The sequence below is a fragment of the Peromyscus eremicus genome, chromosome 1 (genome assembly GCF_949786415.1).
Source record: "Peromyscus eremicus chromosome 1, PerEre_H2_v1, whole genome shotgun sequence".
NCBI lineage: Eukaryota > Metazoa > Chordata > Mammalia > Rodentia > Cricetidae > Peromyscus > Peromyscus eremicus.
The window spans coordinates 172120764-172192852 of NC_081416.1; the positions used below are offsets into that span (position 1 = coordinate 172120764).

Consider the following 72089-nt stretch of genomic DNA (forward strand, 5'->3'; position numbering starts at 1 on the left):
GACTCCTGGCACTGAGAACAAGTGGGTCTCTGACTCTTGTGTCTGCTTTTGAGACTCCATTGCTCTTATTGGGTTGCAGGGTCCAACAATAATGTGATAGCTTCTGTCTCATCTTATTATATTTTATTTTGTCATGTTTTGTTGTTATTGCTTGAATGGCTATCCTCTAATGAGAGAAAGAAAGGAAGTGGACCCCATGGTAGGAGATATGGGGAGGAACTGAGAAGTATTGAGAAGGGGGGAAGTATGAACAGTATATATTGTATGAGAAAAGAATATATTTTCAGTAAAAGAAAAAAGTTAACTCATCAAAGTGATTAAAGGCACTGAAAACTTTTAATTAGGTCAACTTTGTTTTTAAAAGAGTAACGATAACACTAGAAGTGAAATTTGAGAGCTTGCTGTCAATTTTCCAGGTTACTAAAATTTCATTAACTACTCAGTAGTGATGGGGGTAATTATAGAGTGACTTTCATGAAACAGACAAATAACCTACAGAGATGGAACCATGAAGAAACACAAAATTGATTCTGTGAATAACTCATAAGACTGAATTAATAAAGACATTTGACAAAAGTGAACAATTTTTAATGAGGAAAACAGACAAACTAGGGGTACAAGAGAGGCCAGTGCGTTAGGGGCGCACATGAAAAACCACTGCCAACTCAGTACTCAGTGAGGGCACTGATAGTTTTTCCTCGAAGACCAGAATCGCCACACAAATGTTGGCGGTGGCCACTTTTCTTGACTATTCTCTTAGATATCCTAGACAGAACAATTAGGCAACAAAAATAAATAAAAGTTGGCCAATTAGTTGGCTGTAAAATAGATATACAGATAACAGAAACTTAATTTTTGAAGATCTTAAAGATTTTGCAGAAGTTTCTGGAACTGGTGAACAAAAACAGCCATCTGAGCTCTACTAATGTAAACTGATATTGTACATAAGCCACTAGATGTCCTGTTTTTTCACATGCATAGAGAAGATAAGAAGCAAGAAAGACTCTAGTGGTACCCATGCATCTCTCTGGGAAGAAGTAATAAAAAAGATTTTGTGAAAGGATAGGGGGTGGGCGGAGATGGGGACAGGAGAAAACAGGTAGGGTAAGGTGGGATGGAAGGAGGAGTACTTGGAATAATGGCAGGAATAGTGGGACATTTTGGGAACAAAATGGAAACCTACTACAGTGAAAACTCTCTTGAGTCTACAAGAGTCACCCTAGTAGAGACTCCTATAGTGAGGGATAGGTAGCCTGAACCACCTTTTTTTATAATGACAGAAGACTTCTAGCAGTGGGACTGGGACACCAATCTAACCACAAAACCTTCAACCTACAATCTGCCCTTCCTGAAATACATACTAAGGTAATAGTGGAACTGAATTTGTGGGATTGGCCAAGCAATGACTGGCCCGACTTAAAGTCTGTGCCATGAGAGGGAGCCCACACTTGACATAGAGGCTGAGCAGAACAGAAATTCAGAATAGAACCAAACATGATTGGAAAAACATTTGAATGAAATGATCAGTGTCCAGCCTAATAGTCATCAGAGAGGCATCATCCTACAGAATATGGGAACAGATGCAGAGACACACAGTAAAACACTTGGCAGTGCCAGGGGAACACCACAGAATAGGGGAAGGATAGATTGTAGGAACCAAAGGGGTCAAGGACACCATGAAAACATGAAACACAAACAATTAAGCAGGGTTTATAGAGGACCAAGAGACTGAAGTGATAATCACAGATCCTGTACGGGTTTGACCTAGGGCCTCTGCATATAAGTTATGGTAGTGTAGATGGGTATTCTTGTGAAACTCCTAATAGTAAAAGTGGGGACATCTCTGACTCTTTTGCCTGCCCTATGGACCCTTTTCTTCCTATTGGTTTGCTTCTCCCAGCTCTGATATGAGGGATTGTGATGAGTCTAAAATAACTTGCTATGCCATGTTCTGTAGATATCCATGGGAGGTCTGTTGATTTTTTTTAAAAGAAAAACAGAAGAGAAGTGGATCTGGGGTAGAAGGGAAGTTGGGTTTAGGGAGTAGTGGTAGGAGGAGAAATTGTGGTTGGGATGTAATACGTGAGAGGAGAATAAAAAAGTACATATTAACAGGAAAAACACTTATGTGCAAGGTCCCATTGTGAATGCTACTTTCAGGATGAAAACAGTATGAACTGCCCTTATGTGAAGGATTTTCCATCTGTGCATTAAATAAACTGTGTATCAAAGATATTTAGAAACCAGATATGTCCACAGTGAAACATGGGCAGACCCTTCTCCTGTCACTCTTCCTCACTTCATATAGATGACTGGTATGCAGACTGCATTGCACTTAGGTGAATTTCTCAAAGAGAGAATGTATTTGAGCATATGAGAGCATGTTTTTCTAAATGCAAACAATGCACCATTTTCAAAGCAGACTCAGAGGATCAAAAAGTATGAGGGCTCTGGTAATTACTTCCTATTAATTCTAAGGGGCCACTGTATATTTGAACCACAAGCTAAGCTCTTAAGATCTTTGAATTTTTGCTTACAATATGGATGTCTTTAGTTTCCTTTTAAGACAACCTCGCTTTAAATCCTGGTCTTCCCTTGTACACAGTTGTATGCCAATATCACAGGCATGAGTCACCCTGCTGGCTATACCTGAGTAGACACTGATCAGTTTCACCACATAACTTTTCCCCATGCTTTACTCCATTGAAAAAGAAATGTGAGCATTCTACTGTGGGATGAGAGGAGAAGTCACTCACTCATCGTGGCCAGGAGACTGGGAGACTGGTCTCCAAACTGAATCGGTTGGAGACCTCACACTTATATTCTCCAGCATCCTCACTTTTGAAAGGATCTATTTTGAGTCCACACTTTGTTGGGGACAGAGTCATTCTCTTTGTGAGCTTCAGATTCTGGTTATTGAAGATCCAGCGGATAGAGATATCAGTGTCGGGTGAAATGCAGGTGAAGGTCACAGATCTACTTCCTGCGACTGTGGTGTCAGTGATTTGCACAAAGGGCTGTGACACATACTCTGTGAAAAAACAGAGAAGGGTAGTAAATGACATCAGTCTAGACAGTTCAGACTTTATAAACCTTCCATGGGGGGAGAATTGGGAGCTGTGACTATAGACATATCTTGTGATTTGGACCTGCCACCCAAGGACTGTGTGTCCCTGATTCAGGCACTGCTTTCTGTGTCTCAGTTGCCCTGTAATAAGACATGATATTGCCTTGTACATGAATTAAGCTTTGTTATGAGCATAATTATCCCCTTGAGATGAGGGAGTTGCTCATATCAGCAGCATCTGTTACTATTTACCCACAGAAGAGAATTCCCTAGGCTGGACCCCTGATGTGAAGGAGGAATTTGGAGTAGCTTCCTCCTCTGTTTCTTCCCTCAGTGCCTTGACCTTTCTGTAAAGTCTCAAGCCCATCAGAGCAATAGGCTAATGGCCCAGTCACATGTCCACTGAGCCTCAGGAGAAACAGATGCACAGGTGACCTATGAACTGCAGCTGTCATGGCAGTACACAGCTGGTTCTATACTCATTGGGATAATCAGTAACATGACTTAAGACAGTCAGTAAAGCCTTGTTCCCTGTCAGCTGTCACAGGAAATCTAAACAAACAAGTCTAAACTAATTGTCACCTTGAGTCCAGCCAGAGGCAAAGTTTTAGAGTCAGGGCTTCCTTGTGGTCTCTGTGAGGACCCCATGGATTAATCAGCCAGAGACTACTTGACTCCCAGAGTCTTTCTGAAGACATGTGCATGGTGAGAGCTCCACGTGTCTGCACTGAGGCTGACATCATGGGGCTGAGTTTACTCAGCACAGGTCCTCCTCTCTACAGGTAAAGACAGGTGAGGAGTCCTGATCTATTACACTTTGGCTACCCAGTATGCATCCTGCAGTGGGGGCCTCAACCTCAGGAAGGGAACACAATGCAGTGGGGGAGAGAGCAGACACAGCCCCAGTTTAGTGAAAGTTTAGTGTATGAGGTTTAATAAGCCACACCCAGCAGTTGGAGACCATAGAGAGTCACTTACTCTTTACTTGAAGTTCCACGTATGCTGTTTCAATTATGGAATCTTTCTTTATAACATCTAGTATGTATTTTCCTGCATCTTTCTCAGTGATACCCTGGAGCATCAGAGATCCATTATTGTACACCATCCATCTTGTTCTTCCGTGTGTGGGCCCCCAGGAGATGGAATTTCTGGCTATGTTGTATTCTACAATTTTAAGGTATGGAGCCTTATACCAGCAAAGGGCTTGCAGATCTTCTGGAAGATTATGTACTTGGAGAAGAACTTGTTCCTTTTCAGTAGGATACTGAGGCACTGGTTGGATCGTGAGTTGGGAAGATATGAGAGGGTTACAGAACACAGGAAGGGAAGCTGGAAGGGAAAAAAGAAAAAAATCCATCACATGGGGATCATTGTGCTTGGTAAAACTTTGGTGACCTCCATCCTGAGCAGATGGATTTGTCACTCAGCCTATAGTTGCAAGGGTTGGTGTGTCTAACTCACTTAATGAAGGGTAGAAACATGACATCCTTTCTTACAGTGTCCCCAGAAAGTGTCATGTCCACTGCATGGAACTGTCCCCTTGGTGTCTACATGGCTGCTCCCTCACTGCCCTCAGTCAGACACTGCACACACTCATGTACACTGGGGTTTGAGATGATGCCTCCCCTGAACTCAACAGGCCTGGGACTTTCACTGTCTAGGTTTTTTCTTCAGTTTCCTTTGAGTCAATACTCAACCTCTGAGTTCACCCAATAGATGCACTTGCTGCTCTATCAAGTAGCCCTTAGGTCTGGGGCTGTGTGGGGCTAGGAGCAGTCTGATCTTCAAGGCAGGCCCAAAGTCTTTAAAAGAGCTGTCTTGTTTTACATCAACTTGACACAAGCTACAGTCATTTTGCAAGACAAGACCTCAGTTGAAAACACTACCACCAGATTAGTCTGAGAGCAAAACTGTAGTACATGTTTTTTAATTCAAGATGGATGCAAAAGTATTCAGATCATTGTGAGCAGTTCAAGAAAGCAGGTTGAGTAAGCATGAAGAGCAAGCCAATAGAAAGAACTCCTTCATGGTCTCTGTACCAGATCCTGGATTTTATTTATGACACTCTCAATTTAGAGCTAATAAATACCCCAGTCTAACCATGCATGTTCTAAAACCATTGTTCCCTACCATTAAGAGTAGAACACTAGAAAATGCTCCCCTGGGTCACTTTAGTCCAGCCTTGGAAGGAAGACAGGATTCAGCGATCCCTTGTCTAGAGCCCCAAGAGCCTCGGCTGACTCTGGCATCTTAGGCTGAGTTACTTTCCATCAAGGTCTTCCTTGATGCAGGTGGAGTCAGAAGATGAAAGATGATCTGTGGACATTTGTCTCTACCAGTGTGTCCTGCGCTCAAACCTCCCCGTGGGGACACAGTGCAGAGGGAAGGGAGACACAGGCTAAGCATGACAATCCCATGTGTCTAAGCCCCACCCAGCACTGGACAATCACAGAAAATCACTTACTGTGTACCTGGAGTTTCACAGCTGTTTCTTCACTTTTGATATATGTTCCCAGAATTTGTAGACCGTACCATCCAGAGTCTTTAGGAGTGACACCATGAATCAGCAGGGATCCATCACTGTACAACGTTTCTCTGCCAGTGTATGCAGGCCCCCACACAGTTGTTTTCTTGTCTATTGTGTATTGGACAATCACAAGCCTACTGTTTGCAGTCATCCTTTTGAACCAGACAAAGCCTATAATATTCTCTGGGGGATTGTGTATAAATAGAAGAACACTTCCTCCTTCAGCAATTCTGGATGGCACTGATTCAATAGTGGGTGTGGCAGAGGGGTCAAGGCGTCCACATTTCCAAAGGACTTCTAGAAGAGAAGAGAGAGATCTATCTAAATTGAAACTTTTGTATTTGAATAAGATAGGCCCTCTGTCCTGAGCAACTGTGTCCACTGCTCAGCCTAGGTGTGTGAGTGTCTCCCTGTCCCACCTAGTGGAGGTCATCACGTGCCCCCCATGCTCAGGGTCCCCACACCTGTCATTTCCACTCAGTTGTGCTCTCTCCTCAGTTGTCAACGTGGCCCTGTCTTACTGCCATCAGACCCCTGCTCACATTTACAGTGTTGGTGTTGGGGTGACGCCTGCCGGACCTCTTCCCCTGCAGACCCTGCATCTCCACTTTCTGGCTTTGTTATCACTGTTTTACTGTTCCTCTTGGGGTTCCAATAGACACCTGACTCTGCACTCTGCTGTGTCCTGGCCTTGATCTCTGGGCACCAAAAGGGAAAATCTGCACAAGTATGTGACACAGAAACCCAGCTGGGCACCCAGTCTACCCTGTGTTCTCAATGCTCAGAAAACATGGAATTTTCTCCCAGCAGGAAGGTGACAGAAATATCTGTAAGGCCCCAAAAGGACCAGCTGAGTGATGTGCGGGGGAAGAGAACAAATCTATTCTCAATGGAGTCACCAGTCAAAAAGTTCTGACCCAGGTCAGAGGCCCAGGATGTGCCAGGAATCTCACATCCTGGGATATGGGAGTAGGTGCTCTGATTTGTGGACAAAAGGTGTTAGCTCCTTTGTCCCATGTAAGATTTCATGACAATGCTTCCACTTCTTCTATGCCATGGTCTTTCTGGCATGCCTTGGACTACTATTGAATTGATTCCCCTTGGGTATTACATATTTCCCAAAGAAAACACACAAAGGGAGAAGTAGAATATGATCTCCTGGCAGACACATTAAGATGCCATTAGGTCTGAGAATGCTGTGTCTGTGATTGTCAGGTCTGAAAAAACAGGGATGGAACCAGACTACTAGATAATGTCCTGATTCAGGCAAATTCTTTTCCACTGGTTTATTGTGTGTCCTGATGCCACCCCTGGTGATCACTAGAGCAACTGCAGTTCCTGACTGGGGAGCTGTCAGATCAGCAAGGCCTGTAGCCATTTCCCTACAGGAGACAATTCCCTGAGCTGGACCCCAGAGGATACTTGTCAGGAGGACCTCTGTCCTCTCTCCTTGTCTTTGGTTGCCCTGACCTTCCTGTGAAGTCTTATAAGCCCATCAGAACATTTAAGTAATGACCTGGGCACCTGTCTGGCTAAGCTCTCCCTCCATGTTCAGTCTCTGGAGAAGATGTCCAGGGGACCTAGACTAACCATATCTCTCATGACAATGCACTGGCTGGTTCCAAAGGTGCGGGACTTGGACTACGAAAAAGCATTGTTCCCTGCCATCAGGAGATCAAAATCCAACCTTTATGAAATGCATCTCAGGCCTAGTTGGAGTAGAGTCTGGAACAGCGGTCTAGAGCCAGGGAATCTTGGTTCTCACATCACTGTGAGGATCCCAATTTTCCCCCAACAGGCCCAATGTTGATTCCATTGGGATCTTTCTCAAGGACACATTGTATGAGAACCCCAAGACTCTAGACAGAGGCTGTTATCCTAGGTTGAGTTACCCACCCTCCGTTAACCTCTCTGTAAAGTGAAGTGAAATGAAGGACTGTGATCTATTACCATTATTCTATATCATGTGTGCCCTGCACTGAATGCTCCAGTCCTAATAAGGGGATGCAGTGCAGAGGGGAGAAAGGCACAGAATACTCTACTGTGTGTGTCCAATGGAATGAGGCCCACCCAACAGCAGAATTCACAATCACTTACTGTGAACATAGAGGTACATGGATGTTTGCGACACAGTATTTGTGCGTCTATTAAAGGTTTGTAGGATATAAATTCCTGTGTCCTTCTCATTGACATTTTGGAGGAGCAGGGATCCATTGCCATACACTTTCTCTCTACCACTATATAAACGCCCTGGCACACTTAACTTCTTGTTTGGTATACATATTGCAATTATATGATTCATGCTTATCTCCCCTTTGATCCAGGCGAAGGCTATAAGATTCTCGGGCAGATTGTGGACAAGAAGAAGTACATTGTCTCCATTGGCCACATGGGGTGGGACAGGTTCCATGGTAAAATCATCAGTGGTTGAAAGGTGCCAGCAGATTAAAATGGAGGCTAGAAGGAAACAGAGAGTTACCATCAGTATTGAGCCGATGTGGTCACCACTCAACTTAGGTGTGTGGTTAGTGGTGTGGCCACACTTGGTAGACACGAGCAACATGACTTCCATTCCCTCAGAGCCTCTGACTATGTTATTAACTCTCTCAGAAATTCTCTGCTCGGGTTTCTGCCTGGCTCTCCCCTCAGGGCCCCTACATCCCTCCTCACATAGAGTATTTGGTGTGAGGAGCAATGCCTCTCTCAACTCCCCTGCTGGAGAGTCCCCACTTCCTCTTGTTTTCCTCCATTCCCTTTGTGATTCCAGTCATCCCACCCTTTCATCTTGCAGATAAATGGACATCAGGTCCACTAGAACAAGGGCATTGTAAGGACAGGTATTACTCTAACCTTTTTGGAAAGTTAAGTTCCTGGAAAAGATTCAGACACAAGTGGATAAAGGAAAAAGAGATGGAAGGAAGGAAGGAAGGAAGGAAGGAAGGAAGGAAGGAAGGAAGGAAGGAAAGAAGGATGGAGAGGGAGGGAAGAAGGAAGGATGGGAGGGGAGGGAGGGAGAGAGGATGGAATGAAGGAAGGGAAAAGGAATGTGTCCTCATGGGATTATCTACATAGTCCCCAGGTTTGTAGTTAGTGCTAATAATTATATTCAAGGGTGATTTATATTATTTTAGATTTACTCATGTACTGTATGTATTTCTGAAGGCAGGCGTCTTGATGTGTGCATGTGAAGGTGTGTAACCCATATAGGTGTGGAGGAAAATGTCTCTGTGGGTGCGAGTGTGTGTGTGTGTCACAGCACCTGTGTGGACAAAAATGTCTCAGTTTACCCATGTGCAGGTGTACCTGTGTGGAGGTCAGAAAAGAGCCTGCAGGAGACTGTTCTCTTTATCTGCCTTGTACGAGCTAAGAATTAAATTCAGGTTGTCATGTCTCCACACAGAGAGCCCTCTCAATGGTCCATTCCTGCTTGATTTCTATCTGGAGAGTCACCCAGTCATGGTTTGGGACATCAGTCTTTAGAACATTGCAGGCAACATAATTGACTGTGGATACAGAGTGTTCAAGGCTTTTCCCTTCCCCTCATCACCTCCTGTCTGCTCAGAGTCTCAAGCTGCTGAGCCTCCATCCCTTGCTGTATCTTCTGCCCCATGGCTGCAAAAAGAAGCCTGAGTCTCCCCTCAGGCTCCTGTCCTCTTTGGGACACTCTAGCCTGCCTTCAATTTCCTCTCCGCCCACACAGTAAGAGAGTGGGTACACTTACCTGTGAGCAGGAGCCCCTGCCAGGGGGTGCAGCCTTTGCAGGGAATCACAGAGGACACCTCCATCTCCCTTCTCGCTGTGCTATCCTCTCTGTGAGGAGCACAGTGACAACTCTAGCAAGGCACTCAGGCTCTGCTGTCCTTGTTTCCTCTGAGCTGTTTCCTTGAAGGCTGGAGAACTTCTCAGAACCCAGTGGGCTTTCAGTGGTGGGACCTGAGTCCAAGGCACTGCTCAATCGCTTCTACTCCCAGTGCTACCTAGAATCCCTCTCAACTTCCCTTTATGTTTCTCCTCCAACAAACACATTGAGCAACAGTGCTGATAAGCATCCCCATGCCCCCAGAGAAAAATGGCTCATCCCAGGGCTGACACATGCTGTATCTTGCCTTGGGGCTGTCAGCACCAGAGGGAGCCTCCATCCTGCCTACGTGTCCTTGTGACAGAGAGACCCAGCTGAACATGCAGAGTCTGCTCTGTGTCCCCAGTGCACTGGGAAGGTGATATTTTTAATCCTAGGAGAAAGGTGACAGAGATGTTTCTGAAGAAACAAACTGAATGATAACCAAGGATGAAGATCAATCCTTTATCACTAATGTCACCAGTCAAAGTTTTGAACTAGGAGAGATGCGCAAGGGCTGTTGTCTGGGGGTTGCACATGCTCAGTGTTGGGGAAGATGTGACCAATTGTCCTTGAAAGGACTGAAGGCTCCATCTTACTATAAAGGGGGTCAAGGCAACATTTCAGCATTATGTATTGGCTAAGCAGTATGTTGGGTGAGCTGATGTCCTCCCTGATCATCCTGGGTCACCTTTGCCCTTTGCCTAGGTGATAATCTGGTGGTGATTCTGTCTTTCCCTATGTGAGACTCCAGGAGAGAGGGGATGTTCAAGTTTTCTATGCAGAAAGTTTTCTCGGAAAAAGCAAGCAGCCAGTAGGTTTGAGAAGAGTATAGGGAGGGAGCTCCAGTTTGGTAGAGACAGGGATGGAAACAAGTGTGCTAAACAAGGTCATTTTCTGACAGTGAATGTGTGTCCTGATATCTTTCCCTGGAGATCACTAGGAGACTATAATCTCAGCAGGCAAGGTCAACAAGTCAACTGTGGCCTGCCCTGATACCCTTAACACAGGTGGGGTTCAGGGTCTGTTATCATGTTCACTATGCTCTCCAGAATTCCTAATAACACCTAGTGTAGGGTAGGTCTAGATGGAGTTGCAGATTTGTCCTGGGAAGTCCAGGACTGAAGTTGGAAGCAATGTTCATCCAGAAGACAGACATCCTCAGAAAGAATCTTGTGGTCAGAAAAAGTTCCTAGACATTTCTGTTGAAACTACAAAGAGAGGACACAGCCTAGTATGGTGGTCCATGTATGTAATCACAGCTCTTGGGAGGTAGAGGCAGGCAGATCTCTATGAACTCAAAGCCAGCCTAGTCTACTAAGCAAGTTCCAGGACAAATAGAGCTATTAGACAGAGAAACTTAATCTTGAGAAAAAAAGGAGAGGATATTAATTAAAGTAGGGGCTGCACATAAATGTTCTGGCCCATCACTGGTGTCTAAATCCTTCCTTCTCTTTACCCACAGGGTCCTTTAAAGGTCTGCTCTTGAGTGCAGGGAACATTGATTCAAATGGATGTGTCATCTGCTCTGTGTTTGCTTCTCTCACTCTGACTGAAGAAAATGCCCTGTGCAAAAGCAGCTGAGGGGAGAGTAGAGGGTCCATTTTCTTCTGGGGCTGTGTCCTATTGTAGCACTGAAGGAAGTTAGGACAAACAAACATGCTGCCCACTGGCTCATTCACTGTTTCACTCTCCCTCTCATGCTTAGCTATCTTTCTGATACAACCAAGGGCCATCGGCCTAGGGATGGTGTTACACATAGCGACTTGGGCCCTCCTACATTACCTAAGAAAATCCCTCACAGATATGTACAACCTGACCTGATAAAGCAGTTACTCTGTTGAGACTCTTCCCCAGGTGATGTTGGACTGTGTCAAGGTAACAATTAATACTAACTAGGATGCTGTTTCAAACTGCTAAGTCCTCCTCCTCCACAGGGAGAATTCAAAGGAAGTTCCTCATTCTCCAAGGGAGTATCCCTCTTTCTTTGCTGTGGTCATCACATGCCCTTGTGTCCACTGCCCCACACAGCTGGACCCTGAGAGCCAGGGCACAACTCAAGGACATGTACCCTGGGTTTCACTTTTCCCACTTACCAGATCATGAGCTCAGGGACACTGTGATGTCCACCACAGGAATTGTGAAGAGTAAGTGAAACAACATCATCAAAATATTAGTTTCATCCAGTCTCTAGTTCGCCACGCCCACAATTTCTGTAATAACTTTTACACAGCACATCTTGTAGAAAGGACAAATTGTAGTTTAATTATTAGTAGTTTTAGCTAGGAAATCACCTTCCTAGATTCCTTGGAGTTTCAATTACACTAGGTTTCTAGCTCCTCTCAGAGATGTTCCCAGATTTCAGTTGTCTCTCCCAGTATTCTCTCTCTCTCTCTCTCTCTCTCTCTCTCTCTCTCTCTCTCTCTCTCTCTCTCTCTCTCTCTCCAACAATCCCTCACAAAAGCCCTCCTGTTCCAATCTCCACACCCCCATCCAGATGCCAGCCCCCTTTCACCCATAATGTCTATTCTATTTCCACTTCATAGGTGTGGCCTTGTTGGAGTAGGTGTGGTCTTGTTTGAGAAAGTGTGTCACTGTGGAAAGGAGCTTTGAGGTCTCATATATGCTCAAGCAATACCCAGTGAGAAAGACCATTTCTTATTACTTCTACATCAAAATATAAGGGGATTCTCAGCTCCTGTTCCAGCCCTATAATGAAATCATGTTGCACCTTGATGATAATGGACTAAACCTCTGAAAATGTGAGCCATCAAATAAAATGTTTTTCCTCTATAATAGTTTCCATGGTCACGGTGTCTCTTCCCAACAATAAAAAGCTAGTTAACACAGGTATGTCCCTTGTATCCCTGATCTCTTCAAGACTTTTTTCATGAATGGGTGTTGGATTTCATCAAAAGCATTTTCAGGATCTAATAAGATGACTGTGTGTCTTTTTCTTTCAGTTTGTTTATATATTAGGTTACACTGACAGATTTTTGTATGCTCAACCATCTGTGCATCTCTGGGATGAAGCCCACTAGATCATGTCCAATGATCTTTTTAATGCATTCTTGGATGTGGTTTGCAGGTATTAGGGTAAGTATTTTTGAATCTATGTTCATAAAGGAGATTGCTCTGTAATTCTCTTTATTTGCTGAGTGTGTGGTTTGGGTATCAGGGTGACTGTGGCCTCTTAAAATGAATGTGGCAGTGTTCATCGTGTTTCTATTTTGTGGAATAATTTGAGTAGCATTCATCTTAGTGCTTTGAAAGTCTGGTAGAATCTGTGCTAAAGCCATCTGGCTCTGGGCTTTTTTTTCAGTGGGGAGAATTTTAATGAGTCCTTCCATCGCTGAGGGATATAACTATATTTGAATTGTTTACTTGATCTTGATTTAACTTTGGTAAGTACTATCTATTGAGAAAATTGCCCATTTCTTTTAGATTTTCCAATTTTGAAGTACAGGTTTTTGAAGTATGACCTAATGATTGTTTATATTTCCTCACTGTCTGTTGTTATATCCCCATTTTTTTATTCTGCTTTTGTTAAATTGGATATTGACTCCTTGCCTTTTAGTGAGGATAGATAAGGGTTTGTGTAGGGTAAAAGGACCAGCCAAAGAAACACACCCTGACCCTGACACCAGAGCCAAAAAAAACACATCCCAATCCTGAAACCAGAGCCAAAGAAAAACACTCTGCCTTGACCAAATAAGCGTGAAAAACAGCTAATCCCTGAGCATGAAATCTAACCAATTTCTTAGCTTGTCGAAGCTCGGGGATTGAAATCCAACCAATTCACACTCTGAAAATCTTCACTCTGGAAAAACTAGGCCACTACAACCTCCTATATAGGCTCTGTACCTGTTTAGTTTAAAGCTGCCTTTTTCCACCCTGGCAGAAGCAGCCACCCTCCAGGATTTCTTTCTCCCAATAAATCTCTTGAATAAGGCTGGAGTAATGACCTTCTTTCACCACAGTGGAGTGGGGCAGAGAAGTAACAACTTTCATTAGAGCAGAACAGAGCTGTAATTGTTCTTGCCAGAGAGCAGCAAAACTGCTACATCTCTGCTAGGAAACTCCCTTAGCAGAGCAGAGAGGAGCTCTTAGAGCTCATCATGCCTGAGAGGAGGAGAACTGATACATTCCTACAGGGAAACGGACCTCCACTGGAACAGAGATGTGGGTACTGCCTAGCATCCAATGGCTAAAATACCTTTCCCTCATTGAACCTTCCCAAAATTGACCGCATTCATTCTTTAAGGATACCATCCTCACCCTCCATGGATTTAGAGTTGTTGCTTATGATGGTTAACTTGGGTAGCAGTACTGTGCAAACACAGAGAAAAGTTTGCCCCTGTAGGACCTCTGACACTACTAAAGGCCTCTTTCAACCAGTGTTGGTCTTTTTAACCTCAAATCCCAATCCATGTTCTTTGAGAACCAGGCAGAAGATGATTCACAATCAGATGCTGAAGGACCTTGGTAATCAGAGATGATGGATCTCCTGTACTATGTTGGAGAAACTGTCCTTTCCATGTGCGTCCTGAGCAGCAGAGCTTGATGATACAGTCCTAGGATCTGAAGTCAGATGACCATTGTCTTTCCTGGTGCTCACTGACCCACTGCCTGCCTTGTACCAAACGGTGCTGTGTCCCTGCTGCTGTGCTGATGTCCACTGCTGAGCCTGGTACAGTGGCCTCCAAGGCATTTCTGTTGAAGAAGTCCTACAGATTAGACAGAATAAGACTTCCTATCGAGCTTCTGAGAGAATCACCCTCAGACTTTCTTCTGGACTTGTGTGTACAGAAACCTCACACATGAGACCAGGAGTAGGCTTGCCATTGAACTAACTACCCAGGATGGACTACAATGAGGGACAATCTTCCCAGGTATTTGATGATGACTGAGATGAGGCACACATCCCCAAAAAGCAAAGGATGAGTCTCAGAATGGTCTAGCAGAGGGAAGAATATGGAGTATAGGTGACCTTGAAGCAGAAACATTGTCTTGGCCTGTAATGCCCTCTCCTGCACAGTTAAGGCCCATAGAAAGATATTTCTTGAAATTCAGGTGGCTGCTTCCTTTTTTCCTTCCTCCCTCCTTTCCTTCATTTCTTTCTTCTCTTCCTTCTTCCTTTGCATGTATTTGGCTACATTACTGCATGTATATTTGTGCACCACAAGTATACCTGGTACCCACAGAATCGTGAAGGGGGACTTGGATCCCCTGGAAATGGAATTACAGACTAGTTATAAGCTGTCATGAGTGTTCTGGGACCAGAATATGTCCTCTACAAGAGCAGTCAGTCCTCTTAACCATTGAATCATCTCTCCAGCACTCCCAGGTGGATGCTTTCAGAAGCAGATCTAACTGATAGAAGGCAGTGAACAAGAACTGGCTGGAATTCTGGCTGCAAGGGACAAGTGTGTTTGGAAGATCTGGGTGAGGAATATGGAATGATGTCTCTGTATGAGACAATTGTTACTAATACCCAGGATCTAAGGCCAATCCCCAAAGGGATTGCTTCTCTAAAGAGCACAATGAGGTATGATGAGAGACAGATGCTAGAGTTGTTTGAAATCAGTGACTTCCTGGGCAGAGAGAGCCCTGGGTAAGATGCAGGATCTTTTGCAAGGTACAAAGCAAAGCCCTTTCCTTTGCCTTTCTGGAGTAGTGATAGCAGCATGACATAAAACACATGATTTCCCGTCCAGTACGTGGGCTGTGGAGTCCTGAAATTTAGCAAAAATTCTCTAGAGGTGGATAATTTAGTTCTAGAGTCAAAACTAACTCTCCATTTGTTTTCACTTCATAGAACAGACATCTCCTCAAGCTGCTAATAGCCAAGATAGACTTCTATGAAAAATAGCTGCTCCTGCTCCACATACACCTGAGAAGGCCTCCATACCCCATATCCCACTGGATATGTGGTTTTACACAGCTAGCTTGTCTGCCACCCATGGCTTATGAGACAGATGTACACATATTTTCTATGTCTCTTTCCCAGTGATAGCACACATTGTTAATGAATGTTGCCATGATGATAAGGTAGCCTCAGATAAGCATGAGGCCCTGACACTTGGACAAGACAGCTATCCAAATCAGCATCATCTATTACCACTTGTCTACAGGAGAGAATTTGCTAGTCTTAATCCCTGAGGACATGGAGTCTCCAGGAGGACCTAAGGCCCCTTCCCTTCCCTTGGGGATCCTGACTGTCCTGTGACACATCATAAGCCCATCAGACCAATTGGTTAACAGCCTGAGAACTGGTGAAGCTGGGTTCTCCATGCTGAGTCTCACAAAGAGATGCCCAGATGAACAGTGGATGCCCAGGGACTGTGTAAAACATCCTGGAGCTGGAGTTAGGTAATGTTGTGAAGCCTCTTCACACAGGTGCCGGGAATTAAACTCAGGTACTCTGGAAGAGGAGAATGTGCTATTAAACACTGGGCCATATCTGCAGCCCTTCTTTCTCATTCTCTTCCTTTTTCCCTCTGTGGTTCCAGTCAATGTCTTAATTCACTTTCTAAATGCCTGTCTGCCTTCTCGTCAGTTGTACCTAGGGCTTCAGGAGGACAGAATGCCCCTGCTATTTGGGGATGTCTCAGTGCCTGGTAAAGGTTCAGACACATGTGGATGAATGAAAGAATGAATGAATGATACAAGGACACTAATTTAAAGAATCTCATTACAAAATAGGCTAATGCCACAGTTTGACTTTTAATTTACAATTACTTAGGCATTTTAGATATGAGGGAAGAGATATAGAGAGATAGAGAATATTTATGTAATTACTCATGCACACATCAGTGTATGGGTGAGAAAATGCTATTGCACATGAATGGAGGTTAGAAGAAATGAGGGAATTGGTTTTCTAATTCATGAAGTTGAATCTGGGAATTGAAGTCAGCATGTCATCCTTGGCAGCAAGTGCTTTTACCCACTGAATCATCTTGGTGGCCCACCCTGCTCTGACTTTCATTTAGAGGGGTACCCTGTCATAGTGGGGAACATCAGTTTTCACCAAATAATGGTCAATGAGGAAAAACTTTGAGTAGGAAACAATCTGATTCCCCTTCTCCTAACTGTTTCAGTACACCAAGGGCTTCCTGCTGCTAAACCTTTGTCCTCCTCTGTCTTCTCATTTTGGACTGTGAGAACAAACCCCTAGCTCTTTCCCAAGCTCCTGTCTTAAAAGACTTCAACAATACTCTGAGTTTCCCTCCTATCATGTACTGTTAAGACATGGCCTCTGCAAATTTGTTAGGACACAGGTCTGAGGATTTAGGCCAGGTTCCCACAGCCTTAATTAGGCCACATCTCCTGCAGCTTACTCTAGGACAGAGTGTATGAGCTCTCTGTGCTGTGACCTGAAGGCAGGAACAGAGGAAGAAAGTTATTTGCTATCTCTCTGTCTCTGTCTGTATCTCTGTCCCTGTATCCCACTGTCTTTCTCTGTCTCTCCCCTCTCTTTCTTGCTCACACTTAGCTATCTTACTTAAACATCCCAGGACCACCTGCATAGCCACAGCACTGCCCACAGTAACCATGGACCACTTGCTTCCATTCGGACAATCAAGACAATCCCTCACAGGTAATTCTGCAGACTGACCTTTAGAGGGCCACAGAAGCTCTGAGAGCCATGTCAACTTCCAAAAATATCACCTTATTGAAGCTTGGAGTCTACTGAAGTAGTTGGGTACTTTTGTGCCAAGCACAACAGCCTGGATTCCAACACCAATGCATCATACATACTGAATATCTCCAACTACACCCACAAATGTTAAATGATCCTGTGTCTGAGATGTCACATTTCTCTATCACAGGTGGGAACCCTGAGATCTGCCAGACAGAAGTCCCCCTATGTCATAATTTGCTCCTGCATGGATCTAGATGGAATCGCATGATCAATCACAGGATGACATGGCCAATCTAGGTGTTGGAATAAGTGGTTTTATGTCATGAAACCAAAAGGAACTGAGGAGTCTGTCTCTGGCCCTGTGTAATTACATAATTGTGTCCATGGTGGAACAAAACTAACTCACAAATAACATTTATGTTGACTAGAACACATTTTGTTACACTCACTGGCTCCCTGGTTATACACTCAAGCATTCTGAGTCATTCCTAATAAAACTGAGAAAAGTGAGAGTCTTTTTGCTCTCAGACAGCCTCAGCCTCAGCCTGACACCTTCTAAGAGGCTCAGAACACTTATCCACCACAGGGTAGGTTATATCCTGAGACTCAGAATAATATGTTAATGCTACGGAGTCCTCACCCTCCACTGAGTGGAAGTTGTTTCTTGTGGTTGTACGTAACAGTGCCATGCAGACAACAGACAGGAGACTGCCCTGTGTGGGGCCTCTGACACTTGCAAGGGTCTCATTCGACTAGTGTTGGCTGCTCACCACCTCCCTGCTGGCCAGAGTATGAAGTAATATTAGTCATAGGAAATGGATAGTATTCTGAGTGCTCAGAGAGGATGGGGTCTCCTGTGCTATAATGGAGAAACTCGGACTTTGTTACATGTGAGCTGAGATAAGGAGCTTAATGGTAAACAGAACTAGAATGGTCATGCAGCCCAAAGTACTGTGTCCCTCCAGAGGCACTGACCACCACTGCTCAGCATGGGCCAGTGCCCTCCAAAAATTTGATATATAAGGCTGTCCTATAGATAGGTGGTGATGAGATTTCCCATCTTATTTCCCTGGGAAGCATCACAACCTGTGTTCAGGGCATGATACAGGAACAAAAACTTCAGCCAGGAGACCAGGGGCCAGCTTCCTTTTAATTCTGTGGTCCAGATGAACCACAACATGACCCATGGTGCTCAGATGATTCTTGATGACCAACATGAGCCCCTGGTTACCTAACGATGAAGCATGACTCTAAGAATGATCTAGGAATATGAAGGATTAAAGAAGCTTTCAACACAACCACCTTTTCCCATAAGCTTTAATGTTTCTTCTCTCAAATGTGTGGACTATGTAGAGAGCTTTTGTGAGGTTCAGATGGATAGTGATTATGTGACATATAGAAACTGTTTGATAACTTCCTGAAACTGGACTGATGGACCTGGTGTGTTCAGCATGTGTGCTAGTTACACTGTGTCTCATAACACAAGCTAGAGACATCTGAGGAACCTCAAGTAATTGCCTCCTTCAGCTTGGCCTGTGGGTATTTGGGGAGCATTTACTTGTTATAGATTGATGTGTGAGCATCCAGAGCACTGTGGATATTGCCATTCCTAGGCAAGTTGTCCTAGGCTATACAAGGAGCAAATCATGGAGATTACACTGGGAAGCATCATTCATCCACCATCTCTACTTGACTTATTGTTGGTTAGACACCAACAATGATACAAGTAAATAATGGTAGTTTACAAAACCAATGGATCAAAAGCTGGTACTTTGAAGTGATTAACAGTTTTGACAAATTTTAATTAGATTAGCTTTGTCTTTAAAAGTTTAACGTTATTGAGCCAGTGCAGCCCCAGAGACTGGGCAGCAGCTTTCTCCTCCACCCCCTTGCCAAGCCAACCATCCCCCATAGCACTACCAGAGCCATATGCCCACTCCCACCCTCCACTGATTGGGAACAGGTAAGGCCCAGATCTCTGGACTGGTCAGGCCAGTTTTCTAGCCTTTAGGCCCCAGAGGCACATTCCAGGCCCCTCCCCCACAGCCAGTGCAATCCCAGAGAACAGGCAGCAGCCTCCTCCCTAATCATCCTCTGCAGCACCAGTGACCAGAGCCATATGCCCCTCTGCACCATTTGGGAAGAGTAACTACCATAGCCATATGCCCCTCCTGTACTGATTGGAAAGAAGAGCAACTAGAGGCCCCACAGGCCCCACCTGTACCAATTGGAAAAAAGTGACCTGGAGCTCCACCTATACAGATTAAAGAATGAAATGGGTAGCCAGCAGTGTAAGAACACCTTAAACAATATAAAGAGCAACAAGGCACCACCAGAACCTAGTGATCCTACAACAGTAAGACCTGAGCATCCCAAAGAAGATGATCCAGAAGAAAATTACCTTAAAAACAACTTTATGAAGATGATGGAGGCCACAAAAGAGGAAATTAAAATTCCATTAAAAATGGAGGAAAAGACAAACAAAAAAATTGGAAGAAATCAGGAAATCTCTTAAAGTCAAGAAACCCTCCCCCTTCAAAAAAAGTCAAACAGGTGAAGGAAACAGTGCAAGACTTGAAAACTGAAATAGAAGCAATAAAGAAAACACAAACTGGGGGAATTCAAGAAAAGGAAAATCTGAGTAAATGAACAGAAACTACAGAGGCAAGCATAACAAATAGAATATAAGAAATGGAAGAGAGAATCTCAGGCCTTGAGGATATGATAGAAGAAATAGATTCATTGGTCATAGAAAATGTTAAGTCCAGCAAATTTTTAACACAAAACATCCAGGAAATCTGGGACACCATGAAAAGACCAAACCTAAGATAATAGGGATAGAAGTAGGAGAATAATTCCAGCTCAAAGGTGCAGAAAATATATTCAACAAAATCACAGAAGAAAATTTTCCCAACCAAAAGAAAGACATGCCTATGAAGGTGCAAGATGTGTAGAGAACACAAAATAGACTGGACCACAAAAAAAGTCCCCTTGCTCATAATAGTCAAAACACTAAACATAAAGAACAAAGAAAGAATATTAAGAGCAGCAAAGGAAAACAGTCAAGTAACATATAAAAGCTAACCTATCAGAATTACACCCAACTTCTCAATGGAAACTCTGAAAGCCAGAAGGTCCTGGACAGATGCTATGTGGATACTAAGAGACCTTGGAGGCCAGCCCAGACTACTACACCCACAAAAAGCTTTCAATCACCATAGATGGAGAAAACAAGATATTCCATGATAAAACCAGATTTAAACATTATTACATATCCACAAATCCATCCCTACAGAAAGTATTAGAAGAAAAAATCCAACACAGGGAAGTTAGGGGTGGTGCATTGTTAAGAAAAACTAGTCTGATCTTTCTGGAAGTTTGGATAACTAGACAGGCTTAGATACATGCGGGTCCATAGAAGAATGAATGTCCCAGGGCCTTGCATGTCCAGGTGATAATGAAATTCTCTTATGTGGAGCTACTGAAACTAGTTATAACTCTAGCTTACATTAACTTATGCATGTGGGGGGTGGGAAGATGTGGGTGGGTATGAGTGTGGGTGTTTATGCAGGTGTAGTGTGCAGATCACAGCACCTAGATGGAAGTCCAGGGACAACTTAAGGGAGCCTTCCTGTCTTTGCACCTTACAAGACTCCAGCCAGTCTCTGAGCACCCCTCTTCCCACACACTATCAGGGAGTGTTCTCATCTGTGAGCAGGAGCCACTGCCAGGCACTGCACAATTTGTAGGGAAGTACACAGTGGCCTCCATGAAGGCTACTGTCACCTCTGCCCTCTCTCTGTGGAGGACACCTTTTACTCCAGCACTTGTCCCCAAGCTCTGCAGCCTTCCTCCATCTGAGCTCATCCTTCAGACAGGGTAACGCTGACTATTGTCAGGATGATGTCCAAGTCCACTCTCTGTCCCTTCTAATCTTAGTCCTGCCTAGTGTCCCAGTCAACTTCTCTCTATATATTTTTCAGTTCTCCAGAACATTCAATGAGCAACAAGGCTTATAATCATTTCTTTGCCTTAGGACAACAACTGAACCTCTGCTGTGTTCTCCCAAAATGCCCCTTATGACACAGAATACTAGCTGAGCAACTGGGTTCTCAAAGCTCTAAGAATGTAAAATGTATAACCTGAAGGAAGTTGTCAGATATGTCTGGGAATGTTGGAAATGTGCCAGCTGAGTGATGCCTGGGAAAGGGGACAGACCCATTCTTAATGGACTCTCAAGTCAGGGTGCATTGGAGGATTTCTGTGAGGAGATGCATGTGGGTATGAAACAGGAGGTGAGCTTAGTCCTGGAGAGAGGACGATGGTTCCACCATCCTAGAAAGACTTTCAGAGTGACCCTCCAACTTCCTGTGATACATACCTTGGGTTTTCGATGTCTTTTTAGGATGCAGCTAATATCTGTAAGTGAATTTCCCATGGGAGATGCCTGGAGGGGGAATGGTAACCAGTATCCTCTGGTAGAGTCGTATGCTTAGAAACACAGGAAATATCTAGTATGTCTGAGAATGCTGTCAGTGACTTCCAGTTGTCTAGGGAGAGGGGTGGAAGCCAAGCCACAATTAGGGCTATGACTCCTGGAAATAATTTTCTAGATGGTGATTTTGTGTCCTTCTATAGCCAACTAATTATTGCTGGAAGAAAAGCACCTCTTGTCTGGGAGCTGTCCAGATCAGCATCTCTGTTACTATTTGCCTGCAAGAGAGAATTCCAAAGCTGGACCCCAGAGGACAATCACTTCCAAGGAGGACTTGTGTCCTTTGTTCCTCCCCTTGGGTACCATGACCTTCCTATAAGGTCTCATAATTCAATCAGGTCAGTTAGTTAATGGTCTGGGCACCTGACCAGATATATCTTCCATGATGTTTGTCTAGGGAAGATAATCCAATGAACCTAGCCTAACCATAGCTCTTATGACCAGCACTGGTAGGCTCCACATACCAATAAAGCCTTGTCCCCTGTCGGCTCTCACAGGAAGTCAAAATGTTGCAGTGACAAAAAGCTCCCATGTGTCATCTGGAGTCCAGGGCAAGTACAGAGATTTGCAGCCAAGGCTTCCTGGTGCTCTCTGTGAGGATCCCATGGCTTCTTCAGTGAAGGCCTTCCTGACTCCCACAGTATCTTTCTCAGAGACATGTGCATTGTGAGAGCTCCAAGTGTCTGGGCTGCAGCTGATGTCCTGGGACTGGGTATACCCAGCACAGGTACTCTACTCCGCAGGTGAAGACAAGTAAGGGGTTCTGATCTATTGCAGTTTGTCTACCTGTATGTGTTCTGAAGTAAGGGCCCAAACCCCAGTGTGAGGACACAATGTCCTGGAAAAGGAGATCAGAAACAGCCCCATCATGACAGTCCCATGTATCAAGTAGATTAAGTAAGCCACACCTAGCTGCTGGAAGCAATGCAGAGAGAGTCCATAACTATATACATAGAATTGAATATCTGTTCCTTCAGTTTTTCAAATCTCTGTTTAAAGTTTCTAATGTGTACAGTCCTGCTTCTTTCTCAATGGCATGCAGGAGCAGAAAGGATCTGTTGATGGGCATCACTCATCTGCTCTGTGTAGGCCCCCAAGTGATGAAATTCATGACTCTGCTATTTTCTGAAATTTTAAACATCTGGGTGCTGTATACCAATTTGTACTGGGAAAAATTCATAGAACTTCTGGCTGATTATGAATAAGAAGAAAAATGCTTCCCCTTTAGCAGCATTCTGTGGCACTGGCTCTCTCCTGAGTTGGACAGAAGTGAGAGGGTTGCAGCAAATAAAAAGCATACTGAAATAGAAAAGAAAAAAGTTATCACAAAGACCATTGTTCTTAGTGGAAAGATGACAACCTTCATTCGAAGCAAGTGGATTCGTCACTCAGCCTAAAGATACAAGTTTGAGTGTTTTATTGCACCCAGTAAAATCAACGTGTCCTCCATTCCTCCAGTGATCCTGAATATGTCATTTCCTCTGTATTGAACTCTCTCCTGTGGTGTTCTCCAGGGCTGCCCCTCACTGCCCTCAGTCAAGCACTGTGCACACTCTTGCACACTGAGGCTGAGATTATGCCTCCTCTGAACTTTTTCTCCACAGATACCACATCTTCATTCTTGGCTTTTTTTCCCATTTCCTTTGTGGCTCTAGTTAACCCCTGACTTCACTTTCAAGGATGAACTCAGAAAGTCCTGGTGAAGAGTTGGGGGAAGGATTCTATGAGCTAGAGGGGTCAAGGACATCACAAGAAAATCCATAGAATCAATGACCCTGTGCTCATAGGTGTTCACTGAGACTGAACCGACAATCAGGGAGCCAGCATGGGACCAACCTAGGCTCTCCACATGCATGTGACAGTTGTGTAGCTTGGTCTACTTTTGGGACTCTTAACAGTGGGAGCAGGCGCCATCCCTATCGCTTTGGCTGGCTTTTGGTAACCTATTCCTCATGATGGGTTGCACTTCCCAGCCTGAATACAGGGTGCAATACTTAGTCTTATCACAACTTTATGTGCCATGTTTGTTGACATCTATAGGAGGCCTGCCCTTTTCTGAACAGGAAAAGAGGAAGAGTGGATTTGGGGGGCAGAGGAGAGGAGGGGGAGGGGATGGTGTGTTGTTTGAATTTTGGAGGTCTTATTAATAAAAAACCCAGAGACAGCTATCAGGGTGAAAGCTGAAAGATCAGAGAAGCAGAAGAGCCGGCCACTATTTCTTACCTCTGTGAAATCTTCAGCCTAAAGAGAGTGAGTTTCTGTTTCCTCATGCCTTATATACCTTTCTTTGCCCTGCCATATTACTTCCTGGGATTAAAGATGTATGTGCTTCCCAAGCAAAGGCATGAGATCTCAAGTGCTGGGACTAAAGGAATGTGCCACGACTGCCTGACCTCTATGTCTAATTTAGTGGCTGTCTCTGTCCTCTGATCCTTAGCCAAGTGTATTAGGGTACACAATGTATCACCACAATGGTAGGAGAGGAGGAGAGGAAACTATGGTCATTATGTAAAATAAATAAATAATTTTAATAAAAATACTAAATTATTATAAACTGTTAAAAGAAAATTAAGACATGAAAGTTAATGATCAATCACCTCACAAATAACCAAATTCTTTAAGATATTCTGACCTATACTTGTAGTCATGCCAAGTACATTACAGAATTAAGCTTTATTTAGCTTCCTGTATAAGTTTTCAAGGTTAAGCCTAAAGCAAGTAGCTAAAAGCACACAAAGTTTGTTCAGCTCAGACAGTTAATCAGTAATCATCTTGTTAGAAAACTCCAACAACTCTTCCAACTTGTTAGAAAACTTCTGTTTATGGAATTTAGAATGTTGAATGGAGCTCTTCCAGGTCTTGGCTCCAAGATGACAAAAATAAAAATAAACAAAAGTGTCAAAAAGTGGCATGCCCCCACGCAGCCAACTTACTGCATGAACTGTGCCGTGTGTACCCAGAGCAAGGCCACTACCGAGTACTTCGCTTGGAACATTATAGAGGCCGTGGCTGTCAGGGACACAGCCAAAGCAAGTGCCTTCCACACTCATGTGCCTCCCAAACTCTTTGTCAAGCTTTATTACTTCATGAGCTGTGCCATTCAGTGCAATGTATCTAGGAATCAATCTTGTGAAGCCCAGGAAGACCGACCACCCCACCACTATTTAGACCTGCTGGTGCCGTCCTGCAATCACAACCAACACCTGTGTAAAGAGATGACTTCATAAAAAGAGAAGAAAAATAATAGCTTGGAAAATAAAATGGAAGTCATACTTTAAATACACACACACACACACACACACACACACTGCTGTAGAACTATGGAATTGATTCTATTAGGTCTTACTGTTATTGTTATTATCATAGCCTCTGCTACTATTAATGTGGTGCCTTTAGCTCATGAGTTACATACAACTAGATACATTAATGATCTATATAAGAATCTTAATTCCTTGATAAGCTCTAACAGGTAACTGTGTACCTTAGTTAAGGTTTCTATTGCTGTGAAGAGACACCATGACCATGGCAATTCCTATAACATTTAATTTAAGGAAAACATTTCATTGTGGCTGACTTACAGATTCAGAGGTTTAGTACATTATCACGGCAGGACATGGTGCTGAAGAAGATGCTGAGAGAGTTCTACATCTTAATCCACAAGCAGTGGAAGAAAATTGTGTACCATACTAGACATAGCTTGAGCATAGAAGTCCACAAAGCATGCCCCAAGAGTGACATACTTTCTCCAACAAAGCCACACTTACTCCAACAAGGCCACATCTCCTAATATCGCAATGTCCTATGATCCAGGCATTTAAACACATGAGTCTGTGGAGACCAAACCTATTCAAACCACCACACCTTGGCACAGTGAGTAAGCAGGTATACTCACAGCATGGGAAACACAGAGAACCATTGCTTTGTCCCTAGCCTGCAATGCCCTGTCTCACACAGGTGAGAATCATGCAGTGATATTTCATGAAATGATATTTCAGCATTTTTAGCTGCATGTGTAACTGTGACCACAAGCAAACCTAGTGTCTACAGAAGCCAGAAGAGGACTTTGGATCCCCTGCAACTGGAGTTGTAGATGGTTATGAGCTGCCAGTTGTGAGGTGGGAACTGAAATTCAGTCCTCTAGGAAAGCAATCAGTGCCTTAACCACTGAGCTATCACTCTATCAGTTCCAAGTGAATGTTTTCAGAGACGGATTTGACTGGTGAAAGATAGAGAGCAAGAACTTGCTAGGACTCTGGCTGAAAGGGACAGTTGCATTTTGCAGATCTCCACTAAGGATTTAGGATGTTAACTTATTCCATATGAGACCATTGTTAACAATACCCAGGATCTAAGGCCAATGTAATGGTTATTCTATAAAGAGCACAATATGGTAAAGTGAGAGGCAGATGTTAAAATTGATTTATTCAGTAACTGCTTCAGCAGAAAGTCCCTGTGCTAGATATGGTATCTACTGGAAGGGACAAATTTAAGCCATGTATTTCACCTTCCAGTAGTAGTGATTACAATACACAAGAAAACACATGATTTTCTGTCCAGTAGTCAGGCTTGGGGGACCTGAAATTTTGCAGAAACTCTCCAGAGACTTAATTATAGATTCAAATCTAATTGTCTATTTGTTTTCATTTCCTGAAGCTGACATCCCCTCAAGGTGATGATGACCAAGATTAACATCTCTAAAAAACAGCTCCTCCCCTTCCACAGATACCTGAGAAGGCCTTCAGGGCGAAGACACTGGACACATGGACTCCAGACAGATTTCTGGGGCTCCCCATCTGCACACATGAACTATGTGAACCTAATTTGTCCACTGTGTTTTCTATATCTCCATATTCCACTGATATCACATATGGTAAATGAATATTGTCTTAGCAATAAGGTAGACTAAATAAGAACAAGGGCCCAACATTGGGACAGGGCAACTGTGCACATCAGCCATATCTGTTACTATTTACCTGCAGGAGAGAGTTCACTAGACTTAATCCATGAGGACATTCAGTCATCAGGAGGAACTATGTCCTCAGTCCCTACTCTTGGGGACCATGATATTACTGTGAAGTCTCATAAGCCCATCAAAAAAAGTAGGGTAAGGGCCTGGGCACCTGGGCAGCTGCGCTCACTGTGCTGAAACTCAGAAGGACATGCTGAGGTTACCTAGCTTAACTGTGGCTCTCGTGGCAAAACTGGCTGCTTCCATGATGTACAAGATTCAGACAGCTGTTAAGTCATTCTTCTCTGTTAGCTCTAATAGGACACATTCCAAGCCTGCCCACATTCCCCAGCTCATCTGGAGTCAAGATTCTGGGACCATGATCTGGAGCCAGGATGTCCTGGTGGAGGGTCTCCCTTCTAATAAGAGTCCATAGTTCTCTCATGTAGAATCTCCCTGAGTCCCAAGGTTTTTTTTTCCCTTAGGGCTACGTTTATGGTGAGATCCACACAATCTAGTCTTGTTCTGATCCTTTGGGTGAGTTACCCCACCACACATCCTGCTCTCAGCAGGGTGAATTCAGATACAAGATTGACATTGCAGTTAGTCTACACTGGGTGGGCCTGCACTAACTGTGTAAACCCTAATGTGGGTTAAAAAAATAAAAATGAAATAAAAAATAAAAAAGTCTTGTGTCCATCAGGGTGTTGTTAGAAACAGCAAAAATCCATTAGTACATATTGTCTCTCTGCAACTGAATGCAGACCTCAGTAAGCTTTAATGGATGGCTATTATGGCTGTGCCTGTCCTTAAATGTCCACCACAGTTGCTCTTTTCATCAGTAAAACTTTCTTTACGTTGATAAAAAGGTCAAAGTTTTTACTTTTTTGCTTTTACTTCCATTCCCTGGCAGATTAAGGACAAATAAATTGCCAGGCAGTGCTGGCACGTGCCTTTCATAGCAGTACTCAGGAGGCAAAGGAAGGTGGGTCTCTGAATTTGAGTCCAGCCTGGTCTATAGAGTGAGGTCTAGGACAGCCAGGGCTACACAGAGAAACCCTGTCTTGAAAAACCAAAAAGAAAGAAAAATGAACTAAGTAATATTCTCACCTCCAGCTGCATTGTGCAACAGTGATTCTATATAGTGAGTTAAGCAGTATGGGGAGGGTACCGGCAGTTGAAAGTAAGGCTCAGAGCTGCATGGAAGGCTTCTTGGTTAAGAGCACTGGATGCTCCTTCAGAGGACATGGGTTCAATTCCCAACACCTATATGTTAGCCTACTATAACGTTTAACTCCAATTCTAGAAAACCCAGTGCCTCTGCTGGACTCTGCATGCATTGCATGTAGATGGTACACAGACACACAAGCAGGCAAAACATTGATGAACATCAATGAAATTATTTTAAAAATAGATAAAAACTGAGGCTAGAGGGAAGAGAGAGGAATCTCGATCCCTTTGCATTTCATGAACACTGGGCCTATGTCCTAAGCAGGTGTTTCATCCCTTAGCTTCTGTGTGAGTGTCTGGGTGGTAATACAGAATTTGGTGGAAAGAGGCAATGTGGCATGACCTCCTTTCAATTAGTGCTCTGAACATGTCATTCACCCTGCATGGATGGAATTATATTCTCAGCTTTCTGAATGGTTCAACCCAACTGCTTTCAGGTCTGCTCACAATTAAGAGCATTTTGTGGGTGAGGGATGCCATCTCCATTTGCTATCTCTAAAATCCGTGAGCAAACTCTTTCTCATTTTAATTTTATAAGATTTATTTTATTTCATATATGCATATGGTTCTGTACAAACTGTGTGCAGGAGCCTTTTGGCACCAGGGGAATTTATGGAATCCTCTGGAGCTGGACTTACAGAAAGTTGGTGGTGGTGAAGTTACCTAATATTGCTACTGGTAACTGAACTCAGGTCCTCTGGAAGAGCAGCAGGTGTACTTAACCACTGAGCCATCTGCCCAGCCCTCCTTTCTCATTTTATTGCTCTGTGCATAGGAAAATCCTACTGTAGAGTTATGGAAGTCAGATGTCATGAGGGAGTTGGGACTATCCCTGAACCATGTGAGACATGTGGATTGACTCAAAATATCAGCCTTAGCAGCAAATGCCTTCACCCACTGAGACATCTCTTTGGCCCACCCTGGTTGGATTTTCATGTGGAGAATCACCCTATAATAATTGGAATCTTCAGTCTTCAAAATATAATGGCCTGTTGTACCTACATCATACGATCCCCAAGCAAGACCAACACAGAGCCGATGTCTGAGGCAAAACACACAGGGGTTTATTGATTACAAGCCTGGGCTTTGTCCATATTCCAGCATTCTGGCACTGGAGCATTCTGGAGGATGATGGCCCTGAGCTCTCAGAGTTTATAAAGGGAAAAACGGCAGGCAGGGTGGTACAAGCCTTTGCATCATAGGATTGGGTGAGGGTGTTTAACCTTTGAGTTTATTGGTTGGGGTCCAGAGGAATTTTTCAATGACGATCATCAGAAGGACATTTGGGACCAGCAGATGTTGTTTATCAAAATTACTCATTGGCCAGCCCACTCTGGTGGGGTCACTTTGACCAGGGCTCTGGCTGTTTGTGGTTTCTCTTGGAGTTGTTTGAGGTTTTTACTGGAACTAAGTTCAGTTTCTGGCCAAACGCTGTGTGAAATGGAGTTTTCTTTAAAATGGAGTTTGTCTTGCTCTCTGAGGCCAACGGTGATTAACTTTGAGTAGGGAACACTCAGGCTTTTTCCACCTCCTCTTAACATGTCCTGCTCACCAAGAGCCTCCTGCTGCTGAACTGTTGTTCCTCTCTGTCCTCTCTAGGTACTCTACAAGCACAAACTCTGAGTCCCACTCAAACTCTTATCTTAGGAAATTACAGCTATTCTCTGAGCTACCTGCCACTTAATCATTATCAATACATGGTCACCTCACCTTTGTGCCAGGGCACAGGTCTTCAGCTTTAGGCCAGATTCCCATGGCCTTAATGAGGCCACATCTCTTGCAGTTCGCTCTAGAACAGAGTGTTGGTAGGAGCTGTCTGTGCTGAGACCTGACTACTCACAGTTTACAATACCTGGCTCCTCCAATGCTCCTTGTCACTTACACTACACTGAACTATGTCACATGGTGTGAAATTCCCCACCACAGCTAAAAGGTTATAAAAGATCAGACCTTGCCTTTGTTCTGGAGATCAAGAGAAGACTGCTAATGATGTTGTCCAGAAATGGAGGGTGTTCTCAGAAGCTCCTCAATTTCCCTCCATAATCACTCTCTTGGTAGCTGTTTCTTATTCTTTCACTCTCCCTAGCTCTCTCTTATTTTCACTATTATTTTTGAAGCTTTGAAAAGTATTTTTTTAGAATTTTCTACACACATATTGTGTTTACATTACATCCTTTCCATCCCACCCTCCCCCACTCAACCTCCTCCTAGGATTTTGACTCCCTTTCAACTTCATTGATATTTCTTTAATTATTATTATTATATTATTACATATATATTTATGTATAAATCAATAAATAAATGTAATCTGATGAGTATGGTATGTAAAATGAATAAAAAAATTTTAATTAAGAAAATTGGACTCTCTAGAGATTTCCCCATGTATCCTACCATGTCAATTGGTGTTGTCATTTTCCAGGTCTATGCAGCCATTCGGTTAACTTTTCTTGGGTGAAGATTCCCCATAATATATAGAAGACACAATCTCATAGTACACATCCTGGTCTTCTGCCTTTTACAGTATTTCCAAACCTCTTCTGAGCTGTACCCTGAACATCAAACAAGGGGGTCACGTTATAGATAGATCAGGTAGAACTGGACACCCATGCTGTCTATCTCAGTTAGGGTTTTAATGCTGTGAAGAGACATGGAGGCCATGGCAACTCTTATTAAGGAAAACTTTTAATTGGAGCTGGCTAACAGTTTCAGAGGTTTAGTCCATTGTTGTCATGGCTAAAAACATGGTGGCATATAGGCAGGCATGGTGTTGGAGAAGGAGCTGAGAGTTCCACATTGTGATCCTCGTGCAGCCAAAAGAAACTGTGTGCCACACTGGGAGTAGCTTGACCTTATGAGACTTCAAAGCCTGCCTCCACAGTGACAAACTTCCTCCAACAAGGCCACACTTACCCAAACAAGGCCACACCACTTAGTAGTGTAACTCCCTAAGGGTCAAGCATTAAAACATGTGAGTCTATGAGAGACATTCCTATACATACCACCAAGCATCTATTTTTCACTGAACTTGGATTCATTTTGGATTTCTTTGGTGCCCTCTGACTGTGCAACAAAAGCATCTTTAATGTAGGGCTAGAACTACACTTGTCTATGGGAATAAGGATGTGTATTTAGAATGGACCTTGAAATTAAATTTATTTAAGAAAGTGGCCATTATAGGTTCTCCACTAGGATGCATAACATTATCCATGTACAGCTGATTGCATTCCAGTACCAGCCATGATTTCCCTCCTTTTGTGCACCCTGAAGTCTAATTAGACAATTTTTGGTTACCTGCAAGAGATAACTGCCACTCTGGCATCTTTATGGATATTTTGCCATGCTAGTCATTGATGTAGTTAGTAGGAATCCAAACTGGGTAGGACAATTGATTATTTTCATCTGTCGCCAGCTTGCATGGAATCTTCAGGTATTATAAGGTCTAGTCCTCAGAGAAGAGGTTTCTGCATCAGATCCAACAGGATTCTTCTACACTTGTAGATCATTTCCTTAACCATTCATCATCAGAGAGGCTACCTCTGGCAACAGATGGGTAAAGAACAGATACAGACATCCACAACAGATACCTTGTGTGTTGGGTAAAAGGGTCAGTCAAAGAACACACTCTGGCCCTGAAACCAGAGCCCAAAGGTTACAAAGGAGCAGTGAAAGGAATATACCCTGGTCCTGAAACCAGAGCCAAAAAAACACATCCTGACCAACTTGGCATGAAAACCAACCAATTCTAGAGCATGAAAACCAACCAGTCCCTGAGCACAAAATCCAACTAATCCCTGAGAGCACAAATTCCCTCCAATTTCTAAGCTTGTCCGAGCTCAGGGATTGAAATCCAATCAATTCCTACCCTGAAAATCTTCACCTTGGAAAAATGCTGCACCTAAGAGGCCCTATACAAGCCCTGTGCCTGTTCAGTTTGAAGCTGCCTTTTTCCACCCTGGCAGAGGCAGCCACTCTCCTGGATTCCTCCCTACCAATAAATCTCTTGAATGGGGTTAGAGTGAAAGTCTTCTTTTACCTGGGTGGAGCCAGGCAAAGAAGTAACTGCTTTAGCCTGAGCTGGAGCAGAACTGCTACATTTCTTCAAGAAGTCTCCCTTAGTAGAGCAGAGCAGTAATGGCTCTTGCTGGAGCAGGAGCAGAACTGCTACATTTCTGCAACGAGGCTCCCTTAGCCAAACAGAGCTGCAATGGCTCTTGCTGGAACAGGAGCAGAATTGCTACATCTCTACAGGGAAACTCCCTTAGCACAGCAGAGCAAAGCAGAGCAGGCCTGCAAAGGCTCATCTGGAGAAGAGCAGAACTGCAACATTCCTGCAGGGATACTGTGCCCCACTGGAACAGAGCTGCAGGTGTTGCCTGGCTTCCTACCAGGATACCTTACCCTTCCAAGCTGTAGTTGTTATCTGGTTTCTGACAGCCAGTAGACATTCCCATTCAGAGCTGTAGGTATCACCTGGCTTCTAAAAGCCAGAAGAACTTTCCCTTGAGAGCTGTAACTTTTACAGGTATTACTTTGATTCAAGTGGCCAGGATAACTTTCCCTTCAGATCTGTAACACCTACAGGTATTCCCTGGCTTCTAATGGCCAGGATACATTTCCATCCAGAGCTGTAACACTTTCAATGTGGACAGCCTAAATTGGATGTGTCCATCAAATCTATCCCCTCAGAGATCCAGGAATCCTTCAGTAGAGGAGGCAGAAATAGTGTAAGAGCTAGAGGGAAGGGAGGACACCAAGGAAACAAGACCCTGTGAATCAACTAAGCAAGGCACATATGAACTCACAGACTGAATCAGCATGCACAGGACCTACACGAGTCAGCACTAGGTCCTCTGCATCTATGTTTTATCTATTTCCTCAGTCTTTTTTTGTGAGACTCCTGACTCTGAGAACAAGACTCTGACTCTTGTGTCTGCTCTTGGGACTCCTTTGCTCCTGTTGGGTTGCAGGGTCCAATATCAACATGACAGTTGTTGTTTCATCTTATTATATTTTATTTTGTCATGTTTCATTGTTATCTCTTAGAGGCCAAATCTTATCTAATTAAGGAAAGAAAGAGAGTGGATCTGATGGTAGGGGATGTAGGAAGGAACTGGGAAGGGTTGAGAGAGGGAAAACTATAAACAGTATATATTGTAAGAAAAAGAATCCATTTTCAATAAAAGGAAAAAAGTGTACTCGTGATATTGATTAATGGCATTGGCAACCTTTAATCAGTTTAATTTTATTTTTAAAAGAGTAACATTCTTAATAATAGAAGAGAATTTTGAGAACTTTCTGTCCATTTTTAAGATTACTAAAATTTCCATGACTACTCCACACTGATGGGGGTAATCGTACAGTGACTAATATGAAACAGACAAATACCTAGAAACCCAGAAGTTACAGAGGTGGAACCATGAAGAAACACAAAACTATGTAGACCCCTTCTCCTGTCACTCTTCCTCACTTCACCTAGACAAATAATGTGCAGGCAGCATTGGGCCTAGGTGAATTAGTTAAACAGGGAATGTATTTCAGCATACAAGAGGATGTTTTTCTCAATGCAAACATTGTACCATTTTCACAGCAGACTCAGAACATCCAAAACTTCAAGGGCTCCTGAGATTACTTCCCATGAATTCTGAAAGATCCCTATATATTTGAACCACAAGCTAAGCTCTTAAGGCCTTTGAACTTTTGTTTACCATATTGATGCCTTTATTTTCCTTTTAAGACAACCTCACTTTAAATCCTGGCCTTCCCTTTACATACATGTATCCCAGAATTATAGGTGTGAGTCACCATGCTGGCTGTACCTGATGAGTAACTAATCATTTCCATCATGTAACTTTTCTCACAGAAATACCAGCATTCTTCTGTGGGTCTACTGTGGGGATGAGAGGAGAGGTCACTCACTCATCATGGCCAGGAGACTGGGAGACTGGTCTTCAAACTGAATTGGTTGGAGACCTCACACTTATACTCTCCAGCATCCTCCCTTTTGATGGGATCTATTTTGAGTCCACACTTTGTTGGGGACATAGTCATCCTCTCTGTGAGCTTCAGACTCTTGTTATTGAAGAACCAGTGGATGAAGATATCAGTGTCGGGTGAGATGCAGGTGAAGATGACAGATCTATGTCCTGTGACTGTGGTGTCAGTGATTTGCACAAAGGGTTGGGTCACATTCTCTGTGAAGAAACAGATGAGGGTACTAAGTGACAGGTGTCCAGTGAGCTCAACCAGGCCCTCCTTAGTTCATACTTTATAAAGCTTCCAGGGGGAGAATTTGGAACTGTGGCTATAGACGTATTTTGTGCTTTGGATCTGCCACCCAGGGACTGTGTGACCCTGATTCAGGCACTGTTTTCTGTGTCTCAGTTTCCCCATAATAGGGCATACATGATCATTGCCATGTCCAAGAGTTAAGCTGAGTTATGAGCCATAGTGTGAACTTGGGGTGGGGAGCTGCTCACATCAGCAGCATCTGTTACTATTTACCTGCAGAAAAGAATTCCTTAGGATAGACTCCTGAGATGAAGGAGGAATCTGGAGTGTCTGCCTCCTCTGTATGTTCCCTTGGTGCCTTGACTTTCCTGTCAAGGCTCCTAAGCCCCTAAGAACAATAATAGTCTAATGGCCCAGACACCTGTCCACTGATCCTCAGGAGAAGGGGGTGCCCAGGTGACCTACCTAACTTCAGCTATCATGGCAGTAGAAGGCTGGTGATTCTATACTCTATGGGATAGTCAGTCCCATGATTTGGACCATCAGTAAAGCCTTGTTCCCTGTCAGCTCTGACAGGAAATCTAAACACACAGTGAACAAAAGCTCCCCAATTTCACCTCCAGTCCAGCCAGATGGAAAGTTTTCCAGTCAGGGCTTCCTGGGGGTCTCTGTGAAGACTCCATGGCTTCCTCAGCCAGGAACTACCTGACACCCACAGAATTTTCTGGTGACATGAGCATGGTGAGAGCTCCAAGCATGTGGGCTGTACCTGATATCCTGGGGCTGATTTTACCCAGCACAGGTCCTCCACTCTGCAGGTAAAGACGGCTGAGTGGTTCTGATCTACTACAGTTCGTCTACCCTGTGTGTGTCCTGCAGTATGGGCCCAAATCCCAGTGAAGGGACACAATGCAGTTGGGGAGAGAGAAGGCACAGCCCAGTCCTGACAGTTTAGTGTATGAAGTAGTAGGATAAGCCACCCCCAGCAGTTGCAGACCTTAGACACTGACTTACTCTTTACATAAAGTTCCACAGATGCTTTTTCAATTTTGGAATCATTCTTTGAAACTTCCAGTGTGTACATTCCTGCATCCTTCTCAGTGACATTCTGGAGCATCAGGGATCCATTATTGTACACCATTCCTCTGTGTGCAGGCCACCACATGGTGGAATTCCTAGCTCTGTCATATTCTACAGTTTTAGGGATCAGGGTCCCATACTTTGATTTGTACCAGACAAAGTTTAGCAGATCTTCTGGAAGATTATGAACTTGGAGAAGTACACCTTCCCCTTCAGCAGGATACCGAGGCACCACTTGGATCATGAGTTGGGAAGATGTGAGAGGGTTACAGAACAGAGAAAGGGAAGCTGGAAGGGAAAGAGAAAAAAGCCATCACATGGGGATCATTGTGCTTGGTGAAAAGATGGTGACCTCCATCCTGAGCAGATGGATTCATTACTCAGCCTAGAGGTGCAGGTGTGTGTGTGTGTGTGTGTGTGTGTGTGTGTGTGTGTGTGTGTGTGTGTACTCCACTTACTGAAGGGCAGAAAAATGACCTCTTCCTTCCCAACAGTGTCCCTGCTAGTTTTGTGTCCACTGCACGAAACTATCCCCTTGGGTGTCTACATGGCTGCTCCCTCACTGCCCTCAGTCAGACACTGCACACACTCATGCACACTGGGGTTTGAGATGATGCCTCCCCAGAACTCAACAGGCCTGGAACTTTAGCTTTCTAGGTTATTTCTTCAATTTCCTTTGAGCAACACTCAACCCCTGAGTTTACCTAATAGATGCACTTGCTGCTCTGTCACGTATCCCTTAGGTCTGGAGCTATGTGGTTGCTGGGAGCAGTCAGATCTTCAAGGCAGGCTCAGGACTTTAAAAGGCTAGGTTACTAGGCTGGCTGGTTTTATGTCAACTTCACACAAGCTACAGTCATTTTGCAAGACAAAAACTCAGTTGAAAATGCCACCACCATATTGACCTTTGGGCAAAACTATAATACATATTTTTAAATTAGGGATTGATGCAAAAGGTTTAGATTAATGCACGCAGTTCAGGCACTGGACTAGGAGTCCTGTGTTATGTAAGAGAGCTGGTTGAGCAAGTATGAAGGGCAACCAATAGGAAGTACTCCTCCATGGTCTCTGTACCAGTTCCTGGATTTTATTTGTGACATTCTCAAATTGGGCCTAATAAATACCCCAGTTTGACATGGATGTTCTAAAACTATTGTTCTCTTCCAGCTTTGTAAGAGTAGAGCACTAGAAAATGCTCCCCTGGGTCACTTTAGTCCAGCCTTGGAAAGATGACAGGGCTCAGGGCTCCCTGGTCTAGAGCCCCAAGAGCCTGGGCTGACTCTGACATCTTAGGCTGAGTTACTTTCCATCAAGGTCTTCCCTGATGCAGGTAGAGTCAGAAGATGGATGATGATCTACGGACATTTGTCTCTACCAGTGTGTCCTGCGCTAAGTGCTCAAACCTCCCTATGGGGACACAGTGCAGAGGGGAGGGAGGCCATGGCAGCCATGACAGTCCTGTGTGTCTAAGCCCCACCCAGCACTGAACAGTCACAGAGAGTCACTTACTGTCCACCTGGAGTTGCACCTCAGCTTCTTCAAGTGCATCATCTCTTCTCAGAATTTGTAGGAAGTACAATCCATGGTCTTTCTGAGTGACACCACGGAGCAGCAGGGATCCATCACTGTACAAGGTCTCCCTGCCAGTGTATGCAGGCCCCCACTTAGTTGATTTTCTATCTGGTATATGCCGGATAACCAAAAGGTTCTTGACCCCAATCACTCCTTTGAACCAGAAGAAGCTTTCAATATTCTCTGGGAGATTGTGAACGAGGAGAAGAGCACTTCTCCCTTCAGTCACTCTGGGTGGCATTGATTCAATAGTGATCTTGGTAGAGGTGCCAAGGCGCCCACACTTCCAAAGGAAGGCTAGAACAGAAGAGAGACATTTTTTAAGTTGGCAATGTTGTATTTGACTAAGCTGAGGCCCTGTGTCCTGAGCAGCTGTGTCCATTGTGAAGCCGACATTTTGTGGGTGAATGTTGCCCTGCACTACTTGGTAGAGGTCAGCAAAAACCTTCATGTTCTCAGTGTCCCCACACTTGTCATTTCCACTATGTGGCTCTATCTCTTCAATGGTCAATATTGCCCTGGATTACTGCCGTCAGATCCCTGATCACATTTACACTGGATTGGTGTTGGAGTGATGCCTGCCCACCTCTCCTACAGACCCTGTGTCTTCACTCTCTGACTTTATTGTTTTTCTGTTCCCCTTGGTGGGGCATTCAACATCTGAATAAAGCATCTAGCTTTCTTTACTACAAGTCAACTCTAACGGGGACATCATAAGAACTATGAGTTTTTTTGTATTTCTTAAAAAAAATAAACAATACCTAGAAAAAACTCAAATGCATCTGGAGACTGAATAAATGAATGATGTCCCAGAACCCTATATGCTCATAAGTTTAGGGATACAGTATTGAATCACTCAATTTGCTTTGATTTTTACACTTGTTTACATATTATGCTTGTGTGCGAGTAGTGTAAGGACTAGCCTAGTGTGTGTGTGTGTGTGTGTGTGTGTGTTGTGGGGGAGTCCAGGACACAGTACTTCAGTGAAGGTCAGAGGACTTCTGTTCATTGGTATCAGTTTCCCAGACAATGAAGCAAATGCCTGTATCCATTGGACCACACCAGCTTGATTTTTATTTGGGCCACCAAGCTTAGAGCATCAGTCTTCAAAATATTGTGGTCATGCTGACTAACTTCATGTAAGAACAGTGTCTTCCCCACCTTTACTGTTTAGTATTCAACGAGAGCATCTTAATGCTGAGCCTCATTCCCACTCTGTATTTTCTCCCCTACACACAATGGGACTCCACTCCTGCCCATGTACCACTCAGGAGACTCCAGACAGTATGTCAGTCCTCTCCTCTCACACACTGTCAACTCCTGGTCTGCTCATCTGTGAGGAGAAGGCCCTGAGATGTGGTGCAGCCTTTGCACAGGAGTACAGAGGGGCTTCCATTGTCTCAGTAGGCTGATCTTTCTTCCCTCTGAGTTACTTCTACTCCAGCACAGCTCCCAAGCTCTGCTGTCCTTCCCTCGTCTGAACTGAGTCTCTTCCCAGGAAGGAGCACCTCCCAGAGTCCCATGGGCTGAGGGTGGGTCAGTGTTCAAAACACTGCTCTGCCCCTCCAGTTTCAGTGCTGCCCCATGTTCCTCATTCTCTCTTTATGTTCCTATCTCTAGAACACACAGAGAGAGTCAAGGGTAATGACCATCCCTGTGACATGAGATAGCAGCAGCTGACCATGGAACTGCACTCTGCTGTGTCCTGGCCTAGGTTTGTCAGCATCAAAAAAGGTAAAACTGCACAATCATGTGACAAAGAAACCTAGCTGGACACCCAGTCTGCTCTGTGTATTCAGTGCTCTGGAAACACATAATTTGCTCCCAGCAAGAAGGTCACAAAACTGACTTTGAGGCTCCAGAGGGACCAAGTGAGTGATGTGTGTGGGAAAGAACAGATCTATTCTCACTGGAAGCTCCAACAGACTGAGTTCTGACCAATGTCAAAGGCACAGGATGTATCAGGAGTCTCAGATTTTGGGTGAGAATAGGTGACCTGATTTTGGGGAAAGGGCTGTGAGCTCCTTCATCCTGTGCAAGATTTTCAAGACCATGCTACTACTTCCTCGTTTTACTGAGCTGTGTAATGGGTTTGCCCATGTGTTCCGTGATTTCTCTGAGATGCTTTGGACCTCTATCATGTTGGTTCCCCTTGGATATCTTGTATTTCCCAAAGGAAACATATAAAGTGGGAAACAGAACATGATCCCCTGGCAGTGTAGCAGAAACATTAAGCAGCTGGTAGTTCTGAGAATGCTGTGTCCATGATTTTCAGGTCTGTAAAAACAGCTACTAAGTAAGCTCCTAGTTCAGGCAAATACTTTTCTGCCAGTTCATTGTGTATCCTGATGACATCCCTTATGTTCACCAGGGGGAAAAAACTTATGTCTGGGAAGCTGTCAGATCAGCATAGTCTGTAGCCATTTGCCTGCAAGAGAGATGTCCTCAAGCTGGACCCAGAGGAAAGCATATGTTAGGAGAATCTGTGCCATCAGTCCCTCTCCTTGGGGACCACGACCTTCATGTGAAAACTCATATGCCCAACAAGACAGTTAGTTGATGGCCTGAACATCTGTTGAGCTATGCTCCCCCGCTGACTCTCTGAAGAAGATGGCCAAGGGACATATCCCAACCAAGACAGCACACTGTCTGGTTCCACACATCACAAGACATGGACTACTTGGGAGCACTGTTCCCTGCCATCAGGAAGTCAAAACCCAACACTTACAAAATGTTTCCCATGGACACCTGTCATTGACTCTGGGACAGAGATCTGGAGACAAGGCATCCTGGTGCTCACATCTCAGTGAGGATCCCATGTTTTCCTCAAAAAGGCACAATGTTGATTCCCTTGAGGTCTTTCTCAAGAAACACCCCTCATAAAACCCATACGGTCTTTTCAGAAGATTATGTCCTGGGCTGAGTTACCCAACATGCATCCACCTGTGTGCAAGGTGAAGTTAAATGAAGGATTTTGATCTATTGCCATTATTCTATACCATATGTGTCCTGAACTATGTACTCAAACCCCAACATGAGGGTACAATGCACAGGGAAGGTAGGCCCAGACCTCCCCGCTGCATGTGTCCAGTGAAATCAACCTCACCCAGCTCACAGAGTTCACGACAAATCACTTACCAGACACATGGAGGTACATGGATGTTGTTGATACGATTTTTCCATGTCTATTATAGGTTTGTAGGGTATAATTTTCTGTGTCCTTCTGGTTGACATTTTCGAGCAACAGGGATCCATTGCAATATATTGTCTCTCTACCGATGTGCACATGACCTGGCCCATTTAAATTGTTGTCCATTGTACACATTGCAATTCTTTGTGTCATATTTGTTGGACCTTTGAACCAGGCAAAGGTTGTAAGATTCTCTGGGAGATCATGGACAACAAAAAGGACGTTTTCTCCTTCAGTCACTTGGACTGGAAGTGACTCAATGGTCACATGGGCCATGGTAGACAGATGCCAGAAGGTTAAGAGGAAGGCTACAAGGAAATTGAGAAAAACCACTTATGTTAAATGAGTGTGATCATCACTCAGCTTTGGTGTGTGAGTAGGGAGTGCTGACCCTCCTTCACAGACATGAGCAACAAGACTTCCATTGATTCAGCATGTTTCTGCCTGATTCCCCCATCTCTGTCCCATATCCCTCCTTACACAGAGCATTCGGTGTGAAGAGCAATGACTCTCTGAACTCCTCCTCTGGAGAGTCTTCACTTTCTGACTTTTTCCTCTGTTCCCTTTGTAACTCTAGTCAACTCCTGGCTTCACCTTTCAGATACACTGACATCATGTTCACCAGTACCAAGGCTTTCTGTTTGTTTGTTTTGATTTTGGTTTTGTCTTTGGTTTGGGGTTTAGTTTTGGTTTGTTGAGGCAGGGTTTCTCTGTGTAGCCTTGGTTGTCCTAGAATTTGCTCTGTAGAGCAGGTTGGCCTTGAACTCATGGAGATCACCTGCCTCTGCCTCCCCAAGTGCTGGGATTAAAGGCCTGAGCCACTGCCTCCATTCAGAACCAGGGATTTGTAAGGGCAGGATGAGTCTTAACTTTTTGGAAGGCTCAGTTCCTGGAAAAGACTCAGACAAATGTGGATAAGGGAAAAAAAGGAATGAAGGAGGAATATGTCTCCATGGATTTATATTCATAGTTCCTAGGTTGGAGCTTATGACAATAATTATATTCAAGGATGAAATAAATGATCTTAGATTTACTTATGTAAATATATGTGTGTATTTGTGAAGGCTGGTGTCTCCTTGCATACATATGAAGATGTATGTCACAAATTTGTGAGGAATCACATGTGTCAGGGTGTGCATCTGTGGGTGCATGTCACAGCACCTATGTGGAGGGCAGAGTAGAGCCTGCAGGAGTCTGTTCTCTATCTACTGTGTGGGAGCTGAGGGTTGATTTCAGGTTGTCATAACTTCACACACTGAGACATCTCACTAGCCCTCCCCTGTTTGATTTCTATTTGGAGGGTCACGCTGCCAGGGTTGGGAACAGCTGTCTTCAGACAATGCAGCCAATGTAACTCACTGTGAATATGAAGTGTTTAAAGCTTTTCTTTTACCAACATCACTTCATATCCTCTGAGAGCTTCAGGCTGCCGGGCTTCTGTCCCTCGCTTTACCTTCTGCCCCGTGACTACAAACCTTGAGTCTCCTCTCAAGATCTTGTCTTCTTTAAGAGACTCCAACCTGCCAGTGAATTCCCCTCCCCACAAAGTCAGATAGTGGGTACACTTACCTGTGAGCAGACGCCCCTGCCAGGGGGTACACCCCTTGCAGAGAAGCACAGAGGACCCCTCCATCAATATCTCACTTGCTGTCATCCCTCTGAGGAGAAGAGATTCAGCTCCAACACAGAACTCAGGCTCTGCTGTTCTTCCTCCTTCTGGGATGAGATTTTTCTCAGACAGGAGCACTTCCCAGAATCCAGTGGGTGGTGAGTGATGGGGTTTGAGTCCAAGCACTGCTCAATCCCTTCCACTCTCAGTGCTGCCCTGCATCCCTCTCAACTTCCCTTTATAGTTCTCCTCAAAGGAACACATTGAGCAAGAAGGCTGATAAGCATCCCCATGCCCTCAGAGAACAACAGCTCATCCCAGGGCTGACATTTGCTTTGTCCTGGCTTTGGGTCTGTCCTCACCAAAAAAGGAGCCTCCATCCTCTCTATATGTCCTTGTGACTTAAAGACCTAGGTAAACACCCAATCTACCCTGTGTTTTCAATGCTCTGAGAAGGTAGTATTTACTTAAAACCTGCAGGAAGGTGACAGAAATGTCTCTGAGGGCTGGGAAGAAACCAGCTGAGTGATGACTAGGAATGAAGATCAGTCCTTTATCATTAATGTCACCAGTCAAATTAATGATCCAGGAGAGAGGCTCAGGAGCAGTTGTGTGAGGAGTTTTATATACTCAGTTGGGAAAGAGGTGACCTGTGTGTCCTTGAAAAAACTGTGGCCTCCATCTTCCTATGGAGGGTTTCAAGGCAACAGTCTAGCATTATGTGTTGGGTGTGCACATGTCCTCTATGATCTTCCTGGGTCACTTTTGCCCATTTCTAGATGATTCCCTGATTATAATCTTATCTTCACCTTTGAGAGATGTCAGGAGGGAAGGGACCTTCAAAGTCTCCTTGCATAAAGATGTTCTCAGACAAAGGAAGAAACCAGTAGATCAGAGCAGGGTCTAGGGAGGGAGCTCAAGGTTAGTCAGGACAGAGATGGAATGTAGCCTGCTAGATCTTGGGTCAGGGAAACAATTTTTGGAGCATTGAGCATATGCCCTGCTATCACCCCCTGGAGATCACTGGGAGAACTGCAGTGTCATGACTAGGGCTACAACAAGCATGGTCAAAAATGCAAATGAGAACTTCCCAGATAAGTTAGGCACAGGTAAGATGCAGGGCCTGTCCTCCTAATCACTGTGCTCTTCAGGACTCCTCATTCCTTCTACTGTAGGATGGGACTAGACAGGGCTCAAGATTTGTCCTGGGAAGCCCTGGACTAAAGTTGGAAGTAGTATGTACTAGAGAAAAGGTATTCTGAGGAAAAGCCTTGTGCTCAGGAAATTTCAGAGGAAAGAACTGGGATATTTCTCTTGACATTAAAATGACAGGAGACAGCTGGGCATGGTGGTGAATGCCTTTAATTCGAGCACTCAGGAAGCAGAGGCAGGAGGGTCTCTTAGATCCAGGCCACACTGGTCAATGGAGCAAGTTCCAGGGCAGCTGGGGTTACACAGGGAAATCCTGTCTGGTAAAAAACGAAAAGGAGAGGACACTAATATATGGACTGCACATGCACCTTCTGGCCAATCACTACTGTCTACATCCTACCTTCTCTTTGTCCAGAGGGTGCTGAGGGGATGTGCTATTGAGTAAAAATCACATTGATTCAAATAGACATGTCTTCCATATATACTAGTCTATGGTTCTTTCTTTTGCTGTGATAAAAACACCCTGAAAAACAGAAGTTTATGAGAGTAAAGTTCGTCTTCCTACTGGGGCTGTGTTATATTGTAGCAGTGAAGGAAGTCAAGGCAGAATGCTTGCTGCTTGCTGTCTCATTCACTTGCTCACACTCTGGTTCATACTTAGCTAGCTTTCCTATACAACCAAGAACCAAGAGTCTAGGAATGATGCTGCCCACAGTGGTCTGGGCTCTCCTATATGAATTAAGACATTCACTCACAGAAATCTACAGACTGAACTGACTTGGTTGACACTCTGTTTTCTATTTTGTTGTTGTTCTGTTTGTTTGTTTGTTTGTTTGTTTATGCAGGATTACAACAGTTTCCCCTCCCTCTTCTCCTCCCAGTCCCTCAGCCAATTTCCCCCATTTCCATTGATCCACCTGTCTGTTTTTATGTCAATACAATATGGTTTTTCTTACTGTACCTCTAGAGCACAGCTTGAAGTCAGGAATGGTAATACCCCCAGATATTCCCTTATTGTACAGGATTGTTTTCGCTATCTTGGGTTTTTTTGTTTTTCCATAAGAATTTGAGTATTCTTTTTTGAAGGTCTGTAAATAATTGTGTTGTAATTTTGATGGGAATTACATTGAATCTATACATTGATTTTGGATAGATGTCCATTTTTACTGTTAATCCTAGTGATCAATAAGCATGGGAGATCTTTCTCTAATTTCTTTCTTTAAATACTTGAAGTTCTTGTCATAAAAGTCTTTCATTTGCTTGGTGTATTAGTTAGGGTGTCTATTGCTGTGAAGAGAAACCATGACCATGGCCACTCTTATAAAAGAACATATTTAATTAGGGTAACTCACTTACAGTTTCAGAGGTTCAGTCTATTCATCACAGCAGAGATCATGGCAGTGTGCAGACAGATATGGGTTTTTAGAAGTAGCTGAGAGTCCTACGTCTTCCAGGCAACAGGAAAAGGTCTGTCTGTCACAAAAGCAAAGCTTGAGCAAAAGAGACCTCAAAGCCCACCACCACAGTGAAACACTTCTTTGAACAGGGCCATACCTACTTCAACAAGGCCACACCTCCTAAGAGTGCCACTTCCTTTGGGGGGCATTTTTTTTTCAAACCACCAGTATTGGTTAGAGTTACACTAAGTTATTTTTTATTATTTGTGGATATTGTGAAGAGTATTTTAGCCCTGATTTTTTCTCAGCCCATTGATGATTTGTATATAGGAGGGCTGCTGAGTTTTTTGAGTTAATTTTGTAACCAACCAATGCACTGAAAGTATTTATCATCTCTAGTGGTTCTTTGGAGAATTTTTGGGCTTGGTTATATATAAAATCATATCATCCATAAATAGTGATACTTTGAGTTCTTCCTTTCCAGTTTAAATCCCCTCAATCTCTGTCAGTTGTCTTATTGCTCTAGCTAAAATATCAAGTGCTCTCTTCAATAGAAATGGCAAGAGTGGACAGCCTTGTCTTGTCAATGATTTTAGTGGAATTGCTTTGAGTCTTTCTCCATTTATTTTGATGTTGGCTATTGGTTTGTTGTGTAGTGCCTTTATTATGTTTAGATATGTCCCTTGTATCCCTGTTCCCTCCAAGACATTTACCATGAAGGAGTGTTGGACTTTTTTCAAAGGCCTTGACAGCATCAAATGAGATGATCATGGGTATTTTTTCCTTCAGTTTGTTTACATGGTGGGTTACATTGCCAGAATTTCTTATGTTGAACTATCCCAGATTCTCTGGAATGAAGCCCACTAAATTATGGTAGATGGTCATTATGATGTGTCCTTGTATAATTTGTGAGTCTTTATTGAGTACTTTTGCATCTATATTCCTGAAGGAAATTAGTCTGAAATTCTCTTTCCTTGTTGAGTCTTTGTGTGGTTTGGGTATCAGTATGAATGTGGCCTCATTAAAAAAAATTGGAAATGTTCCTTCTGTTTCTACTTTGTAGAATAATTTGAGGAGTATTGGTATTAACTCTTCTTTGAAAACATGGTAGAATTCTGTGCTGAAATCATCTGTCCCTTGTCTTCTTTGGTTCAGAAAATTTTAATGACTGCTTCTATTTCCTTGAAGGTTATTTGCCTATTTAAATTGTTCATCTGATCTTGGTTTACCTTTGATAAGTGGTATCTATTGGAAAAATTGCCCATTTTTTTGATTTTCTGATTTCATGATATGACCTAATGATTCATTGGATTTCCTCAGTGTCTGTTGTTATTTCCCACTTTTTATTTCTAATTTGGTTAACTGGATATTCTCTGTCTTTTAGTTAGTTGGGATAAGGGTTTGTCTCTCTTGGTGATTTTCTCAAAGAACCAGCTCTTGGTTTCATTGATTCTTTATATTGTTCTCATTGTTTGCATTTTATTGATTTAGCCCCCAGCTTCCTTGTTTTCTGACGGCATCTACTCCTCTTGAGTGTGTTTGCTCCTTTTTGTTCTAGAGCTTTCAGGTGTGCTGTCATGTCACTAGTGTGATGTCTCTCTAATTTCCTCATGGAGACACTTAGTACTGTGAACTTTTCCTCTCAGCACCACTTTCATTGTATCCTGTAACTTTGGGTATATTCTGCATTCATTTTTACTGAACTCTCGGAAGTCTTTAATTTCTTTATTTCTTACTTGACTCAATGGTAATTCCATAGAGAGTTTTTCACTGTCCATTAGTTTATAGGCTATCTGTTGTTTCTATTGTTGTTTAATCCAGTTTTAATCCATTGTCGTCTGATAAGATACAGGGGATTGTTTCAATTTTCTTGTATCTATTGAGACTTGCTTTGGTGACCAAGTATTTTGTCAATTTTGGAAAATGTTCCATGAGGTGCTAGGAAAAAGATATATTCTTGTGCATTTAGTTGAAATGTTCTATAGATATCTGTTAGGTCTATTTTAGTCATAATGCTTGTTAGTTATTTTATTTCTGTATTTATTTCTGGCTGGTTGACATATACATTGGTAAGAGTGGGGTGTTGAAGTCTCTCACTATTATTGCATGTCATTCAACATGTGATGTAAGCTTTAGTAATGTTGCTTTTATAAATGTGGGTGTCCTTGGATTTGGGGCATAGATGTTCAGAATTGAGATATAGTCTTGATGGGTTTGTTCTTTGATGAACATAAAATGTACCTCTCTATCTCTTTTGATTAATTTTGGTTTGAACTCTATTTTGTTACATATTAGGGTAACTATACCAGCTTATTTCTTAGGTGGTTTGATTGGAAAATCTTTTTCCAATTCTTTACTCTGATCTTGTAGTGAAGTGAGCCTCTGTCAGCTTTTGGAGCTTATATTCAGGCAGTTAGCCTTGCCTTTGGTGCAGCAGGGGGTCTCTGTTCTTCACACTGATGTATCCTGCACCTCTTCTTCTGATTGATGTGATCTGTGCCTGAGCAGCAGAAGTCAGCCATAAATAGAAACAGAGCCCAACAGCATTGCAGTTGATGATCTGAGATGTCTCACTATGTGGGATGGGTCTTTGGAAACATAATCTAGGGACTGTTGAATTTCAGCTGGCAGGCAGGTCATGCACCTGTTTTCTGACAAGTGTGGCCTGTGTCTCAAGGCTGTTTCCCCTAAGGTAATTTGGGGCAGTCTCAGGGTGACATTTAATGCTAACTAGAACACTGTTAAGTCCTCCTCCTCCTCTATAGGGAGATTCCAGAAAAAGTTCCCCATTCTCCAAGTGAGTGTCTCTCTTTGTTTGAAATGGTTATCACATGAGCTGTTGTCCAAATAGAGCCAGGGAACAGCTCAAGGACATTTACCCTGGGTGTAACTTTTCCCACTTCCCAGATTCTGATCTCCGGAACACTGTGACAGAAAGAAAAATATACTCAACCTTAAGTAAAGTTTCTCCACCTAAGAAGGCCCTCCCTCCTGGAAGAGCACCCCAATTCACATTACAATAGCAGTCCAAGGTGAACCAAGATAAATCAAAGATGCAAGGACAGGAGGAAGAATCACAGCTGGAATCTCATAACAGGATAGGGATTAGTTTGGCCCATGACACAGGCTGGGAATTAATTTCTGTATCTATTCCTGAAACCAAGACTTCACCAAAGCTTGATGCTGTCATTTTGGAGATCCACTTCCCAAGACTTGTATTTTTCTTCACTTTGGTTCCATGGATGCCAATGGCTGAATTCTTAACAAGGGAGAAATAGGGTTTACAAGTATTAGTTATAATGTTGGGGATAAAAAACTTTTGACAGAATATCTGGGGTTTCACAATGGTAAACTAAGAGTGCTATGTAGGTGGGTGAGAGGCAACATTGTAGAAGTTGAGATTTGACCGTGGATACAAATGGTTATCTGAGAGGGATATGATCAGATCACCTGAACCATATGGAACAAACCAAATAAAGCCACATTCAATGCCTGAAGAGAAATGGGAAACTTGTGGTGTATAGAGACTCTAGAATCTGTTCTATTACCATAGTTGAGCTGGTCCCAACCAGAGCTGGGGTGAACATTAGTACAAGAGTACTCATGTAGCATACACAATCCCTTGATCCATCACTGGAACAACATACAAAAAAATACCACTGGACTCTCATATATGTACTGAGCCTGAATCTGAGATATCCCCTGTCTTCATCAACCTGAGCCCCTCTAGCAAGAAGAAGTCTTCCTAGCCCATTCTGGCTCAATGCTGGTCATGGTTTCATGTGATTGGGCTATAGAAGGATTCCCTAGCCAGCCTAGGTATCTGTTTGGTAGGTTGTGTCAATACACATGAGTGGCTGAGGGTCCCAGCTCTAAATCTATGTATATAGGCAGTTACACACACACATGGTCCTGTGTCAGTTGTGACACTAAATAAGTGAAAATTTAGTTTCTCTCTTACAGTTTCAGACGGTCACATTCTGAGAGGCTTTGATCATTTATCCCTAACAGGTATATTGCATTCTGACTCTCATGTACATGATTCAACACTACCATCTTCAACCTCTATAGGGTTAGAATTCTTGCATCTGATCATGGCTTTGTGTAGCAGTGCTGTACAGACAACAGATAGAAGATGGCCTGCTATGGGACCTCTGATTCTTGCAAAGTCCTCTTTCAACCAGTATTGGTCTTTCTAACATCCACCCCCAATTCTTGTTCTTACAGAACTAGGCATAAGATTAATACAAGCAAATGTAGGAGGATTTGAGTGCTCAGAGATGGTGGGTCTCCTGTGCTGTGTGGGAGAAACAGTCTTTGCCATGTGTGAGCTGAGCTGCAGAGCTTGATAATATAGACCTAGCATCAGGAGTCAGATGTCCATTGTCTCTTCTGGACCTCACTGATACACTGACTGCCACACACCAAAAACTACTGTATCCCTCTATCTTTACTGATGTCCACCACTGAGCCTGGGCCAGTGCCCTCCAAGGCAATGATGTTTAAGAAGTCCTACAGATAGGACATGATAAGACTTCCTATTTAGCTTCCCTGAAAAGCACCCACAAATATTCCTCAGGCCTTGTGTCTACAAGCGACAGTATAGGAGCTCCCTGTGCTACTACCCAACTATTCTCAGTTTACAACACCTGGCTCCTTGTTATATACACTACACTGAAGTAAACACATGGTGTGAAACTTCCCTCTGTCACTATAAGGTTATAGAAGATCAGGTATTTCCTTTGTGCCGAGAATCTGGAGAAGACTGATGAATGATATTGCCGAGAACTGGAGTGCTCTCTCCCAGAAGAGGCTTCTTAGCCTCCCTCCATGATCACCCTCATGAAAACTATTTCTTGTTCTCTAGCTCTCTCTTATTTTCACTCCTTTTCAAAGCTTTTTAAATTATTTTTTAGAATTTTCTAAATGCTTATTGTTTTTACCCCATTTTGTTTCTTCAGTCTTGCCCTCTACCTCTTCTAAGGCCTTCTACTCTACTTCCAATTCATGCTCTTCTGCAATTATTATTATTACCATTATTATTATTACACATATATTTATTTATTTTTACAGTTAGCATCATTTTATTCTTAGCAGGTTGTAGTTTTAAAATGTGAATACTGGAAATTACATCATTTCTATTTTAGATCTACATTGTAGAATAATTAGTGAACTAGCTTTGTAGAAATATCTAATGGCTTTCTTATGACATTTCAGGGTTTATTTTAGGTATTTACAATTTCTTAATGAAAATTACATATATATCACCCAAAGCCAAATAAATTCTATTCTATGGAATTTGAGGGCTTCTGCATAGACTAATAGTGACTTTTTTGGAATATATTTTATTTTTAGATAAATGAAGATACTTTCTTTTCTGAGTGGATTTAATGTAGTTACTTTTTGGAACCCAAGACGCTGATTGCCAAGACATCTAATGGGAATGGTTTGTATCAGGTTCTCTGAGGAAGTCTGTGTCAAAAAATAAGGTATAGCACAATTAAGAAAGACATATTACATTATGTAGCCTCCATACCTAAAAAAAATATGGGCAAGTAAACCCACTCATATGCATATGCACACATACAACAATCTGTATATGCATGCACACATATAGAAATTTTAGGAAATGAAAACCTTCATAACAAACTGGCATAGAGGATGAATTCTTACATTTTGGTTGTGAGCCTAGCCTTTAACGGATGAGCCACCTCTCCAGCCCAATGATGAATTCTTGATTGTCTAGCTACTGAAGTTATGGGTGATCTAAATTCAAGGACGCGAACTTGAAGTGAGATGCTGTGGTTTATTTTCTGACAGAGAAGCAGGCTATTAGCAATTTCTTCAAGTATGCATGAGAAATAGCATGTAGGAAAAGTCTTGGCACAAAATTCCTTCTTTAGGTTCCTTTGAAAAATCAAGAAATGATGGGGAATTGAAGTCTTATAAATGTGTGCTGTATAAAAACCTGTTTTTTCTTTCATTGGTTGAAAGTTTTACATTACAAGGAGACTTTATAAAATGTATCCTTATGGGAGGAGGGCTCAATGTGTTAGATTAATTTTTAACAACATTCTACTTGGTAGTGTTAAATGTGTTTCTCTCTGAACTGTTGTGAATTTAATGGGTCACTCTCTTTGCTTGTAGAAGATGTTGTTATGTGAATTACAGTAGAACATTCCAATCTAAATATTTTTAGAGAGTTGAATAAAGTTTTTGCCCCTAGGATGCTGCCCTCAAACATACCCATGGGGTATGTAAATCTCTGGAAATGAACAATGCTATTCTGCACAGACATGTTTGATAGATATACACTTAACACAGTATTTCAATAAAGTGATTAACACCTATATTCTACATGTGAATTCTATGCAAATATCTAGTGCTTAAAATTGACTCAACTTCTCAAGTGTCTAAGGTTTAGTTTCACTTATATTTACCTGAGAATAACATAGGATATTGTATAAATGTCAGAAATGTCTGAGATTACTGTTAGACTTCAATATGCCCTTTGGATATGATATGTAAAAATATACTGGCTTTAAAATTTTTGACAAATTTTTAATTCTCTTTCAGGATTTCCTATAACGTAGTATTAATCTTTTTTTGAGTAGGACAGAATTTATTTATTAAATGTATTCATTTATTTTACATCACATTGTCAGTTTCACTCCTTCCTCTCATCCCATTCCCTTCCCCCACCTCCACTCAGGCACCCCCATCCATACTTCCTCTGTTTCTGTACAGGAAGGGGCTGGACTCCCATGGGTGTCAACAAAGCAATACATATCAAGTTGAGGTAAAACTAAGCCCCTCCCCTTGTATTAAGGCTGGGCAAGGCAACCCAGTATGAGGGATAGGATCCCCAAAGTCAGCCAAAGCATTAGGGACAGGCTCTGTTCCCATGGCTAGTAGTTCCACAAGTAGACCAAGCCAAACAGTTTTCACAATCTGTGGAGGGCCTAGGTTGGTCCCATGCAGGCTCCTTGGCTGTTAGTCCAGAGTCTGTGTGCTCCTATGAGCACAGGTTAGTTGGTTCTGTGGATTCTTTTGTGATTACTTTGACCCCACTGGCTCCGACGTTCCTTCTTCCCTCTCTTCAACAAGGATCACTGAGCTCTGCCTAGTCTTTGGCTGTGGATCTCTGTATCTGTTTAATTGAGTCACTGGATGAAGGCTCTCTCATGAAAATTGGGGTAGTCACCAATCTGATCACTGGAGATGGCTAGTTCAGGCTACCTATCCACTATTGTTAGGAGTCTTAGCTGGAGTCAACATTATAGATTCATGGTAGTTTCTCTTGCACCAGGTTTCTACCTGACCACAAAATGTCCCACATATCAAGACATTTCTTTCACTAATATCCCCCTCCGTTCATCCTACAATCCAATCCTTCATGTTCCAATCCCCACCCACTCCTAGTCTACCCAAGAGATCACTTCTATTTCCCTTCCCCAGGGAAATTCATGCATCTCTTTGGGCCCTCCTTGTTACCTAGCCTCTCTGGGACTGTGGACTGTAGCATGGTTATCCTTTACTTTACAGCTAATATCTACTTATGAGTGATTGTCTTTCTAGATATAGGTTACTGAATTCAGGATTTTTTTTCTAGTTTCATCCATTTGCCTTAAATTTTCTGATGTCATTGTTTTTAACAGCTGAGTAATATTCCACTGTGTAAATGTAACATGTTTTCTTTTTCCATTCTTGGGTTGAGAAGCATCCAGGTTGTTTCCATTGCTATAAACATACTTGAGCAAGTGTCCTTGTGATATGATGGAGAATCCTTTGGCTATATTCCCAAAAGTGATATAGTTGGGTCTTGAGGTAGATTATTTCCCAATTTTCTGAGAAACTATCATATTGATTTCCAAAGTGTCTGTACAAGTTTGCATTCTCACCAGCAGTGGAGGAATGTTCCCCTTGTTCCATATCCTCACCATCATTTGCTGACATCAGTGTTATTGATCTTAGCCATTCTGTCAGGTGTAAGATGGAATCTCAGAATCATTTTGATTTGAATTTCACTGATGGCTAAGGATGTTGAACATTGCTTTACAAGTATCTGAGCCATTTGAATTCTCTCTTTATATCTATACATCATTTTAATTGGATTATTTGTTGTTTTGATGTGTAGTTTCTTGAGTTTTTCATATATTTTGGAGATCAGCCCTCTGTCAGATGTGGGGTTGGATCTTTTTCCACTCTGTAGGCTTCTATTTTGTACTACTGACAGTAACCTTTGCTTTCACAAGTTTTTCAGTTTTATTAGGGTCAGTTTATTAATTGTTTATCTCAGTGTTTTCAATACTACTGTTCTATTCAGGAAGTTGTATACTGTGTCAATGTACTCAAGGCTACTTCCCACATTCTCTTCCATCAAGTTTAGTGTTATTAGATTTATAATGAGGTCTTTGAACCACTTGGACTTGAATTTGTGCAGGGTGATAGATATGGATCTATTGGGATTCTTCTACACTCTAACATCCATTTTGGCCAGTCATGTTTGTAGAAGATGCTCTTTTTCCCATTGTCTAATTTTGGCACCTTTGTCAAAACTCAAGTGTGTCAATGTATGCCTGGGTATTTGAATCAATTCTATTGATCAATGTGTCTGTATTTTATGCCACTGTTTTTAACAGTGAGAGCTACACTTAGATATGAGTATAAGAATTTGTGCTTGATATTTGCCTAGAAATTATGCTGGTTTAGAAAAGTGGCCATAGTATATTTTCCACTAGGATCCATGACCTTCCAAGGCAATTGTAGTTATCTAGGATTTCAATACCAGAAATGACTTCCCTCCTATCAAGCAGATCTTAAGTCTAATTATTCAGTTGTTGGTTATGTCAAAGATATAAGTGCCACTCTTGCAACTTGAGGGGTATCTCTGTGTGTTTACTTGGGTCTGAGCAGCTACATGACCACAGGGCCACAGGAGCCAGGTGGGACCAGGAAAACTTCAGCTACACTTGTCCTTACATAACCAGCAGAAGATGAATCACAGGCACATGCAGGAAAACTTGAGTGCTCAAACATGGTGGGTCTTCTGTGCTGTATGGGAGAATCAGTCTTTGCTATGTGTGAGCTGAGCTGAAGAACTTGATGATACAGACCTGTGATGTGGATTCAGATGACTATTATCTCTCCTGGACCTCACTGACCCAACCCTTCCTTGCACCAAAGGGGGATGTGTCCCTTTGTCTGTACTGATGTCCACTGCTGAGACTGGTCCTGTGCCCTCCAAGACAATGATGTTCAAGGAAATCCTACAGGTAGGACAGAATAAGGTTTCCCACTGAGCTTTCCTAAGAAGTACCCACAAACTATCCTCCAAATTGGTGTGTATAGACATCTCAAACATGAGTCCAGGAGTTCACCTGTCATTCAGCTAAATGAGCCCGCTGGACCATAACATGAGCCAGTCTTCCCAATCTTCCCTGAGAAGAGACACAGGTCCCCAAAAGACAATGAATCTCAGAATGATCAAGAAAAAAGATGAATAAGGGGTACAGGTGGGTTTCAAACAAAACCATTTTCTTGGCCTGTAATGCTCTGTCTTTCACTGGTAAGGAATATAAAGAGATATTTTCTGAAATATAGGCTGCTGTCTTCTTTCTTTCTTTCTTTCTCCTTCCTTCCTTCCTGTCTTCTTTCCTTTCCATCTTTTTTTCCTTCTTTCTTTTCATGTATATGGTTATTTTTACTGCATGTATATCTGTGAACCACAAGTATGCCTGGTGCCCACAGAAGCCAGAAGAGGCCATTGGATCCCTGGGAAATAAAATCACAGATTGCTTATGAGCTGCCATGGGTGTCCTGGGAGCAGAACCTCAGTCCTCTACAAGAGCAATCATTGCTCTTACCCACTGAGCCATCTCTCCAGCACTCCCAGGTGGATGTTTGCAGAAGCAAATATTACTGTAGATGGCAGAGGTGTGTTTGGCAGAACTAGATTAGGGATTTTGGACATTTTCCATATGGTAATACTGTTACTCATACCAAGACCTAAGGCCAATCTCTGAAAGGATTACTTCTCTAAGGAGGACAATGAGATATGATGACTGGCAGATGCTAAAGTTGTTTGAAATAGTGACTTCCTGAGCAGTGAGAGCCCTGTTTTAGATGCAGAATCCATTGGAAGAGAGAAAGCAAAGCCTTGTCCTTTGCCTTTCCAGTTAGTGGTAAGAACATTCCAGAAAATATATGATTTCATGTCCAGCATCTAGGTTTCAGAGTCCTGGAATTTTGAGCAATATCTCCAGAGGCAGGTAGTTTAGCTCGAGAGTCAAATCTAACTGTCCATTTGTTTTCACTTCCTGGAACAGACATCCTATTAACTTGCCAGTGACTGAGATTAACACCTCTGAAAAACAGCTCCTCTCCTCCCACAGAAAAATGAGAAAATCTCCAGGATGAAAACACTGTATAAATTATTGTACACAGAGAGCTTGCTGTCACCCATGGTCTGTGTGAGGCAGATATGTTTCTATGTCTCAGTTTCCCAATGATAGCACCCATGGTGAATGAATGTTGCTATGGTGATAAAGTAAACTCAAATATAAACAAGACCCTGACACATGGACAGGAGTAGCACTGTCTGTTACTGCTTGCCTGCAGGAGAAAATTGCCTAGACTTAATCCCTAAGGTCATACAGTCATCATGACTTATGTCCTCTGTCCCTCCCCTTGGAGACCCTGATTGTCTTTTAAAGTCTCATAAGCCCATCAGAAACATTAGCTAATGGACTGGGCAACAGTACAGCTTGAGTGTCTATGATGAAACTCAGAAGGAGATGCCTAGTTGACTATTGGCTGCCCAGGGACTATGTGGATGAAATCCCCTGGACTTGGAGTTAGACGAGGTTGTTGGGAACTGAACTCGGGTCCTTTGGAACAGCAACAAGTGCTACTGAATACTGGGTCATCTTCCCAGCCCCCCTTTCTCATTCTCTTCTCTAGATCTAGTCAACCCCTTAATTCACCTTCTAAATGCCTGTCTGCCTTCTATTCCACTGCAACTAGGGCTTTAATAGGATAGAACACTCCTGCTATTATGGGATGTTCTAGTGCTTGTAAAAAGCTATGATGTTTGTTGATGAATGTATAAATGAAGAAATGAATGTTTATACAAGGGTACTGACTTTTGAAGTTATCTCATGTTGGTCGATAACAGTATAGGATAATACCACAGTTTGACTTCTAGTCTACAATTACTCATGTATTTTATGTAGGTGTATGAGAGAGGGAGAGATATGTATGTGTTTATTCATGCATATATCACTGTATGGATAAGAAAATGCTACTGTTCTTATAAGGAAGATAGAGGACATGAGAGAATTGGTTCTCCCCTTCCACCAAGTTCAATCTTGGTATTGAACTCAGCATGACAGCCTTGGAAGCAAGTGCCTTTACCCACTGATCCACTTTGGTGGCCCACCTGGTTATTATTTTCATTTAGAGGGAAACATTATAATAGTTGGGAATATCAGTCTTCAGAAAATAATTGCCAATGATGAAAACTTTGACTAGAAAACAATCGGGTTCCTGTTACCCTTACTGTTTGCAGTTCACCAATGGATTCCTGCTACTGAACATTTGTCCCTCTCTCTCCTCTCCCTTCAGGCTGCAAAAACAAACCCCTTTCCCCCTCTCAAGCTCCTCTTGTAGAAGACTTCAGTCATATTCTGTGTTTCCATCCATTGTCAAGGCATGGACTCCACAACTTTGCATTAGGACACTAAACTGAAGCTTTAGGCCATATTCCCACACCTTTAATCATCTCTTGCAGCTCACTCTAGAACAAAGAGTTTAGAAACTTCCTGCATTGTGACTCATATGCCTTCAGTTTACAATACCTGACTCCTCCAAGCTCCTTGTCACATACACTAAACTGAACTAAACAGCTGCTGTAAAACTTCCTCCTGCCCCAATAAAGTTATAGATCACACCTTTCCTATGTGCTGGGGATTTGGAGAAGACTGCTCAATGATGTTGCCCGGAAGTGGAGAGTGCTCTCAGAAGAGGCTCCTTGGACTCCTGCCATGATCACTCTCATGGCAGCTGTTTCTGTTCTCTCTTCTCCCTAGCTCTTTCTCATTTTCACTCCTTTTTAAAGTTTTACAAGTATTTTTTTAGAATTTTCTACATGCTTATTGTATTTACCATTTTCATTCCTTAGTCTCACCCTCTTCCTCCTTCCATGCCTCCCACTCTCTCTAATCCATGTATTTTCTAGTTATTATTATACATTTATTCCTGTAAAATTTATGAATATATGAATACAATCTACTGGGCCCATTTAGTGTTGCTTGTGTGTATATGTGTTTATGACTGATCATGTGGGACAGGATAATCTATCAGAGACTCATCTATGAAGAACACTGTTTCTCTCTCTGTCTCTCTCTGTCTCTCTCTCTCTCAACATTCATTAATTACTGTAGCTCTTTTTTTTTTTTTTTGGTTTTTCGAGACAGGGTTTCTCTGTGTAGCTTTGCGCCTTTCCTGGAACTCACTTGGTAGCCCAGGCTGGCCTCGAACTCACAGAGATCCGCCTGGCTCTGCCTCCCAAGTGCTGGGATTAAAGGCGTGCGCCACCACCACCCGGCCACTGTAGCTCTTTTTTTATGGGTAGAGCCTTGGGAGATTTCATCATTCATGATAGCATGAAAGTTGGTGTTGTCATTGTTTGAGTCTTGTTTAGGCAGGCATATTGTTGACAACTATTGGTTCTAGCTTCTTTGTCATACAGAGAAGACAAAAATCTCACAATAGATATCTTGGTCCTCTGACTTTCATAATCCTTCCATCTTAACATTTGAGATAACCCCTGAGCTCCAAACAAATAGATTGTGATGTCTGTTGTTCTACATATTGAGACAAATTTTGTAATTCTTTACTGGTCTCCATCTGTGCAAATAGAGGCTTCATTGATGATTATGAGAGCTACACTTAGCTGTAGGTATAAGAATATGTGCTTCAATTTACCTAGAAATTATACTAGTTCAATAAAGTACCCTTAGTATGTCCTCCTCTAGGATCTATGACCTTACTAGCCAATTGTAGTTGTCTAGGATTCCAATACCAGAAATGATTTCCCTCCTGTCAAGCAGGCTTTAAGTCTAATTAGAAAGTTGTTGGTTACATCCAAGATATAAGTGCCATTCTTTCTTGCAACTTTAGGGCTATCTTCATATGTTGTTTATTGCTGAGGCTTGTAGACATCACAACTGAGTAGTAATACTGATTGTTTTCTTCTATTTCCAGCTTTTGTAGAAATTTCAACTACTATAAGATCTGTTTTCCAGGGAGAAGACATCTAAGTCAGATCCAGTTAGATTCCTCAAAGCCTTGTGTCGTATTAGTGCAGCATGTCTTCCATAACAAGGACCTATCTTCAAATTATCAGAGACAACCAAGGGCAATAACAATAGCCTATATAGATTGGGGAATCTCTTGGACTAGCCTGACCAATAATTTGAGAGGAAGTTTCTCATCCCTGGTTCTGGGTTTTTGTAGGTGGGGAGCATTTTCATCCCAAGTAACACAACTTCATATATATATATATATAATTTTAGAGAAACATAACATATTAATATTATATGAGGCCCTATAATGTTTCAAAGATCCTTAATATTATTTATCTCTCTTCTGTGTTTCTTCCTCTGGATTGCACTCATCACACTTGCAGTTCAAGAACACCCCTTTGGTCCATTCCCCCTCCATAGCATCTGTACAATGCTTCTCCTGCTGCCATTGTCATTTTAACTTTCCTACTTTCTCTGGCTTTCCTGGTTACGGGAATTATAAATGTGACAGAATATATGGCTGTATTTCTTGGTCTCAGTTACCTCAGTCATTATGTTTTCTAGTTCCACTCATTTACCTGCAAATTTTAAGCTTACTTTTTTCTTACAGCTGAATAATTTTACTGGGTATATGCACACATGGAAAAATAAACTATAAAATCATCCTAAAAGATGTAGAAATAGATTTTAACAACATTTAAAATGTCTTTATTGAAAACGTCCTGGTGAGAGTAATGATGGGAGGAACACACATCAATAAAGTAAAGGTTATGTATGGCAAAGCCACAGCCAACATCATCCAAAAAGAGAAAAAAACTTGACATAATCTCATTAAACCCATGAATAGGACAGGGTTGTCCATTATCTCCACTCCTTTTAAATACAGTGCTGAAAACACTGGCTGGAAAATTAGACAATAGGAGGACATGAAAGGCACGTAAATAGGGAAAAAGAAGTTAAATTATCCTTGTTTGGAGATGACATTATATTATTCAGAAAAGACCACAAAATTCCACTAGAAAACTTTTAGGAGCAATCAACAATTTTTGCACAGTAGCAGGATACAAATCCAACTTACAAACATGAGTGCTTTCTTTCTCCACCAACACCAAGCACACTGGGAAAAATATTGTTGCCAAACTCCCATCCACATTGGCCTCAAAAAGACTAAGAATAAACATAACCAAGGAGGTGTAAGACTTCAACTATGAAAACTTTAAATCTCCGAAGAAAAAGATTGAAGAAGGCAGGAAAAAAAGGAAAAACAACCTATGTTAAACCTATGGATTGATATAATTAATATTGTGAAAATAAACATTCTAACCAGACAATTTGCAGACTCAATTCTCAATGGAGTCATCATTCAGGGTGATTTTCATGAGGCCCAGGAGTTGTGTGAGAAGATTCATGTGATTGAAAAAAGTAGGAGGTAACCTGAGTCCTGGAGAGGGGTCAGTGCCTCTATCATCTGAGGGAGAATTTCAGAGGGACTCTTCAGCTTCCTGTGATGGCTGAGCTGTGCATGGGGTCTGTCCATGTCCTTCCTGGGATGCAGAGACCTAGCTGAGCACCTAGTCTGCCCTGAGCACCCAGTCTTCTTAGTGCTCTGGGAAGGTGGGATTTACTTCCAGCAGGAAAGTGACAGAGATGTAGCTGAGAGCTGCAAAGAAACCAGCTGTGTAGTGACTAGGGATAAAGATCAATCCTATAAGACTAATGTCACCAAATTCCTGACCCACGAAGGAGGCACAGAAGCATGAGGAGTTTCATGTCCTCAGTATTGGGGAAGAGGTGACCAGTGTGTCCATGAAAGTATTGTGGGATCCCTCTTTCTATGGAGGATTTCAAGGCAGCTTTCAGCATCTTTTGGTGCCTGAGTTGTGTATTGGGTAAGCCCATATCCTCTCTGATGTTCTTGAGCATCTTATACCCTTTGTCTAGGTAATTTCCCAGAGAGAATCCTGTCTTTCCTTATAAGAGATGCCAGGAGAGTTGGGAGTTCATATTGTGTAGGCAGAAAAGTATTCTCAGACACAGGAAACAGCCAGTGGGTCAGAGCAGGGTTTTGGGAGAGAGCTTCAGGTTAGTAGGGACAGTGATGGAAACCAGTCTGCTAGGCAAAGAAAGCTCAGGGACATGATTTTGTGAATATTGAGCTTGTGTCTTAATATTGTCCCCTGGAGATCAATGGGAGAACTGAAATCGCATGCCTAGGGCTACAGCATCAATGGTCAGTATTTCAAATGTCAACTGTCTGGATCTTCAGCACTGGTGGGATTCGAGGCCTCTTACCCTGACCACTGTGCTCTTTATACACCCTAATACCATGTAGGGTAGGGTAGGTCTAGATGGTTTCTGATTTTTCTTGGGAAGCCCTGGACCAAAGTCAGGACTAGTTAACATCTGACTTTACCTTCTAGCTTCTTTAATGGTCTGTCAGTCAACTAGCCCTGGGGCTTCATGAGAACTGAGATTTTTCTTATACTTTTGAAAGAATTACTGCCTTGAAAATCTCAAATACCTGTGGAAATTAATGAATAAATGAATGATATCCCAGGACACTGTAGGATTAGGTGATTATTTAAGAATTTCATAGGTTTGGGAATACAGAGTTTTTTTTTCATTTAGTTTGAATTTTTTACACTTATTTACAAATTATATTTGTGTGAGAATTTGGGTTCAAGACTGCATCTCATTGTGGGTGGGTGAGTGCTGCAAACAGTGGAGGTCAGAGAAAATCCTATGTTCATCATTCTTAGATCATGCAACAATGAGGCAAATGCCAATATCCACTAAATCGTGTCACTGATCAACACCACCTTGATTTTTTTTTATGTAGGATGTCATACCTGAGAACACCAGTCTTTACAATATTATAGTCATGCTGAATAAGATTGGGTAAAAATAATCTGACCTTACCTTCTCTTCGATACTTTTTTTTTAACCAAAATCTTCCTGATGGTAACCTCTTTTTGGCTCTGCTTTCTCCCCTACAATCCCTGAAACTCTTCTCAGGTCATTGCACCAGTTACAAACTCCAAACTGTAGGTGTGTTCTCTCCTCTCACACATTCTCAGGTTATGGTCTCCACACCTTTATGAGGAGCTCTGAGAGGTAGTGTGCTTTGGAATATTAGTTGAAGATGTGTTACATTTGTTTATATTGTGGAATATTTGTTTATTGATGCAAAGATGTGTTTCATTCTTTTATGTTGCAGTTGTTTAACTCTATAAAGCTGTGTTACTTTGCCAGTCTAAAACAACTGATTGGTGTAATAAAGAGCTGAATATCCAAAAGCTAGCAGGAGAAAGGACCCCATATGAACAAGGCTGAGGAGCATCCCTGTGCCCTGAGAAAACAGTAGTTTATCCCAGGGCTGCCCTCTACTCTGTCCTGTATGGCGATATTTTATTTGTATTAAAATGTTATTTGTATGTTAATAAATAAAGTTGCCCAGGGGTCAGAGCTATTAGCAAGCCATAGGAAAGCAGGGCAGTGGTGGCGTACACTTGTAATCCCAGCACTTGGTAGGCAGAGCTAGGTAAGTCTCTGTGTGTTCAGGGATACAGCCAGTATTGGATACACATGCCTTTAATCTCAATACCAATCATGGAAAACCTGGAGGTCTATACAGACAGGCCATGACGAGGCGGTCATGTGGTTGGGTTTACAACCAATGAGAAGGCAGAACAGAAATTCTATATAAGGACTTTAACACAAAAAGTAGCTCTGGTTCAGAGAGATAGGACCACCGCAGGAGGAAGGGTAAGGTTTTAGCTCTTAGCTCTGACCTCTTGGCTTTCTTCTTTGCATTGGTTCTGTATTTTTTATTTAAAAAGATGGTTGCTTACATCTAAAGTCCTAGCCTTTGTCTGTCAGCAATGTAGAGGGAGTCTCTGCACTTCCTGTGGGATGCACAAACAGAGCTATACACACAGTCTACCCTGTGATCTCCGTGTTGCAGAAAGATGGAATTACTCTCAGCTAGATGGGCAAAGAGATGTCTTTGAGGGCTGTAAAGGGACCAGCTGCATGATGCATGAGGAAAGGGACAGAACTATTCTAACTAGAGTCACAAGGCAAGGTTCTGACTTAGGACACAGGCTCAGGAGAAGATGAGTCATGAGTCTCACATCCTGGGTATGTAGGACTAGGAGACCTGAGTCATAGAAAGAAGGTGTGGATTCTACTGTCTCATGTTTAGTTGCAACACAATGTTCCCACTCACTGCTTACTGAGCTGTGTCATGAGTCTGCCAATGAGCTCCCTGGGCCTTCTAAGATATCTTGGATATCAGTCTAGGTCATTCCCGTTTGGTACCCTCTTAATCACAAGAAAACTACATTAAGGGGGGAACTGAATATGATCCCTTGCCAATGTAGCAGACACAGGAAGGAGCCAGTAGGTCTGAGAAGGCTGTGTCTGTGACTTCCAGGTCTGTAGTGACAGAAGTGGAAGCCAGGATACAAGGTAAGGTCCTGATTCAGACAAATACTTTTCTGAGTATTGATTGTGTGGCCTGATAGTGCCCCTGTTTATCACTAGAAGAACTGCAGCTCAGGTCTAGGTAGCTGTACACATCACCAGAACCTGTTGCCATTTCCCTAAAGGAGAGAATTACCTGAACTAGAACTCAGAAAATTAGTACTTGTCAGGAGGACCTGTGTCCTCTGGTTCTCTCCTTGGTGACCATGACTCTCCAGTGAAGTCTCATAAGCCCATCAGGACAGTTAGTTAATGGCCTGGACACCTGTTGAGCTATGTTCTTCAGATGACCCTCCAGAGAAGATGACCAAGGGACCTAGGCCAACCAAGACTGTCATGACAGTATGCTAGCTGGCTCCACACAACTCAAAACTTTGGCCCCTAAAAGTCACTGTTCCCTGCCTTAAGAAAGTTAAAATACAAACCTAGGAAAATGATTTTCAGGGCTGCCTGGAGCTAAGTCTTGGACAAAAGTCTGCAGACAAGGCTTCTTGGGGCTCATGTTTCTGTGAGGCTACCATTTTTCCTAAAGTAGGCCCAACATTTATTCCTCAGGGTCTTTCTCAGGGACAAATTCATGGAGAGAATCCAAAGAGTCTAGATACCCTAGATTTATTTCCTTGAGCTGATATGTTGCAGTGGAGTTACCCATCATGCATCCAGATGCCTGCAAAGTGAGGTCAAATGAAAGATTCTGACATATTGCCATTATTCTACATCATGTGTGTCCTGCCCTAAATGTTTAAACCCCAAGATGGGGACACAATGCAGAAGGGATGTGTGCAGAGGCCAGATCTTATGTTCATGTGTGTGACCAATGGAATGAACCCTACACAGTAACCAGAGTTCACAGAGACTCACTTACTGTACATGTGAAAGTACATGGTGGTTGATGTAATTTCTGCATGTCTGTTTGAGGTCTGTACGTGATAGAATCCTCTGTCTTTCTGGGTTACATTGTGAATCACCAGGAATTATTTTCTGTATAATATTTCTCTACCACTATGTTCAAGATCACTCACACTTGCATTGCTGGTCAGTACATATAGTAAAATTCTGAGGCTCCTACTCCTCATCCCTTTGAACCAGGCAAAGCCTAGCAGATTCTCTGGCAGATGGTCGGCATGTACATGGATGTTTCCTCCTTCAACCACTTGGTGTAGCACTGATTCAGTGGTGACTTGGACAGTTGTGGGAGATGCCAGCATGTTAAAAGGGAGTTTAGAGGAGAGGAGAGAAAAACAATACTGTTCTGGTATGTTCATCATTCAGCCTAAACGTGTGGGTAGGGGGTGTTCCTATCCTCCTTGAGGGAGGTGAGCAACATGACCTCCAGTCTTTCAAAGCCTCTAATTATGTCCTTTCCTCTATATGAGAGTCTTTGCTTAGGAATTGTCCTGGCTCCCCACACATATCCCTCCTCACATAAAGAGTATTTGGTGCAAGGAGCAATGCCTCTCTGAACTCCTCTTCTAGAGAATCCTCATTTTCTAAGTTTTTTTCCCTGTTCCCTTTTTTGCTTCTAGAAAATCCATGACTTCATCTTCTAGATACTCTGATGTTGGGTTCAATAGAACCAGTGCTTAATAAGGACATCGAATATTCTGACAGTTTTGGCAGGGTCAGTTGTTGGAAAAGACTCAGACAATGACCAAGAAAGAAAAGAAAGCAGAAAGGAAAGGTGAAAAGAAGAAAGGGAGGGAGGGAGAAAGAGAGGGAGAGAGGAAGGAAGAGAGGAAGGGAGGGAGGGAGGGAGGGAGGGAGGGAGGGAGGGAGGGAGGAAAGAAGCTAGGAATGAAGGGTGTCTTAGTGGGTTTATCTATGTAGTTCATGTGTTTGGCACTAATGACAATAATTGTACTCAAGTATGATTTGAATTTTCTTACATTTAGTGATGTTCTATGTATGTGTGTGTGTGTGTGTGTGTGTGTGTGTGTGTGTGTGTGTTTGTGAAGGCATGTGCATGAGTGTGCACATGTGCCAGTCCATGCAACAGTGATTTGTGGAAGCAAGTGCCCAGATGTATACATCTGCAGTTGCATGCATCAGCACCTGTGTAGAGGGCAGGGAAGAGCCTGCAAGAGTTTTCTCCTCCATCTATCGTGTGGGAACTGAGGAACGAAATCAGGTTGTCATGTCTCTACACACTGAGCCATCCTCCTGGCCCACCCCTGCTTGATTTCTTTTTGGAGAGTTATCTTGTCAAGGTTGAGAACATCTGGCTTCAGAACAGGACAGCCAATGTGACTCACTTTGAATACAGAGTGGTTGGGGCTTTTCAGTTTCTTTCATCATCTCTTCACTCATATCTTCTAGCTGCTGAGGCTCTGTCCCTCACTGTATCTTCTACCCTATGACTGTAAAGAGGAACCTGCGGCGCGCCCCGACCAGCGGGGAAGCAAGACACGACTCCAAGATTCTTCCTCTATCACGGTTTTATTGAACGCTGCTCGGTTATGGCTTCTCGGGAGAGCTGGTACGGGAGGAGGGCCCCGGGCGCCGGGGCAAGCTGGCTTATATGCAGGTTCTGGGGGCGGAGCTTGGGCGGTAAGCTGATTGGTCAGTACTATCGGGCGGGAGAGCGACACGTTAGCATTCGGGATAAACAGGAAACCAGCGCCATCTTGTAATGGCGTTTGAGCCAGCGGACTGCTGCAGTTCCCCCTTTTTGTTTTTGGCAACCCAGAGCTAGGAGTCTCCTCATGATGAGCTTCCTGCTCGATGGGCGAGTGCTGAGTAGGAGGAACAATGATACTCTCTAAACGGGTGCAATGAGCAGAGCTCTCCGTGTGCAGGAGCAGTATCATAGGCTTCCTAATCGGGTGCAATGGGCAGAGCCCTCCGAGTGCAAGGACAGCCTACAGTTCCCTCAGCTGGGCCAACCAGATACTTGGGGAACCGCCAGCATCCAGGGCGGCCATAGCATAAGTGTACGCTCTGTACGATTGCGCTTTATCAACCTACAGAGGATCCAACCCAGTATGACTAGACCAATCAAGCCCACTGTTCCCATCGCCCACACCCCAGCCCATTCCTTCACATAAGATGCAGCTGTGACCAAAAAATCAGTAAATTCTCCCAAGGTGGTCAAATGAGCACGCGTCTGATTTAGGGCAGCAATAGAGGCGGTGAAATTCAATTGTAACATTTCAAATTCTCAGGAAGGTCAGCATCATCTTCTCCATCTTCCTCATGTTGTTGTACCCCTCGTGTTAGTCTTGTCGGCACCCAAATCGGGTCTCTTGCATTCTGTGGGAAAACACAAAGAGATCCCCTTGACCTACGTAATACGGGGTCAGGGCCCATCCATTTATTTGTTAGCACATCCTTCCATAACACCATCTCCCGAAGGACTGGTGTTGCGCCCACATGGCGATCAGCAGAGGTCTTAGATGCTTCATCCAAAGTTAAAAAATTAAGAGTGAAAAGAGCCAAGGAGAGGCACTCGCCAGGGGTGCGCCCTATTCCCCCTTTTTGTTTTTGAAGCAGTTCTTTAATAGTACGATTTGCACGTTCCACTATGCCTTGTCCCTGTGGATTATAAGGGAGGCCAGTGGAGTGTTGAACATCCATTGTTGCACAAAAGGAATGGAATGAGGAAGAAGTGTAAGCCGGACCATTATCCGTTCTCAAGAACAAAGGCTTACCCCAGCTGGCCCATGCAGCTAGACAATGGGCAATGACATGGCGTGTCGTTTCACCAGTCATGGCAGTGGCAAAAATAATGCCAGAAAAGGTATCCACTGAAACGTGAACATATTTTTGTTTCCCAAACTCTGAGATGTGGGTAACATCCATTTGCCACGAGGCTAGGGGTTTCAGCCCTTTGGGGAGAACTCCTATATGCGGTGGATGGTGAAAGGCAACACAATGTTGGCAGTTTTTGACAATCTTACGAGCTTGTTCCCTGGAAATATTGAACTTCAGGCGCAAGGTGTTAGCAGATACATGAAAATTATCATGGAACTTTTGTGCCTGTTCACAAGGTGTACTCATAATCCAAGCAGCTATGGCTATGCGGGTGGCCTCATCTGCCAACGTATTCCCGGCTGACATTGGCCCTGGAAGCCCGCTATGTGCTCGAATATGAGTCACATAAAAAGGTTGAGAGCGAAGTAACATCAAGGCTTGAATCTGTCTTAATACCGGCGCCACCATACTAGAAGGTTGTATATAGGCAGCAATTTCCAAATTTTTAAGTAAATTGACAACATATAGGGAATCAGAGACCAAATTAAAAGAAATATTAGGATATTTCTCAAAAACCTTTTGTATAATAAGACATTCTGCTACCTGAGGGGAGGTGGTAGGAAACTGGAAACTGTAGGTCTGACCATCGATGGACATGGCACCCTTGCCGGTCTTTGAGCCATCAGTATAAATTACAGGGGCATTCATGATGGGATTTTGAGATGTGATTCGAGGAAAATAAACAGTATCCTCCGAGGCAAATGTTAACAGAGGATGTTTAGGGTAATGGTTATCAATATATCCTGCAAAACTAACCACAAGAATAGCCCACCATGAGGTCGCACCTGTTAAAATCTCAATTTGTTCTTTGGTGTAGGGCACTATCAATGTTGCTGGTGGCTCGCCGAAAAACTCAAGGCACCACTTTAGACCATTTAACGCCTGCCTTGCCACTAAATCGGGATAATAGTGGACATTTTTAGATCCCAATCCTTGTCCATGCAGCCACCAAAGAGGTCCATTCTGCCAAACCACTCCTAGAGGGACAACCTTTGTGGGGAGGATTACTAACTGGAATGACTGTGTATAGTCTAATCTCTTTAATTGAGCTGTTTTTAACGCTTCTTGTATCTTTTGGATAGAATTTTGAGCTTCCAATGTCAATTGTCGGGGAGAGGTCAAATCAGGATTACCTTCCAATATCTTATATAGGGGCATAAGGTCTCCTTTTGGAATTTTCAAATATCCCATTAGCCAATTAACATTTCCTAAAAATTTTTGAAAATCATTCAATGTATGAAGGCATGAAGTTTGTAAGGTAATATTCTGGGGCATAATCTCATCTGGGGAAATACGGGTACCAAGAAAATCAACAAGTATGCCCTTTTGTAACTTCTCAGGGCTAATATAAAGCTCTGCATTTGCTAAAGCTTTCAAAAGGCTTTGCAAGCATTCTTCGACTTGCTTAACCTTTTCTCCAGTTATAAGAAGATCATCCATATAGTGTATAATTTTCAAATTGGGAAACTGACTTCGAATAGGGTCAATGGCGCGGCCAACATAAAGTTGGCACATAGTCGGGCTATTAGCCATGCCTTGTGGTAAAACTCGCCATTGAAAGCGTTCATCAGGAGCTTCATGATTAACGGCTGGAACTGTAAAAGCAAATCTAGGTCTATCCTCTTCATGAATGGGAATAGAAAAAAAGCAATCCTTTATGTCTATTGTTATCACAGGCCATCCTTTTGGTAATGCTGTAAGCATAGGGAGACCTCGTTGTACGGGTCCCATAATAACCATCTGTGCATTTATGGAGCGTAGATCATGTAACAATCTCCATTTTCCTGATTTCTTTTTAATAATAAAGATGGGAGAATTCCACGGTGACGTGGAAGGCTCAATATGATGTAACCGAAGCTGCTCTGCAACTAATTGTTTTGCCGCTTGGAGCTTCTCTTTTGACAAGGGCCACTGAGGTGTCCAAACGGGTGTATCAACTTGCCAGGGTATCTTTAATGGTTGCTTATCCTCAGAGGCCCCTATGAAAAACCCAACCCTTCTCTATACCTATGGGATGACGGCTGAACTGGACTACTTCTTCCCTGAAGGTTCCTTCCCAACCCCTTTCCTGGAAAATATCCCTGTTTCCTCATGATAGCTTGTGATGCAGGGGAATACTCATTGGTAAGCTGCAAATGCATCTGTTGCTGCACATCCCTCCCCCATAGATTAATGGGGAGGGATACGACAAAAGGTTGAAATTTTCCGTCTTGTTCTTCTGAGCGCCAAGTAAGTTCTTTAGCACTCATGCTAGGTGTTTCTTGGTATCCTAAGCCTTGAAGGGATTGGGAGGCGATAGTAAGTGGCCACTTTGAGGGCCACTCTTCCTGTCTTATGACACTCCGGTCAGCTCCTGTATCCAATAATCCAAGGAATCGCCTTCCCTCTATTATCAATTCTAACATAGGTCTCTGATCCAAACCCATGGCAAGCATGAAGGCATTTTTCCCTGTAGATCCAAACCCATTAAGGCCTCGTTCCCTATCAGAAGCTGGAAATCTAGAATGATGAGAGGGGAGAACTAACATCTGAGCTATGCGGTCTCCTGGAGCAATTGAAAACAATCCCTTGGGAGACCAGCACATAATCTTGATTTTCCCCTGGTAATCAGGGTCAATAACACCTGGCAAAACCATCAATCCTCTAATGGAACTACCTGATCTCCCAATTATAAGGCCCACCTCATTTTTATTTAATGGATTCATAAGATCAGTATCAATGGCCTGCACCCCCATAGAAGGAGTCAGTACCATTGAGGAGGCGGCACACAAGTCCAACCCTGCGGCTGCTGACGTGGCTCTTTGCCCTGATTGGAGGGAGGCGGGGGGAATTCCCCCGATGCCTCGTTCTGAATAGCCCCGAACACTTTCGGGCCCCGGGGTCGCGGGCCCCGTGATCCGTTTTTTGAGACCGCAGGGAACATCGGCTGGAGGGGCTGCCCATTAACATCTTTCACTGATCTACATTCATTTGCCCAATGTTTTCCCTTTTTGCATCGGGGACAGGTGCCTGGCATCCTCTGTTGGTTTCCTCCTGAAGGAGACCGACACTCTTTCTTTAGATGTCCTGGCTTTCCGCAATTATAACATTTTCCTTTAGAGCCACTTCCTCGGTTGACAGCTGTCATAACTGCTGCAGCGAGGCCAGCATTGGTGAGAGGGCCCCCTATCTCCCTACATGCTTTCAACCAAGCCTCAAGCCCCTTCTGTTTCCAGGGCGTGATAGCCCGTCTGCACTCCTTTGTACATTGTTCATAAATAAGTTGCTGCGTTAAGGGGAGAGCTGTTTCCATATCCCCAAAAATTTTTCCCGCAGCATCAAGCATCCGGGCTACGAAATCAGCAAAAGGCTCATTTGGTCCTTGAATGATCTTAGTAAGGTTTCCACTCACTTCTCCTTTTCTGACCAGTTTTTTCCAGGCGGATACGTGTATCTCTTTCACTTGATTGTAAATTTCAATGGGGAAGTTTATCTGGTTATTTACCCATTGTCCTTGACCCAACAACATATCCGCCGTCCAGGCTGGCTGGCCATTTTGTGCATTACGCCGGGCCTGAATTTGGGCATGGTCTGTGACCAGAGACCTCCATTCTAGATAAGTACCAGGGGGTAAAGCTGCCCTTCCAACTTCCTGATAGTCTGCCGGAGTCAAAACATCCTTAGCTATTCTGTCTAAAATAGACAGAGGATAATGGGCAGTTGGGCCATAGGTCTGAACTGCTTGTACTAGATCTTTTAACATCTTGTAAGATACAGGCTCATGAGACCTGACCTGTGTGTTTGGGTCCTCGAACACCGGGAAAGCATTTGCTAGTTTAGTCCAGGTTTTGGGAGGAATGCGATGACTTCCTGCGCAGCTTCCTGTACTCACTTGTGAGTTAGGAGCGAAGGGCGGTGGTCGTGATAGCTCGGCTCCGGGCCCTGGGCCATAGCTTTCACGCTCATACCCCGCAGCCTCCCTTTCTAGGTCTATCTCATCCTCAGTATCTAACTCTGAGTCAGAATCAGACAAATTAATAGCGGCCAGCTCCGACCATAGGTACGCTGGTGCTGAAGGTTCCCTTTCTGTATGTTGTAATTTTTGTTTTTTCTTTTCTCTTTTATTTTCTTTATGTTTAGAATTTTCTTTGCTAGCTTCTGTTTCCTTACCGGTTTCGGACTGACTATCCTGCCATTCTGCCATAGCCTTTCTCCCCTTTGCTACTGCTTCCTGTGCCTTTTCCTCATCCAGACAAGATTTCACCAATCTCCAAAAAGGCAAGGTGGCTTTTCCTAGATCTTGTTTGTGTTTTTCTAAATCTTTTCCTAGCTTTTCCCAGGAACTCATCGTGAGATCACCGGATACCGCGAACCATGGCGCATGTTGATCTATCTCTTTAAGCGCCCTTTTTATAGAACCGGAGGAAACATTAATATCCCTTGCACCCAGTAATTCCTTCACAGGTTTGACAAAAAACTCAATATGTGAGTCAAAGTTCCCCATCTTTGAAACTGATTTCTCTACACCAGGTTTACTCAAAGAAAACAACGAGCTAACGAAAGACTGTCCCCACTAAGGAGCTTTACTTTCGTTTCGCTCGCAGCAACACAAACAAGTTTCCTCCGCGCGGTGGCAGCGCAGCCAAAAGCAGCACCCAATCACCAAGATAACCCACACAAAAAATATCAACGGGAAAAAGTCCAACAAAAAGGCAAGATTGGTGTCATAGGCGTCAGTCATACCTTATGAGTACTCACCGTTCCCGTGTGAGGTTCTGAATCTTCGGCCCTCCTCCGAGTCGTTCGCAAGGTCCGAAGTTTCCCGGGTTTCGGCACCAGTTGCGGCGCACCCCGACCAGCGGGGAAGCAAGACACGACTCCAAGATTCTTCCTCTATCACGGTTTTATTGAACGCTGCTCGGTTATGGCTTCTCGGGAGAGCTGGTACGGGAGGAGGGCCCCGGGCGCCGGGGCAAGCTGGCTTATATGCAGGTTCTGGGGGCGGAGCTTGGGCGGTAAGCTGATTGGTCAGTACTATCGGGCGGGAGAGCGACACGTTAGCATTCGGGATAAACAGGAAACCAGCGCCATCTTGTAATGGCGTTTGAGCCAGCGGACTGCTGCAGGAACCCTTAGTCTCTCCTGGGGCTTCTGTCCTGTTTAGAAGACTCCAGCCTGTGTCTGAGCTCCCCTCCACCATCACAGTCAGAGAGTCAGTACCCTTACCTGTGAGCAGAAGCCATAGCCAGAGGGGACACTCTTGGCAGGAGAGCATAGAGGATGCCCCCAACTCTCTTCTCTCTGTGAGAAGAGCTTAAGGGCCAACATGGCCTCCAGACTCTGCTGTCCTTCCTCACTCTGAGATTAACATTCTCCCAGACTGAGCATTTCCAATAATCAATTTGGTAGTAGGTTATTGGGTCTGTTTCCAAGGCACAGCTCTGTCCCTTCAACTCTCAGTGCTGTCCCGCATCCTTCTGAACTTTTCTCTCTACATTTCTTCTGCAAACAAAACATTGAACAACAAGGCTCATAAGCATCCCCATGCCCCCAGAGAACAATGCCTCTTCCCAGGGCTGACATCTGCTGTGTTTTTGCCTTGGGTCATGACTCACAGAAGCAATTTCCTGACTGTTGAACATGTGTCCTGATATCATACACTAGAGATCACTAGTAGAATTGAACTCTCATGTCTGGGGCTACACAATGGATGGTCAACATATTAACTGTGAGATGCCCTGATGCCTTCAGAACAGGTGAGATGCAGCACCTGTCATTTTGTTCACTATGGCTCTCCAGTATATCTATTCCATCTAGTAGGATGGATCTATATTCTACAACAGAAGACTTCAAACGGTGGATACCAATCCACCCACAAAACATTCTACCTACAATCTGTCCTTCATGAAACATGTACTGGGGTAATGGTGGAACAGAACTTGTGGTAGTGGACAACCAATGACTGCTCCAAATTAAAGCCCATGCCATGAGAGGGAGCCCAGACCTAGTCACTGCCTGGATAGCCAGGAACCAGAGGCTGGCCAGCCCAGAAATTTAAGAACAAACAAAGTATGACCAGAAAAAAATTTCAATGGAATGATTACTAATAATATACTTTTATACTAGTAGATCAGTGTCCAGGCTAGTAGTCAATAGAGAAGCATCATCTAGCAGCATTTGGGAACAGATGCAGAAACATACAACCAAACACTTGGTGGCACCAGAGGAACCTCAGAGAATAAGGGAATGGTGGATTGTAGGAACTAGAGGGGACAAGGACACCATGAAAACATGGAACACAGAAACAAGTAAGCAGGGCTTGTAGAGGATCACAGAGTCTGAACTGATAATCATGGACCCTGTATGAATTTGACCTAGGACCTCAGCATGTAAGTTATGGTAGTGTAGATGGGTATTCTTGTGAAACTCCTAATAGGGGAAGTGTGGGATATCTCTGACTCTTTTACCTGTCCTTTAGACCCTTTTCTTCCTACTTGGTTGTCTTCTGAGCTCAGATATGAGTGTCAGTGGCAAGCCTAATGTAACTTGCCATGCCATGTTCTATAGATGTCCCTGGGAGACCTGCTCAT

General features: G+C 43.2%; 1 protein-coding gene across 1 annotated transcript; it reads right to left on the reverse strand.

Moving 5' to 3' along the window:
• Nucleotides 1–2756: 2756 nt before the first annotated feature.
• On the reverse strand, nt 2757–40096 carry LOC131897480 (pregnancy-specific glycoprotein 22-like). Its single transcript, XM_059248430.1, has 7 exons — nt 39769–40096; nt 36568–36927; nt 34993–35346; nt 33726–33941; nt 7692–8051; nt 6116–6292; nt 2757–3031 (listed from the first exon to the last, which is right to left on the reverse strand). The coding sequence occupies exons 1-7, from the start codon at nt 40094–40096 to the stop codon at nt 2757–2759; spliced, it is 2070 nt and encodes a 689-aa protein (XP_059104413.1).
• Between the last annotated feature and the right edge of the window lie 31993 nt (nt 40097–72089).

Excerpts from the sequence above, each read along its gene's own strand:
- LOC131897480 (XM_059248430.1), bottom strand. The coding sequence starts at position 40,096 with ATGGCCCATGTGACCATTGAGTCACTTCCAGTCCAAGTGACTGAAGGA. Across the intron at positions 33,942-34,992 it reads TGTGGAACTTTATGTAAAGA|AGAATGTGACCCAACCCTTT; the intron begins GTAAGTCAGTGT and ends GTTTCTTCACAG. Across the intron at positions 6,293-7,691 it reads CATGTACCTCTATGTTCACA|AGATCAAGGCCAGGACACAG; the intron begins GTAAGTGATTGT and ends TTTGGTGCCCAG.